This window comes from Phocoena phocoena, chromosome 8, assembly GCF_963924675.1.
Source record: "Phocoena phocoena chromosome 8, mPhoPho1.1, whole genome shotgun sequence".
Taxonomy (NCBI): domain Eukaryota; kingdom Metazoa; phylum Chordata; class Mammalia; order Artiodactyla; family Phocoenidae; genus Phocoena; species Phocoena phocoena.
The window spans coordinates 52,167,269-52,239,357 of NC_089226.1; positions in this window are offsets into that span (position 1 = coordinate 52,167,269).

Consider the following 72,089-nt stretch of genomic DNA (forward strand, 5'->3'; position numbering starts at 1 on the left):
GTGCCCTGTCACATTTGTGTAGGCCGAGGCTTGTCAGTATCTCTCCATATGTTGATCCACATACGTGCATATGTATAATAGTTTCTACTCATCTTCCTCATCCTGTCCTCTACAACTGCACGCACATAATTCCTTTCACAGGACAACTATTCAAACATGTGGAGCCTGTTGCTATCCTAGCGACCGACCGACTACATCAGCTCCACCAATCCCACTAATCACCTCTGCTACCTCTGTGTTTCACTTACTTTACGTTAAATATCATAGTTCCTTAGTTTAGTTCCTATGACATGGTTTCAGGGTTACTATTACTATGCTCCTTGCCTTCCCCAGAATGCTCTCTAGGTTATTAGTGATGCTCTTCAGTAATAGGGAAACTTCTTTAAATATGAATCCCCAAAACTGAAGACAACTATTAAATTGGTTTTCAACCGATATTTGGTAAATTACAACACCTACCTTGATCTGAACACTGTGTTGTAGAATCAAATTCTAAATAAACAGAAAAGTGGTGAGTCGTCCTGTAGAGCTAAGTTTCTTTGCAAGTCCCTCAAATATGCAAAACTGATAAATTAATATTTTTTACATATTGGTTTTACTTAATTTAAGGCAAACTTTCTTGTTTTTATTTTGAAGATTGAAATTTGTGTACCCACTCTTTTCTGCAAGGTAGGTACTTCCAAGTCAATTAAGGCAGAGAATCAAAGGAAATAAGGAAAATAAGACTTGTTGATATGCTATATTCATACTGTTAGTCTTTATAATGTTCTAGAAGCTTTTTAGTTCAGTAAATACAAGTAATGTATTATTAATATTATTGAAGTTTCTTTAGTGAATAGAAACATTGTTTCTCCATAATTTTCTTTGGAATGACATTCAAATACTTTAGTATACTTAAAAATTTTATGAAAGCATCAACTTAGGTAACCATTTATTATACCATATTCATTTTCTTCTCTGTATTTGCCAATCTGTTTCACTGTGTGTCATATTAGCAAATCCTGTATATGGCAAACATCATTTTAAGATTTGGAGGGATATGAATAAGGTTCCTTGTTCATAACAGTGGCCATTGGCAATCTACAAATATTGTCAAGACACCTGAACTGAATGCCTCTCTTAGTCTTGAAATTTTCATGAGAAGTTAATAGATCAAAAGTATTTCCAGGATCATAACTGTTGCCTTGTCAAAGTGTACCTGCAGAATCATTTCCTTTCTGAATGATTACTCTCCCTCCTTAATTCATCCTCCCACCTACTGACTCTCTGATTTTTGAAACTTTAGTTGTATCATGGATTTCTCTTTTGAATATCCTCTAATACCTAAAGGAAATAATAATAATAGTAATAATAACAATGGCATATATCATCAAGAGCTTACTATGAATAAGTTACTATGTTAGATACTTTTTCTGCATAATTGCTGAGCCTCATAACAGCTCTACAGAGTAGGTATTAGAATCCCCATTATACATATCAAGAAAGTGAGACTCAAAGATATTAAGTAACTTTCCCAGGGAAGTCCATAAAGTAAGTGATTGAGATAAATTTGAATCTGCATCATATACCCCATATTCCATGGCATTCAAGGGCCTTCATAGCTCATTCAGTAAATACACCCTGAGCATCCAGTATGTCTCAGGCACTGTTCCAGGTACTAGAAGTAGAATGATGATCAAGACTAATGGCATACACATTCAAGAAGCTAAGACATTTGCAGGGGTTAGAAGTGAGATCATACAGGCAATCAAGTAGATAAATGGACAAGATAATTTCAGGTAGTGATGGATACCAGGATTAACATAAAACGTGGTGGTAGGATATGGAGTGTGTGAGTATCATATCCAAATAGTCAAGGAAGACCACCATAATAAAGTGAGACCTGACCGACAAATAGGGTAAACCATGTGGACATCAGGGACTGAAGTGTTACAAGCAGAAGGAATAGCAAGGGCAAAAGCCATAAAGAAGAAATATTTGGGAGTGTTTAAAAAAAAGAAAGAGGAAGAATAGGTCCAATACGGATGGAGCATAGCAAGGAATGGGGACTACTAAAGGGTTGTCATACATGATAATATTGCTTGGAATAGGGTGGGAACTGTAGAGATGGGGAGCAGTAGATATATCAGGGATCAGTGTTGGAGCTTCTCAATTCAACTCAAAGTTTATTATCCTAATTTTAACATTTATCCTTCATGCACTCTAATTTCCACTTATGCCAAGTAACTTGTCAATCCCCACAATGTCCTTGTGCTGATTTTCACACTCATTTCTTCCTAAAGTCTGGTTCCCTGCTTTCAGATCTTTCTCTAGGATACTTCTACTTTTCAGTTAAGTCACAAATTATAGGTTATTTTTATATTCATTTTTATTTCCCAAGCCTCTCCATTCCCCCTAATCAGAATGAACTGCTTGTTTACTCTTTTGACGTTTTTAAGCCAATCTGGATGGTTTCATGTCTTAAGTTTTACACTTTGATCTCTCCCCTGCTAGACCCAACTTCTTGAGGGAAAAAATGATCTCATACATTTTTGCCACCTACCAGTTTGCTTACAGTGGGACACAGGAATTATACATTTTGTTAAACTAGGAACTCAAAAGAAGGGATGACATCACTCGTGATCTCTGACTGAGTCCTCCACTCCATTCCTTATACCACTCTATCGTAATCCTTTATCTCTTGGCTTTTGCAATCATAACTCTTCTAAATCTACTCTTCATAAAATTGCTTGTGATCTCATAGTAAGCATGTATTATTTTGGATTGAAGCTGTAACAAATTGTCACAAATTTAGTAGCTTGAAAACAAAAAATTATCATCTTACCCTTTTGGAGTTCAGAAATCCAAAACTAGTCTCACTGAGTTCAAGTCAAGGTGTTAGCTGGATTGGTTTCTTCTGGATACTCTCAGGAGATTCTGTTTCCTTGCCTTTTCCAGCTTCTAGAAGCTACGTATATTCCTTGATTCATGGCTCCATATTATATCACCTCTTCTTCTTTTGCTTCCCTTGTCACATTTACTTCTCTGATGTTGAAGCTCTTGCCTGTCTCTTATAAGCACCCTGTGATTAAATTGGACTCACACAGATAATCAGAATAATCTCCCCATCTCAAGATTCTTAGTTAATTCATACTTGCAAAGACATGTTTACCATGTAAGGTAGCATATTGACAGGTTCCAGAGATTAGGATGTAGACATCTTTGAAGAGTCATTAATTAGCCCACCACATGTGTCTCATGGTGTATCATCACTCTTTGATCTCATTGAAATATTTAATCAGAAAGCAATACTCCCTACTTTGTGAGAGCCACTCTCCTGCTGGCCTTTGTGACATAGCCCAGGTAGTCTTAATAGATTGTTTCTTTCCACTCCTTTGCAAGTGTCTGTCCATCCTTTAGCATGGTAAACGTCAATCTTCATCAAATTTTCTCTACCAATTGCTTACATAAAGAAAATTCCAATAAATACGTGATAATTAAGTAAATATAATAATACCTAACCCTTACTGAGTGCTTAATGAGGGTCTAAATGTTTCACATATATAATTGCATTGAATTAATGCAATAATCCTGTGAGCTAGGTTCTTTCATTAACTGCATTTGTGACAAAGGTGAACAAATGGAGGCTTGGTTTCCTATTATGCCTTGTATGAGGTATAGAGGAGGGTCTGAGAGCTTTAGCGACCCCTATGGGAACACAAAATATGTAGTTTTCAGGCCCTCCTCAAACTCAAAGTTGTAAAGCTACACGTTATCCCCTAAACAGAATATAAGTTCTTTTTTCTTTAATCCCTCACTGTACTTTCTTTCTTGTAGCTCTTATGGCCAAGACATGACCTTCCTTCCTGAGAGAGAAAAAAGAAACTGAGAGTAGTATGGTAGCCCAAAGCACAGTGTCTAAAGAGAGGAGGATAATGCAGACACACTTTAGGGAGGTATTAAAACCTGGAGAACCCTTTCCTAGTGATTGGAAACAGATTTGGTCTTGCCACCATGAGGTGATTGAAGTTTGTTAGGCAGGGGTGTTCTGGTTCTGGATCATCTGTCTGTCACTAAGAATATCATTAGATGTGTCACTGAAATGTTGTAAAAACTTTCAAGGTCCCAGTTAAACAAGTCTGAGTATTGCTCCAAAAATATAAGGAAACCAGGGAATTAGTGACTTCAAGAACTAGACTAGAATACAAGAGGTGATTTTAATTTAATCGGGGTTCAGGTACCCAAGTCTCATGCTAAAAACCAGGCACTGTATCTTTGGCGGTAAGATTAATATTAGGTCCTATCTTTTGCTGATACGAGCATGCAATCCTCAAGTGTTAATTAAAAGTTTAATTAAACAATGAACAAATGTTGACTAGACATTTCACCGAAGTAGATGTAAATGGCCCATAAGCATATGAATAAATCTCAACATCATTAGTAATCAGGGAAATTCAAATCAAACCACAATAATATAGCACTTAATACCCACTAAGACGGCTATAATCAAAAAGTCAAATAATTACAATTGTTAGCAAGGATGTGGAGAAAGTGGTACCCTCCTACATTGCTGGTGGAAATGTAAATGCTGCGGCTGCTTTGGAATCTTTGGCAGTGTTTTTAAAATGTTAAATATAAATTTACCATATCATCCTGCAATTCCACTCCTAGAAACCTACCCAAGAGAAATGAAAACATGTACACACAAACACTTGTATATGAATGTTCATAGAAGTATCATTCATAATAATCAAAAATTTAAAATATCCAAAATGCCCATCAGCTGGTAAATAGATAAACAAAATGTATTATATCATACAATAGAATATTATTCATCAAAAAAAGGAAATAGTGGCACATGCTAAAACATGGGTGAACCTCAAAAGATGCTAGACACACAAGACCACAAACTGCATGATTCCATTTGTATGGAAGATCCAAAGCCATCAAATTTATAAAGATTGAAAGTAGATTAGTGGTTGCCTGAGGCTGGAGATGGGAACAAGAGTGGCTGCAAAGTGCAAGAGAGATTTTTTTTGGAGTAATTGAAATGTTCTAAAATTAGATTATGCTGATGGTTGCAAAATTGAATTTACTGAACAATCATTTAATTGTATGGTTAAAATGGTAAATTTTATTGAATGCAAATTATGCAATTATTTCTCAATAAACTATATATGTGTATAAATATATATGTATATATTTTTTTCAATAGTCTAAATTTTACAGACAGTCAGTGTCAGGATAAAGACTCACACTCAGTGTGCTGGATGCAAATTCCAGATTCTATAAATAGGAGTGGAATCCCATTAGTATATGCATTGTTAATGCAAAATCATATCAAATGCAAGAAAGTAAACGGCAACAAACATACAAGTAAAACAGAAGGAGTGATAAAATTTCTTGGCTTACTTTATCACTCTTCTAGACCTTGGCTCTCACTGTACTGTTTGGGGGCAGGGGGGTGGTTTGAACTGCAGCCAGAATGCAAGAAAAAGCAAAATAAATTAAACTATTTTTAAGAATAACTTTGCTTATGCAGTATTTTCACTTTTTGTATGAATTTAGAACTTAACCCCCATATAAATGTGATTGTGTTGTACTAAAAATTCTTCAGGGCTTCCATGGTGGCGCAGTGGTTGAGAGTCCGCCTGCCGATGCAGGGGACACAGGTTCGTGCCCGGTCTGGGAAGATCCCATATGCCGCGGAGCGGCTGGGCCCGTGAGCCATGGCTGCTGAGCCTGCGCGTCCGGAGCCTGTGCTCCACAGTGGGAGAGGCCACAACAGTGAGAGGCCCACCTACCGCAAAAAAAAAAAAAAAAAAAAATTCTTCAAACCTTAGGACAAGCTTGTGACAACTATAAATATTCACCTTTAAGATAAAAACAAAAGTTTTCTATCTAACAAATGATAGAATACATATGTGGAGTTATATTAAATATAGTTACCTAAAACTATTTCTACCACTGTAGAGAAAAGAAATGTGCTTTTAAATGTTGTTTATACCTGTGGTAGATGAAATAATGGTCCCCCAAAGATGTCCACACCCTAATCCTCAGAACCTGTTTACATATTACCTTATAAAAAGGACTTTTCAGATGTGACTACGCTAAGGGTCTTGAAATGGGCAGATTAAAAGGACAAGGGTCTTTATAAAAGAAGGAGGGGGGCAGGAGATTCAGAGACAGGAAGGGAGATGTGATGATGTAAGCAGAGGTCAGAGAGAGAGAGAAAGGTTTGAAATTGAAGACGCTTCAATGCTGGCCTTGGAGGTGGAGGATGTGGCCACGAGCCAAGGAATGCAGGTGTCCTCCAGAAGCTGGAAAAGGCAAGGAAGCAAGATTCTCCCTAGAGCCTCCAGAAGGAGCACAACTCTTCTGCGCTCTTGATTTTAACCCATTTCAGACTTGCCTCCAGAACTCTGAAATAATAAATTTGCATTATTTTAAGCCACTAAATTTGTGGCAATTTGTTACAGCAACAATAGGAAGCTAATACAACACCTAATCTGGTTTTCCTCACAAGCCCCCACCAAATATTGATTAAGGAGAAAAAATGAAATAAAACAAAAAAGAAACTAAGAAATTCTAATTCAGATTAAAATTCATCTCACGTGGTAAATTAAAAAGAGATTTCAGGTCATGCTAAAAGATGCTGTCCAGGAAAAAAAAAGTGCTGAGTCTCTCAAGTTGATCACCTCTCACCTGCTCTTCTGCTTAATACAACGTCCACAGGTTTGTCTTAGGACGTCTTCAGCTCTAAGTGTTCAGTTAGCGTAGAATTAAATATTAAGCAAGGAGTTAGGAGGTTGACACCTTTTGTCTTTTGATAAGTTTCTAAATAATGTCAGTATCTCTGAATTTATTTTGCTCCTGGGTTCATGGTCACAGGATGGCTGGGCACATTTTCAAAATAGGAAGAATGAAGATGGGGGTGAGTTGGAGGCATAAACATCAGTCTCTTGTGTCAAGAAATGCAAAAGCTTTTCTAGAAAATACCATCATGGGCCATTACTTGTGTCCATTTATATTTGGAAAAAAGGAAAAAAAAGAAAATGGGGGGAGGGCATAAATCACAGGAGGGAAAAGATGCAAGGCTTATGTGAAATAATGGCAGAGGGGAACTTCAGGCTCCCTAGGTGAAAGCCTGCTGGCCTCTGGCAAGGTACGCGTAGTCCACTTGTTGCTTGCCTTGCTGACTGCCTTTAACATTGAAACCTGGGCTGGTGCACCTCATTGTTTGGTCTCTTCTCTGGCCAGACCATACCAGGGCCCACATCTGCAACTCTTCAATTGAAAACCACTCTTGGAATACTAGAGTGTCTTTGCCACCAGTCACAGAAATGGGAGCCCCTGAGAGTGTCCTGGGTGGCTCAGAGCTAAAGATTGACAATTTCAGGAGTAAGAAAACCCATTACTCACCTTGGCACTGTGTGAAAGAATAATTTATACTCCAGAATTTCTCTGTGGGCTCCAGCTGAAGCACCCTGCTGTTGTAAGGAATAATTATGTTACTTAATTTTTTTCTTTTCTTGATGATCAGTCAGGTGTGCACATGGAAAAGGACCACGGAGAGGTGTATGAAATTGAAAGACATTTGTTATACTCACAAGTCCTGGAAGAGGGAGATAGGGCATGCCAAGTTGGGGATCACATGGGAGGAGAGCCAAGAAAGTGGGCTTCACCAAGCAGGTGGGAAGCTGGGAGAGGATGAAGACCAGTGGGCAGGTGCTCTTATTAAGGGTCAGGGTGATAAACACAAACAAGAGGTGTGAAGGGATTTTATTGGTGTGTTTGTCATTAGGTCACACTCAGGAGAGGGCAAGAAGGGGTACTCACAGCCTGTTTGTGGGGAGCTTGAAGCATCAGAAAATAAGAAGTTTTAAAAACTTACAATTTACAGCCCCTGTAGAACTTTGTCTGAAATCCCACCTTTGCTCTACTTCTTTTCCTCCCTTTTGGTGCTTGCCTACCCCCTTACTGGTTTCTCCTAGGAGTGCTTCTTAAATACATCATTTCCCCAAGAATCCATGTGTTTGAATCTACTAGGAGCACAATGATTTCAAATATTGCTGTTGTAGAAAGATCTGCCATGTTGACCTGTATTCCTCTTTACCACTCTTTTGGTCATGTTGTCAAGTCTGTGAAAGACAGAACCCTGGATATCTACGCAGTTACCCAAATTATATTATCAGTGTGAGCAATCTGAAAATATTTGTTAGAAAAATGTCAAAAATATAATTTTGTAGATGTTAAAAACCCAGGTTTTCCCAAATATGAAGCATCTTTTTTCAAGTAACTGTATCTACAGACAAGCATATTTATGGACAAAGTAAAGTTACTAAATTATCCCTTTATTTACAGTGGAATTGAAAAATGAGTCAGCATGAAGTAAAGCCAGTTGTATAATATATTTTGGCAGTGGTTTTTTTTTTGTTTTTTTTCCCTTCAGAGGGGAAGAAAAGACAACAAAACTTGTCTTTGTCAAAGCCCGTCCCTAAAACATCTCATTTTTAGGCTTAGAGTAAAGGTTACACAAAAGTGCAAAGGTGTTTCTCCTTGTTCATTCCCTTATCCTCAAAGCCAACTTGGGAACTATCAGAAGTGTGAAAAGTTCATGCTTATCAAAGATCATTCATGACAATTACTGAAAAATGATTTTTTGAGAAATTAAAACAAAATGGTTTTTCTTCCCCTTTTCTCCCTCAACTGACAATCATAGGTGACAGTTACCCATGTCAAAAAATATTTTCTTACTGGAAAGAAAACTGGTAAGGAGGGCCTGTCATTTTCTCTTTGTTCACTATTTACAGTTAGGAGAAAAAATGATTTATGATTATTGTAATTATATCTCTCTTTAGGAAAGCTGTACTAATTACATACTTTTTTTAGCCATTTTTCTTTCTACAAGCTCTTCGTTAACCTAAGAAGTATATTAACAATTTTGTACCTCATTACTTTTCAAACCTCTGTGTGGGTCACAAATTGAATGGTCCAGGATGACTTAACGCATCAAGTCAGTTCAATGTGTTCATGATGCTTGTGGGCTGACATATTCACAACTGTGATATAGACTTTCCCTCAATAGATAGTATCTTCATAGATGTTTTGAAGGAGTTTACAGGAAATGAGTTTTGGGAAAAATGTTTTGTAATCTGTAGTTTCACCATAATGACAATGAACCTTAGGAGTCTGCCTGAGATGTGTTATCTGAGCTAATATTACCAGCTACCTATCCCTTTCATTTTATAACTTTATATCACATGTATAACTCCGGTTTTCTCTATTGTCGTTTGTGATTCATCCTTTTTTTTTTTTTTTTTTTTTTTTTTAATGGTTCCATTCTGCTGTTGCCTCCTCTCCTGCAAAACTGCTTTGGGCCATAGAGATAATAGAATATTGTTTTGAATTAACATTTCCTTGAAATGAAATTTCTGTGTGTTTACAGAATATTTTTTTAAGTACTACTTTTCCAAGATAGTTTTATTTAGGTAGCATCAGAGCAGTTGCATCTAAAAATTTTTGATTTTTAGTGTAGTAGATAATATTGGGTTAGGAAATAAACCTCATACACCTCCAAAGATAAGAAGCAGCCCTTATTGAAGAAATTGCATTAATGTTTTCTAAATGCTGCCATTTACTTAGTATTTAAATGATCTGATATTCTTGGAAAACATTAAAGTGTCTTCTTTGTCATCTTACTCAGTCGTCCCAACTCTGAAGTGGGTACTGTTATTTTTCACTTTAAGTACGAGGAAACTGAGACTCAGAGAAGTCAGTGATCTCCCCAGGAGCCAAATGGCTATAAAGTGGAAGAAGCATTTCAATTGACATCTTCTTGCCTCTGTAATACTCAAGTTCTCCCCTTTAATCCTCCTAAGATCCATATGAAGTTGGTATTATTCCCCATTTACAAATTAGAAAACTAGGTATGAGAGATTAAGTTAAATGCAAGTAAACAACAGAACCAATACATGTAATCTCCTTTTTCCAATAAGTGATAGTAACCATCATTAACGTATACCTGAAAGAAAATGCTCATATGTGTTCTGAATTTAAAAACTAGTAATAAACACATGTGAAAAGTTTTAAAGAGCTCTATCCCATGCAGAGGCTTAGGATTGTATCTAATTTAATGCATGGTTTAAAAAAAAAAGAGGGGAGGGAGAGGACAGCATGAATTATCTCCAATAAATGAATTGTTTAGTTTGCTCAAAGTAAATGAAGACAAACAAGCGAACAAGCGGATAGGTCCACAGCTAGGTCCCACTGTTGTCAAATCAAACAATAACAGCCAAAGTGAGGTTGTTTTGTCGTGTTGTCTAAAATAAATTACCATGTCACCTTGAGTGACTCATTTGAGAATAACAAAATCACATGCTCATGAATATATTCATCCAAATGAATTAAATGTTGAAAAGTATGAAGGCTATCACAATATTTCATGCTAAGAAACAATGAGAAAATCAGCATTTTTTCTTTTTTCTGGTTTTTACATTACCTTTCTGTGTTTTTATTTGTATTGGCTTATGACCTTGTGACCCCCACCAAATGAATGGATTGAAATACTATTGTAACTTTTCTTTAAGATTGGGAGGATGGCAGAAACAAGACCAGTGGAGTATTTTATGTCCATCATTACATAGCAAGAGCTTTATACACAGTAGTTATTCCTTACATTTTTCTTATACACAAAAGTTTTCTCAAAGAAATATAAGAAACTTAACAGAAATCAATTTATTTAGGGCAGTTTTCAACATTGCAAATAAATAACGACTTTGACTATTCATGTTGGAAAAGGATAAAAGGACATTTAGCATGTATAAAAAGAAATTCAAAAAATAAATAAGAAAATGGGTTAACAACTAGAAAAGAATTCTAAAGCTTGTGGAAAAAAATATTCCTATCCATATGTGTTAACAGTTATTTAAAACACCGAATTTAGGAAAGTAGTAATCCAATTCCATTTCACAAAAAATGAGCTCCCAAATTGGTAAAGCTTTATTATAGGCATTAGTAAAATGCTCTGCAGAGAGGGTTAAAAAAGGAAGAAGAAGCCTGAGAGAGACATGGTGCTCATTCTCAAGTCATTTACAATCTAGGGAGGAAACAATAATACTCTTCAAAATAATTCAAACACATACATCACTTAACCTTTCAAAATTACTTTCTCATATGTCATGTCATACTGCCCTCTCAACAACCCTGAATAATAGGCCAGAAACTTGCTATTTCCCCTGATTTACATACAAAAAGGGAGGGGCAAAGGTGGGAGAAATTAATTGACTTGCTTAAGTCACTTAGTAGAACCACACTGTAGAACAAAGACTGACGTTAATTGTTCTCGCTGCAAAGGTTATAGAATGGTGCAGAGGAACTCAGCACATGTGGATGGCTCACAGCCTCAGACCCTCCTTTCCATCTTATAATAAAAATCTCTCATCTTTATTCTCTCTCCTGGCATGCATGACCTTCAAGAAACATAAGTACAGCTGGGTCAGAGTGAAAATAATTTTCTTTGATGAAAAGAATGAAAACCCTGAGAGCTGAGTAAAAAGAGAAAATTTAATTATTGACCAGGTCAACACCATCAGGGGGATGACTTATTGGAATCTGCAGTGTGTCTTAAGTAGAAGGAGCTGCTCTGTTGGGAAGTTGGCTGGGGATACACATGATAAGTGGGACAGTGGGTTGAATAGCATCCCCCCACAATGCATATCCAACTGGAAACGCTTAATGGGGCCTTATTTAGAAATAGGATCTTTGCAGATGTAATTAGTTAAGTCATTTTGGATTCTAATGATCCCCAAATCAAATGTCTGTTGTCCTTGTAAGAAGGAAGGAGTACATATAGAGATACATGGGGATAAAGGCCATGTGAAGATGGAGAGAGAGATAGGAGCCAACCAGCTACCAGATGAAGAACGCTAAGAATTGCTAGGAGCCCCTAGAAACTAGGTAAAGGCACAAAAGGATTCTTGCCTAGAATTTTCAGAGGGGGCCTGGCCCTGAACATTTTCATTCCAGGTTTCTAGCCCTCTAGAACAGTGAGAAGATACATATCTGTTGTTTTCAGCCAGCCAGTTTGTGGCATCTTGTGGTAGCCCTGGGGAGCTAATGCACATGAAGCCCTAGAAGAAAGAAAAGCAGCGACACCCTCTCCCACAAATTCAGAAAGTGTACTTGCCTCGGGGAAAGTGTTGGTGGAAGGAGGGAGTATGGGAGGAGCACATGAGGAAGCTGCTGGTAGAGAGGGTCGTCAAGGAGAGAAATTGTCCTTATCAGGTGACTGTAATATTCTAAGCTGTGTATCTGTAATTTTACACGTGTTTTCTCTCTTCCTTCTCACCACAGTCCTGTGACATACGTTTGACATCCCTTTTTAAAGTGAGGCTTAGATAGCCTAGGTTCCTAGCTCAAGGTCACAAAATAATAAATGACAAAATCAGGAACCAAATCCATTCTTCCTGTTTCCTAGACAGGTGTTCCTTAAGCCTGTAATTAAATAGCCCTCCAAGAATATAGTAAATATTTCTTTCCTGGAGACTTTTAAAACTAGTCAGGACACAGCAATAAGGGACTCTCAGGAGAAATAGTCCTCTTGGGGCAGAGAGATGAAATTGGATATCCTAATAGTTCTTTTCTAAGTCTAATTATTCTCAATCTGTGTAAGGCGTTGACTAAATGCAAGTTCATTATCATTTTTTTCTACGTTAACTGAAAAACAAGATTGATTGACACTTTGGAAGTATTCAACATTTATATGCAGGAAATTTAGGAGACATTAAACACATTCAAAAAAGCTTTTCTTAAGATAGCTCGTACTGTTGTTTGTTTTGTTTTTTACAGTGAAACACTCTGCACAAAAAAACAGATGCTTTCTAAAATTTCTTACTGCTGTTCTTTCCAAGCTGATGACCTTGGTGTACTCAGGACCTTGTAGGCAGTATGTAGTCTTCCTCAGCTGGAAAAGAAAGTAAATACTGTGCTTCTTACCTAAATTCCTCTGTGTTCACACACAAATTCTGGCTTACTCTCTTTGCCTCTCAAATGTACTGATTCTGACCTCTATTCACAACAGATAATAAGAATATTATAAATTGTGATTATATTTAAAAGTGTCTTCATATATTTTGTTTCATCCAATGCACACTACAGTATGTAGTACTCACGTTTCCAAAAAGAAAGAACATCTGGCAATGAAAGTGACGTTGCATAAAAGCACAGGTGATGAGTGTCAGTGTTGAACTCATAGCTTGGTAATATTACTTTAATCTTTTAAAAAAATCATCCCTCAATTTTAACTAGAATAAGTTTGATGTTTACATTGGCCATTTCTATGCTAGAAAGAAAAAAGAAAAGAAAAATAAAATAAAACAACTTAGTAAAATTATGAAGGCTACCATTTGTGTTTCTTATCCCACTTTGGTATCCTAAGCATGCTGATCTCCTATAAAATAAAACACATCTCAAGAAGAATAGATTCTTTTAAGACTTATCTCCCTAAAAGAGAGGTATATCTCTCACCTGTTCATCCAGGATTATGATGTTTTGCAAAAATAAGTTTTGTTCACATAGATTAAATGTCTCCTTGACCAATATAATTAATTCCTAAATAATACCTAAAGTACATTTTCTTCTTGGGACTTTTTAGAGTTGATAAAATAATTAATTATGAAATTGACATCCTTCCCCACCTCTCATCTTGACATGTTAAAAATTTTTAAATTAATATGTAGGTATACTTCGAGTATGCTTTGAACACTAACTTCTGATTCATATCCACTAAGAACATGGAGACCTTACCTAAGAGTGAGTGGGACATGTACTGTGCTGACCCAACCAATCTTCTTAAGACAAGGGCAGATCAAGCCAATATCCCCGGAACCATCCTTGTTTTCTCTCATCTGCCCTCTAATACCCAATCATTCAGTCCTAGCTTCTCTACTGCATCGATATAAGTCAGATATGCTAATTCTGTCCATCTCCTCTGTCCCCACCCTCATCTGCCACTATCTCTCACTTGGACCACAGAAACTTGTCTCTAACCCTCTTGTTTGTCACCTGTCCTCCACGGTCAGGAAAGTCTCTCTAAAGCTCAAATATGATCGCATCACTCAGGTGGCTAAAGCCCTTCAATTGCTTCCAAGTGCTCTCAGGATAAAGCCCATGCTCTCTAACATGATGCGTGGGTCCTGTCACAATCTGGCCCCATCCTACCTCCCTACTTTCCATCCTCCCTTACCTTTCTCTCCCTCTCCCCCCACATATATCCCCTTCCACCTGTTGCTCTAGCAATGTTGAACTATTTTCAGCTTAAAGAAGGCTCTGGGCTCTCACATCTCTAGACTTTTCTACGTAACGATTCCTTTGCCTGAAATATTTGTTTAGCTGTAAAATTTCTACTCTTTATTCATGTTTTGGAAAAAGACCATTTCCTCTATGCAGCATTCTCTGAATCCTGACTCAACCCTGACTACATCATGACGCATTAGTTGACTGTCCTCTGCCATCCCACACTACCTTAGTTACTAACAGTGACCAGTTCTTTGCTCAATTACGGATTGGGATATAATAATCTAAATTCTAGAGATGTGTCTTGCTCTCACATTCATTGTACCTTCAAGATACTCAATTAATATTTCATGTACATATGTATGAATGAATGAATGAAAGGATATATAGCATATCTCAGACACAAACTGTTTGACATACAATATAAGACATAAAACGTAACATATGTATGTTTATAAGACATACAAACTTACGATATAAGACATCCACCTTAATGTGAATATAATTCTGCACTCTAGACAGAAAAGTGTTCTCCTACACTATGTTCTTTTAACTAGGTCTCCCTAACTATTCTTCATTGATTCCTCCTTCACAATTTCACCCAACCACCCTAATAACACTTTTTCAGTCTCTGTACAATTATGAAAAATGTCCTCTGAAGCTGGGGTATGGTATTTGAATAGATGAGGCTGTCATTACATAGATGCAGTTAGGTTCATTGAGAGGAGCCATTGGCTCATCCTGAATCAGGATGCTGCCAAAGTTTGACAGATGCGGTCAAAGGACTACCTGGCACTTTAAAAGGTCAGAGAAGTTAGGCATGACCGACTTCTTCACAGATGGCTGAGGCTGTCAACTCTACTTGAAATAATCTATCCTGAAGGTGATGGAGATGAGTTGGCCTGCGTTAGCCCCGAGGAGTTCTGTATTTCTAATGACTTGTGTGTCACTCCCTGCCTCTGCTTGCCCCAGACATCTCTCTGTGAAGACATCCACACGGTCACTTGGGGCCCCACCTAGACCTTTTCAGGAATCTTATGGGACAAGCCTAGCTTTGAAACTCAACTTCTCAGTGTAAGGAAAGGTCATGAGAAAAGAAGTCTTTCAGTGGTTCAAATCTTGTTTCTACACACCTTCTCTTTAAACTGAGGAGGGAAGAAATGAGCACAAAAGAAGCTATAACTTGATTTGACTGAATTTAAGCATTAATGAAAAAGCTCTTTGCACTATTTCATTACTTCATTCAACATGTATGTACTAATCACCTACTCCATCCTAGATTCTGGGCTAGATACTAGGGTTACAGAAAAGTATGACACATATCCTTTGAGGATCTCACAGTCTGGGTGGGGATGAGGTAGACAGGAAGTCATGGAAAACTAAATATTAAACAGCATGATAAGTGACTGCAATTATTGGACCTAATTTATTCATTTAATCAATAAGCATTTCCTCAGCATCAATAATGGGTTGGGCTCCACGCTGGATAGTGGTATATAGAAGTTGTAAGAAAGCATTGTGCCCTCAAAAAAAAAGGCAATAAGATAATGATATTATGAAGAGAAATATACTATGAAGGGAGGGATTGTATGGTACCCATTTCTGATCCTTCTTATCTCTGGGATAAACATTTCCCTATACACATTAAAATAATTTGATGACATCCCTCATTGGCAGGTCATGTTTTGCTCATATCAGTGACTCAAGGCAAAGGGAAAAAAGAAAAGGTAAAAATACAGACTGGATTTCAGGAGTATTGGATGCCCTCCATTCGTTTCCTGAACACCTCTGTGGCTTTGGAAAGCATCTATCATGGAGAGCACTTCATTGTCTTTGGGGCTGACATTCAGGGTCAGAATGTCATTCCCTGAAGGGAACTGATAAGAATAAAGCCAAACTCTTTGCCTTGTCAGAACTATGTTATGAATGCAACTTTACCTGCCCCAGTGGGTCTGAGACCCAGCTGCAAATCAGTATCACTAGAGAGCTACTGAGTACACCTCAGGAATACTGACCCAGTGCCTGTGGTGAGATCGGGAATCTGTATTGAATATATTTCCCAGGTAATCCTGATGTACGGCTTGTTTGGAGTCACCAACCTCAGTTTTAACACCAAACTTGGGCATGGCATTAAAGACCCTTCCCAATCTGGCCCTAGCCCATCTCCCTAGAGAGATCTCTTGTTATGGCCATGCTATCATCCCATCCCAGTGTCAGAAACAGCCTGTACTCCAGGCTCACCTTTGTTTCCCACTGCGTTAGTACATGCTGTGTTTACTCTGTTTTCCCTGTAAGACACATCAAACTATGTCCTCCTTTAAAGGCACAACCCACGTTTCTCTAGCCTGAAAAGTCATTCCTGACTTTCCGGGCCAGCCTAAGCTGCTTCCTTCTCTATGTTCCCAGAGAACACACTCTGTTTAAACCTGGATTGTAAACACATATTTCTCCCATCTGGATCATAACCACCATGGGTATTTCCATGCCCTTGTATTAAAATGCCTAATAATTATTCTGGCAATATAGTAGATAGTTAATAAATGATTATTAGGTCAATGATTAGGACTTAGGAGCAGGTGAGCCGTTACCAAAATCAGGGCATAATATCACAGTAGGAATTTGGTCACAGACTGATTTAGTACCAGTGTTGGAGAAACTGGGGAGCTGGATAGCTTATTAAGAGAAAAAAGAACCAGTTATAAACTGAGTCTCTTAACATGTGGGTTAAAAAGATTTAATAAAATGTTAGATCTGATGTTGAACTATCCCAACCCAACTAATGCTTTGCACATATAACCTATTCTGTGTAGGATTGTTCTAGATTCTGGGGTAGTCTAGGTGCAAATGTAGCAGTAAGATGGCCCCAGAATGTGAAAAAAAAAAAAAAAAAAAGAGAACAGGGAGATATCCAGGACATGAAATGGAAAATGTGTCATCTATACTTGTAAGTTTTCTAGTTCTTATTGAATATTTTTCCTCACCTCCTTTCTCAATCAGGTTTGGGTTGCCCCTTTCCTCTCCATAAAGTATCTCCTAACACTGGGATGAATATAAACTTGCTCATAGCTCTTTGCTATGAGAATCTTATATCCAGGTAATTGTGGACTCCATGGTGTCCCTGGAAACCACGGCAAAGAATAAACATTAGCTTTATACAGTTATTGTCTTTTTTTTTTTTCTTTTCTTCAGTGTTTCACACTACAATGTTAAGAGAAAATGTGATATTGTATGGAATGGATTAATTAATAGCTAGAGCCAATAACGATTTTAGTGACAGGTCACTCCTTTGGTGGAACTATCTCCAGAATCATAAAACCATTTTTTTTTTTTTTTTTTGCTCATGTTATATACTTAAGTAGCACATTCACTCTAGGTGTACACAATCATATAGACATATCAAAGAGAGAAGGGCTGGCTGGGATGCAGGGGGTCTAGGCATGCATTCTAAAGCCACCACCAGGGCCTTATACAAAATTAAGCTCTATGGTTAAATACTGCCAGTGTTCTATACTGATAACTTTGGCTCTTCTCTCTCTTATCATCGGTCTAAGGGTCCATTTGCTTCAGAATAAATGCATCATACATGTAGAATTCTTTCTCTTTTCATCTAGTATAAGTTATTATATCCATAAGCCTATGTGAGAAGATACATTTCATTTTGTAACTAGTTATGACCAATTTATGATCCAAGCTCTGCATCGAAAAGTTAAAAAGTAGGCTCAGAGAGAGATTCACAGTTGATCAGCAATGCCTTTTCTGTGTGCAAGAGGTGGGGAATGATGGCTCCTGTTCTAGATACTTGCTATCCCTGACACAAACCAATCCATAACACTATAAATATATATTTGCTCTATAGCATAAGCCCTTGTTGTTACCGGGCATCACCAAATTCAGTTTTGGAGACAAAATGGTAGACTGGGAAAATCCCAGTTTGCCTTTTACTAGTTGTTCTTGGACTCAAAAGTTTACCCCCTCTAAAAAAAAGAGAACAAAAAGGAAAAAAAAAATCATTCATTCAAGCAAGCAGTTGATGTGGGCATAAGTGAGAAATGCAATTTTATAAAATCTTAAAAATCAGATAGCATATGAAGAAAGGTTTCACATTTTCAAATGCATTATGAAGATAATGGGAATTTGAGGTAGTTCTAAAAGAAAAGAATGAAGCAAAAGAGATTTTTTTTATAATAAATATATAAAATGGAAGGTTTTTGCATTTTGAACCATATCATTTTCTACTAAAAGGGATTGAATGATCAGAGAGTATTGATGCGATCAGGTGACAGTTTTTGTGAGCATGGTTTTGTTTTTAATTATTACTATGTTGTTTTCTATACTTTTTAAAGACTATTATCAATAAACAATAGTGATCCTATTCTTGCAGAGCAATACGAAGCATAGTTAGAATTAATGTAGGTAATGAATTAATTACTTCCAAAATAAAAAAAAAAAACAGCAATAAGCATACCTTGCTTAGACACGCTGGATTTCAACATCTGATAGAAACTATTTACATATATTATTTATTTTTATTTTACTAGTAGCCCTGAAAATAGATATTAGAATTTCACCCGTTTTGCAGATGAGTAAAATAAGAAATAGATTCTTAAATGTTCTAAGATTGCTCAGCAAATGTATGAGACAAGACTTGACCCAGAACTTTGATTCCAAAGCCCAGGCATTGTCTATTTCACATTGGTTTTCAGAACGTTTTATCCACATACTTATCTCAGGGAGTAGATCTCCTTAGCATAATACCCTAGAAAATCCACTGTAAAGCACCTTTGGATGACAAGTCTTTAAGATATAATTAAGTTGTACTGTTTGTTTTCAACGGTTGAAATAGTAGAGTTGAAGCTAGGTAAAGCTTTTATTAAATGTCTTTTGTTAATGTATAATAAGTTAAAGCAAGTGGAAATACACAATTTGATTCAAGCACTGTTTTTCCCATAATTTTATTTAACAAATAATGTGCTATCTAAAACCATTTCCTCAAGACTCTTCTGTCTCCTACCATCAGAGTTGTATTCCCCAGACACAGGGCCAGCTAGCTCTTCCTTCATGTTTAACACCCTTCCTGTGTCTTGAACCAATCTTTTCCTTAGTAAGGATATAACAATAGCCCTAGCTGAGCAATCCTGGTAATATAGCAACAAGTCACCCTTTTAGAGCAGAAATATCATATGTAGTTGAACCTAATAAACTTGTATTTAAAGACCAACTTAGCAGTTAGAAACTGTGCATCTTTGGACAAGTTATTTTTTATCTCATCCAATCTATTTTCTTCTAATGTAACTCGTATGTAAGTTAAGAAGACATCACACATCAAGTACTAAATAATGTTAGTTTTCTTCTCTAGGTCCTTGCACCATGATTTTCAAACAAAATTGCGATGAAATGCTATTGTCCCATAGTTACTCCTAAACGGTCTGCTTTTGTATTCCTCAGTGACCCCACATTTGGGATCTAAAGAAGCCTCAGTAGAATTCCAGAGCAGAGCTCTCCAGAATTTCTGCATGGGGTCTGTGCCTCACTGTCTCCTGAATACCCCAGGTGTGTTTCGCCCCAGGATTCTGTGGGTCAGCTGCCTCTGTGTCCTCACACCGTATGTGGGGCCTGAGTCAGGAAAGAGCTGAGAAGCTAATTTCCTTTGAAGGAAAGCTTATGTCATGGGAGCATGATGAGCAAGGAAGAGAATGGCCTAAAGTGAGGTTAGATGACGAGCAAGCTCATACTGGTGGTCATGGAAAGGAGCTCAGAGTTCACTGTGAACGCAGGAGAGCCTGGGAAGCCATGGTAGTTGTTAAGTGAGAGACAAGATGTGTTGAAATTGTTCCTCTGCCCGTTGTTACGTGATTTGAGTCAGTTCATGTAAAAGCTTCAAGCCTCAGTTTCCACATCAGAAAGAGAGAGTCTGACACCTCACAGCAACTTAACCCACAGGGTGATTGCAAGGATCACATCAGAGAATATACATGGAAAGCCTTGGCAACTTGTAAAGTCATATGAGCAAAATGTCATAATGGCCGTGGTTATCTCCTGGCAAAATGTTATCAGCCTGAAAGTAAAGATGGAAAATGGACTCCTTGATTAATTATTTGTCTTCATTTCACTTTCTTTTATATCACATGATGTTGGGAGGAATAGATTCCTGCCACTTCAACACTCCTTAGCCAGGGCTGGCGGTCCAGCAGAGGGCAAACCTGCCCAGAGCGTACAAATGATTAGGGCTGGCACTGGACACAGGACCTGGGGGACTTCGTAACATTTGTAAAATGACCATTTCTCTGAAGCTACTAAAAGGATAGGAGTTCCTTTTTTTGCTGCCGCCACTTGGAGATAAGACAGACGAAAGCTTTCTTCATTAACACCTGTGGCTTTCTCTTCGATCATTTATTCATTCGTTCACGGGTTCTTTCATTCCACACACTTAACTGAGCATCTGATTGATGCTTCAAACCCTCTCATTTCTCATCTGTAAAAGGAAGACTAGTAATGACAGGTAATATTTATATATATGTTTAAGCATATTCTGGGAATTATACTAATAATTTACATGTATTATCTTGTTTAATTTTTCCAATGTCCTCTGATGTAGATAGTCATTATAATTACATACCTTTTACACGTGAGGGATTTGAAGGTCATGGACTAGCCCGGGTCACATAGCAATTCCACTCCTGGGTATATATCCAGGACAAATAGAAACACTAATTCGAAAAGATACATTCATCTCAATGTTCATAGCAGCACTATTTACAATAGCCAAGATATGGAAGCAAACTAAGTGTCCATCAACAGATGAATGGATAAAGGAGCTATGACACACACACACACACACACACACACACACACACACACACAATGGAATATTACTCGGCCATAAAAAAGAAGGAAAATTATGCCATTTGCAGCAAAATGGATAGACTTGGAGGGTATTATGCTAAGTAAAATAAATCAGACAGAGAAAGACAAATACTGTATGGTATCACTTATATGTGGAAACTAAAGAAATACAACAAACTAGTGAATATAACAAAAAAGAAACAGACTCACAGATACAGAGAACAAACCAGTGGTTATCAGTGGGGAGAGGGAAGGGGGGGCAATATCAGGGTAGGGGATTAATAGGCACAAACTATCCTGTATAAAATAAACTACAAGAAAAAAATTTTAACAATAAGCTACCAGGATATATTGTACAACACAGAGAATATAGCCAATATTTTATAATAGCTATGAATGGAGTATAACCTTTAAAAATTGTGAAACACTATATTGTACACCTGTAACATATAATACCGTACATCACCTATACTTCAATAAGAAAATTTTTAAAAACATTCATGGACACACACATAAATTAAATAAATAAATAAATGGCATCAGAACTGGACTTGAGCTCAGCTCTCTTTGACTTGAAAGCCAAATTTTGAACAACACGCTGACACCAACCTTAGTTCAAGTGAGGATGAAAGGTGAGAGCATGTGTCAGATGTTTCAGTACTGTGGTATCCAGCCTCTCCAGCTTCTTGGATGATGTCTTTTCCTTCCAGCTTTTCCTAATTCCTACAGTCAGGGACAGGCAGCTTAGCTTGATAGGTAATTTTTCCATGGAGTAAGAAACATTTAATAGACACACTATAAGTACATAAGACAACTCCCAATTCCATGATATCCCATTACTTTAGCTTGAATTCACAAGTGGCATGTAGTATAACAATGGCGAGCAGGCTCTGCAGCCAGACTGCCACTGTTGAATCCTGGCTCCATGTGTTACTAACTGGGTGATGTTTCTTATTTAAATTCTCCATGCTGGGGGGGCTTCCTTGGCGGCACAGTGGTTAAGAATCCACCTGCCATTGCAGGGGACACGGGTTCGAGCCCTGGTCTGGGAAGATCCCACATGCCGCAGAGCAACTAATCCGGTGCACCACAACTACTGAGCCTGTGCTCTAGAGCCCGCCAGCCACAACTACTGAAGCCCACGCACCTAGAGCCCGTGCTCCGCAATAAGAGAAGCCACTGCAATGAGAAGCCCGCCCACCGCAACAAGAGTAGCCCTTGCTCACCGCAACTAGAGAAAGCCCACACACAGAAATAAAGACCCAAAGCAGCCAAAAATAAAATAAATAAATACAATTTCAAAAATACTTTAATAAATAAATAAATTCTCCATGCTAGGTATACTACTAAGAGTATCTCTCTCATAGAGTTGTTATGGGAATTCAATTTCTTCATATAGTGATTGACACATAGCTAGTTCTCAATAAATATTAATTATCAACATAGCTTTTATTTATGTGATATGAGTGCTGTTCTAGCAGTTCCAGTCTCAGGCTGGAAAGCAGTACATGATTTCTTCTGGATGCTACCTTTACCCGTGGTTGATCTTCAACACCATCAATGTGAACTCTCACCTGTTGAATTACTATCCTTCTGTATCTCACACTTGCACGCTCTCCAGCCGTGTGATAAATGGTCATTCAATAAACACTGACTCTATAGACTAGAGTGCATGACAGGTGCTAGGAATATAAGAGAAGATAGATCTCTGCTTTCAAGAGATACAGGATTTAATGAATGCTGGGTGACCATTTAGCTGTTTGTCAAGCCTTCTGTGAAGGGAATTGTGACATTGAATGGCATTTGCGGTAGTTGACCTACAGACTCTATATTAAAGAGTCCCCTTTCTATCTTTCTCCAGCTCAAAACTATCTGACAGGTTGGGTCAGGCATAAAAAATGAAAGCTTTTATTATTGCCACAGAGAGGCAGCTTGGTCAGTTGGGAAGAGATCAAGTTTTTCTGTTAAGAGACCTGAGTTCAAATCTTAGCTCTGCTATTGAGGAGCTGTGACCTTGGATCAGGTCCTTAACTTCTTTGAGCCTTTATCTTCTGTGAGGGAGAGGCTTTATAGAAGGAGAAAACTATCTGATAGAGACTTTGTGAAGACAAGTCATGAAGCAAGTAAAGCACCAAGCACAGTTCCTAGCACACAGTGGGGCTCAGGCAACGCCAGCTGCGGGGGGTTGGGAGGGCAGCAGCAAGCAAAAACAATAATATCAGTGGCAGGATGGCCTTGGCTACAGCAACAGATGTGGCAGCAACTTTCTTCTTCTCTTTGTTTGTTCAGATGCTGCCTTTATAATGGTAATGCATTACTTTAAAATTCAGAGTCCATTCTAGTGATAAAGAAAAATGATAGTGGGTTTCCCTATAATTAATGGCATTTTTTAGCATTTCAGTATGATTATAAATAGAATATAAGATGCCTTCTATGGTGAGTACATGTCTCTCTAGTTTTCTAGATTTATGAATTTAGCCCATATCACATTAATTATTGTGGGTGTATTACATGGATGTGAAATATCTGGAATAATAGGACTTTACTGTTAGTAGACCTCTCAGGAGCTCATGACAAACATCCTTATGATAGCAACACATGCTTGAGTTTAATGAGAACAATCACTGACAATTAATGGTTCTTGTGCTTTCAGTAAATTTCACACTTTCAAATTTTATATTCTTTATTTTCATCTTTATGGTTTCGGTTTGTGACTTGTGTGAAATTTATGCCAGATCTCCTTACCGAGGAAGAAAATGTTTATGGAATGTGTACTATGTGCCAGGCTTAAGTGTTATATATTTTACATATGTGAGTATATATGAACATGTAAGTACGTTTGAACCACAAAGCAATTAGACATCCCTTTATGTACAAACAAGAAAACTGAGACATGGTGAGATTCATGACTTATCAATGTGAGTGTCCATGCTAGAATTAAAAGTTGAGTTTGGTCTTTCATTCAATAGAAGAGAAATTAGACTATTGCAAAAAGATTCCCTTTTTATCAACCAAATTTCTGCTTGTAGTAGACTCTTCAGCTTTACATATAGTAACCTTCTAGTGATCCCTGGGTCATATTGGTCTTAAGCTATGTGCATAAGGAATTGATAAAAAAAATCTGTGAATTTAATGTTTTGACATATTTTGGAACCTCATCTGTGTGTACTGCAAGGTCAAAAGCTATGGCTATATCTAGAAGAATATACTATTGTTCCTTGTTCTCTTGGTGCAGGAAAAGGAATTCTTATTGAGGACAGGTTATGAAAAGCTATATCTTGGCATTGGATAACCTGATGCTCTAAGTGGAAGATTCTTCCTGGACCCCAAATATCACTCTGCTGCTCTTTCCCCATTTTGTTCATTTCAGCTATTATATAATTTTCAGATACATTGCTGATGAAAAGGAAACATCATGAACATGTTTTAGACAAATAATATGGATTTTTTATTTTAAGGACAACAGAAAGAGAATGTGATATAGCAGCCAAATCAGAAAATGTGATTAGGCAAAGGAAAATAAATGGTAGAACTGTCATTATAGCTAGAAAGAAGAACTAGCCCCCTTCATGTTTTATTAATCTGGAGTTAGTCATAATTGCCTTTGTATTGATATAGAGGCAAAATTCATACCACAGTATCCAATTTTATTATCTCCAGGGCATGCATATTATTTGAAATTTTCCTGTTTAACTGTTTGAATCTTGATTATGACTTCCTCCCCTCATAAGAATGTAAGTTCCATGAGAGTAGATACCTTTTCTGCTTTGTTTTCTGTTATAGGCCCAAAGGCTAAAGTAATGCAGGCATATAGTTGGCACTCAACAAATATTTACTGAATGAATGAATGGCTACCTTTCAAACTTACATATTCATTCACTGTACCATCATTTAAGGAGTGTATACTGTGTGCCAGAGTAGGTATATCTACGTAATACATGCACACATGTATGCAAAAATGAGAGGCAAAATTGCATAACAGGTAAATTTGTAAACTCAAAATAGTGTCTGGACCACTTGTTACATGAACTCAGAAAGTCCCACGACTTTTCTGTGGCAGTTATCTGTTCACTACCCAGGTGACAGTTCTTACAGCATCTGGGCTGCTGTAAGAATCTCAGGTTCTGCCTCCAGTCCTCACTGGGAAAGGACCCTGGTACTAAAGACACTGGCCTGCGATGGGCCTGGAACCCTCACCTTGGTCCTGCCAACCCCTCCCCTGGAGGCTGGGTACCACTTGCCGCTTTCCAGATATAATCTCAGGATCTTCTGATCGTACGGCTTGGCCAAATCTCAGATGCCCCCAACTGCCATCATCTGACATCTTACATCTGATGCCTTAGATGTCAATATCTCAAGTCAAACTAAAGTTTATTCCTCGACTCTTCTCAGTCTACCAAATTGAATAGCTGGTCCCTTTGTAGCCAACTAATCCAGTGAACTTCCCTCAGTTTCCATACTGTACTTGCTACTGATTCAGTGCTATGAGAAGAGGAAAATATGGATGTAAAAGTGTGTAACTTTGTGCTTGTGTGTATCCAGATCAAATCTAACATGAGCCATTGGACACCCTTGAAAAATAGGTTCCTCTTGACATGTGAAGAGTGTAATTTTCAAGGTCAACTGCAAACAATCTCCACAAATCATGAACTATAAGGCGCATTCACACCTCAAGTGACTATTTTCTGCTTTTTTAACCTAAGCTAAATACAATAAGCTGTAGAGAGATCCTCACTAATGATAGAAATTATCTGATACTGAACTTTAGCTCAAGATTCCAGTTCTGCATATCCAGGAGCTACATTAGAAATTTGGTCTCGATTCCATATTATGAAGTCCAGAGTCTCCTTAAGATTTGGGGTGGTAAAGATGCTCAGTGTCATATAGTTTTCAAAATGTTTTCACTTTATTGACCACTTCCCAAAAAGAAGAGAATAAGACTATTAAAATGAATAGATTATATTCAGCTTGCTATTTATGGAATGAATAAATCCTTGATAAATCCCTACAGCCCAGCAACATACCTGGCATCTGCCAGTACTCGGTAAATGTTGGTTGAATGAAAGAATGTCAGTCACTGATCTTTTTCCTCATGGGTCATGGGAGCTGAGAAAGACCAAGGTCAGAGATAATGAGACTTCACAACCTCATGGCCACAGTGAGAATTATGGAAGTGCTTTATAAGTGAGTTATTTGAAGCTCAGTAGGGAAAGATTCTTCATCCTCTCGGATCTCTGCTGTCACTTTACAAAGAGAAATAAAGACTTATCTTGATGACAGGGGACATTTGGGGATAAAGATACCGAATATGTTCTGAGTCTGGACCTCTCAGAGGGCAGTGGGTGAAGCAGTTTGAATAACAGAAGAGTCAATCCTTAGAATCCTCCACAGAGGCTCAGAGAGATGCGTAAAGCACTTGGGATTTGATTTTACTTTTCAGGATTTTCTATTTTGTTCTTGTATTTGCTGTCACTGAGTGGAACAGAAAGCAAACCCGGTAAAGTGTTCAGGTTGTATAGTTTTGCCTTTTTTCTTTTTTTTTTAAGGGGAAAGGAAAAAGGTCATAGAAAGCCTTGTGAGGAAGATGCCTTTTTTTCTGATACAAATATCTGTACAACATTTTGAAATGGAATGTAGAACCTTCTCATCTTCCTTGGGAAATTTTTAATGTACAAAGAATCTGAAGACTTTCTTTTTTTTTTTTTTTAGAAGATGTTGGGGGTAGGAGTTTATTAATTAATTTATTTTTGCTGTGTTGGGTCTTCGTTTCTGCGCGAGGGCTTTCTCTAGTTGTGGCAAGTGGGGGCCACTCTTCATTGTGGTGCACAGGCCTCTCACTATCGCGGCCTCTCTTATTGCGGAGCACAGGCCCCAGACGCGCAGGCTCAGCAGTTGTGGCTCACGGGCCTAGTTGCTCTGCAGCATGTGGGATCTTCCCAGACCAGGGCTCGAACCCGTGTCCCCTGCATTAGCAGGCAGATTCTCAACCACTGCTCCACCAGGGAAGCCCCTGAAGACTTTCTTTGAGTATCTGAGGAAGGAAGGAAGTCAACCAATTTTGTAATCTATGAAAATTCTTCATCTTTTTATTCCCTATATCATTAAAATAAGTAACCCATAAAAAATTAATGACACAGCCTTTGCCCTTTAAAGGAAATGGAAAAAAAGGCAATATTTATCATGTGTCTACCACCTGTCCAAGTCTATGATAAACATAGTCCTACCTCAGTATTCATAACAACCTTATGAGGCAGATGTAATTATCCTCATTGTACAAATCGTGAAATTGACACTCAGAAGGTTGAAGATGCTTGTCTTTTGCCTCTGTCAATCCCTTATCACATACTATGAGCACTGACTCTCCTGGAAGTTTCCACTGCCCTTACCTGAGAGGGCTAACCCTTCCCTCCTCTGTGCCCTTTCTGTACTTTGCACATGCTTTTAACGTTATATTTCTACATTTGAATTAATTTCTTTTCAAGTTTTGTTCCCCTTTACTAGAGGATAAGTCTCTAGATAGTCAGGATTGGGGTTTTCATCTCTATATTCTTTGTACCGACCACAGAAATGTTTCGTCTTTGAAGTAAATGCCACATAACCAGTTAGGTATGGAGTCAGAATTTAAATTTAACATCTTTTTGATTCTGAAAGCTCATGCGTTTTTCATTATACTGTGATGTCAAAACTTGAAGACAGACAGAAAGATTAACGCAATTGTGTTAAGTCACACACTTAAGTAATACTATTATATGCCATTTACATACTTAATATAAATATAGCAGGGTTAAGGAATAGTTAGACGATTCATAGGTAATGCAAATTCAGAAAACGTGAAGCCCAGGGAGAATGTAGAGCTCCTATGATAAGTCTAAGAATTTTCATTTTGCTTTACCAGTTAATTATTTTTATGATACAACTATAACATAATAGGCCCTGTAGGAGGTAGAAAGGTAAGATGAAAAGAGCAGGAATCCTGCCCTTCCTACATTGTCAGGTAGAATTCACATACTGCAGTGTATTCTGTGGTGAGTTATTTATCTCTCTGAGCTGTACTTTTTGATCGTCTAAATCGGTGCTAATTGTACCACTCAGGATCATTATAAAAATTAAAACAGCGTATGCTATTGGCCTAGTGCCTAACATAGATGAAGATAAATTTATCAATGCTCCTCCTCAGCTTAAATGTAGATATGAGTATGGATATGGATAAAGACTTAAATCCGAGGTTCCCAATGGGGCAGAGAGGGACATTTGTTTCTCCAGGGAACATCCGTCAATTTCTAGAGCTATTTTTGGTTGTCACAACTGGGAGTGTGCTACTGGCATCTACTGAATAAAAGCCAAGGATGTTGTTAAACATCCACTAATGCACAGGGAAGTCAGTCCCCCAACAGAGAATTATAGGATTATCTGGCCCAAGATGTCATGGGATATAAATGTGGATACAGATATAGATGCAGATATAAAAAGTGCTAAGAGTCACAAGTTACCAGGTCTATATTTGTGAGAGTGTAGATGTGGAAGAGAGATGACCACTGGCTCCAACTCTGAGGAGAATTTATGGAAGAGTCAGGACTTATCTGGGCTTTGGGATGTAGCCAGGTAGAGAGAGAAAGAGCACATGGGATTTTAGGAGGAGCTTGATTAATGGTGAAAAGAGCCTTTTGGGGATTAGGGTCAACAAAAGGATTTTCCAGTCATCCAGTGAAATCTGGAAGAGTAAGTGCAGGACTTAGCAGGACTTTGTAATAGGAATGATGGCATAGGAGGTAAAATGTGTGGAGTAATACAGCATGAGGACCATGGTAGAGAAAAAGGACAAGGATCATAGCCAAGGAGTACATAAAGAGCACACACTGTATTCCTTCATTTATTGAAAAAGAGAAAAAGACACTTAAAAATATCAGATGTCCCATGGATACCAGGGACAATGAAAATAAAAACATAAATAAAGCACAGCTCCTAAATTCATAAAAGAAAACCTGAAAATTTTGGCAATTAAATGTGTAGATTGAATAAAAAACAAGTTGGAGATTAAGGATGAAAAAGAATTCATCTTTGATATTAGAGAAAATTATGCTTTGATTAATCCGTAATTGCTACATTCAAACCTGGATTTGAGATGCTGGATTGCTACATCCAAACTAGGTCACTAATTTGCTATGTGAACCTGGGCAATGTCCTTAACCTCTCAAATTCTCACTTGGTTGTTTGTGAAATGTAGATACCAATACCTCCTACAAGTAGAACCATGCTATTACTTTATACTCAATAAGTATAAATACATACATATACATAAAAGGAATCATTATTTTTGCTCATATTCTAAATTGATAGCCACATTTATACATTATTTCAATGACATGTTTTAATTACTTAGTTGTTTTGAATCCATAGCTAAAATATTGATTTTTTCCAGCCTTTTACCGATATCAAAAGTTAAACTGAAACTAGATTAATATGATTTTAATATCCATATTTAGTCATTATCTATTCATATAGTTTACCAAGTAGCAATTGGCTTTGTAGTACCTCAGAAACCAGAGGCTGAGAAGATAAAAATCTAATCCTTGGCCTGCAGGAGATTATAGTTTAAAATATTAAAAGGGAGATCCCTTCGACAAATGTATAACTTAGCATACCTAGGATGTAAGTAATAACTTATCTGTGATATATCTAATACTTTTTAATATTTTATCTCATTTGCTATTACAACCATCCTGTGAGGAAGGCCTTATATTATTATGATTATTTTTATTATTACTCTTCCCATTTTATGGTTGAAGAAACAGGGGATCAAAAACTATCCTGGTTTCTGAGTAAACAAAATTGAGTAAGACAAAATCATTGTTTTTAGCAGTTTCTAATCTATCAGGGAGGCAAAGTTCCCAAAAGCCAGGAAAAAAATTCTGTTATAAACAGCTTTACAATGGAAGTAATAATCAGGTTTGTAACAATCAATGTTAATTGTGATCGGCGCAATCATGACCGTGGAGAAGCTGAATTCTGGAATTGCTGGTACGTCAGCTGTGTGACCTAATAGCTTTTTTTGCATATAAACTTGAATATTCTGTAGTGTTTTATATACAAAATTAACAAGTGATAAATATGAAAAAAGACCCCAGGGATCATATAATTCAACAGTCTCCATTTTGTGGAGACTCTCAGAGGGAGGTCACATGATTTATGTGGGAGCTGATCTTGTGACCAGGCATGTGGTGACACAAGATAACCCCAGTTGACCATATTCTTGAGGGGAGTAGCATTCTTTTCTCTCTGACAACATCCTGAGCAGTTACTTCCACATCTTCTCAGCGTTGGGAAGAGACCTACTCAAACAGTGAGGGCATATTTTACTTCATGAGGTTTATACCATGAGGTGGCAGAAACAATATCACTCGTGGCAAAAAATATGGCAGCCCAATAACAAATGATTCTGGTTCTTCAGATATCCTTCCGCAATGTGTTGGAAATAGGACTGGCCCCACTGGAATTTATAAAGCCCCTATTTTCTTAGATAACTTAAGGTGGGAGTGGTCCTCTAAGCCTACGGGAGCTTGAATAATTAATTTGAATAATAAGAATAAATGTTAAGTTATTTATATTCTAAGCAGATGAGAATATAGTGTCAGTGGACTAAATCATAATAACTACAATTTCCTGAGCCTCTACTACGTTGCTAGGAGACTTCTAAGAAATGTTTTATAGATTTCTCATTTAACCCTCAGAATAGACACAAAATGCAGGTATTTTTATCTTCATTATACAGATAGAGAGGTTGAGGGGGTGAAATGACTAGCCTTAGGACACACAGCTATTAAGTGGCACATTCTGTGTTTTAATGCTGTCTTCTACTCCACAGTCCTGTGCCTTCATGCATCATTGAACAGTTTCCTCCTACTTTCCTTTCCTGGATTTCTTGGTAGAGGAGGCTTCTGGCCATGGTGGAGGTACAGAAATGTTGTGACTGGAGTGACCTCATTTAACTCTATTAGTCATTAGGTAAAGTGAGTGAGAAGGAGACAGTGGTAGTACACAAAAGTGACTATTGCACGAGTGACCCTAGATGTGACCATAGTTTGACATTATTATTTTTGAAAGAGTGTGTGATTTGTATTAAAGGAGACTGACATTCATTGAGGACCCAGTATATTTTAAGGCATGTTCTTGGGTGGCTGTTTTACCTTGATTTATAGATGAGAAAACTGAGGCTGTGGGATTCCAAGAGGGTTGGCTAAGGTCACTCATGGAGCAGGGATTTAAACAGAAGTACTAGCTTCAGAGTCTTCACTGTTTTCTTTATACTGCATTACCTTCTGGAGAATTAAAAAAAAAAAATCAACATAGCAATGGAAAATTCAGGACAGTTATATTTTGCTTGAATGGAAGGGAGAATTTTGGCCAGTTGGAATCATTCAGTAATGGAAGGACCACCTTTGACACTATGAGCTCTGTGTCCTTGGAAACATGCAAGTTGAAACTGAGAGATTATGTATGATGGTGGTGCTATAGAAACAACTCTCACCCTTGGTGGTCTGTTGGGGTAAGAAATTTCATATTCCCTTTCAGTGTCATAGGGCTATTCTAGGAACCTATGAAAACTCTGGATGGGTGGTAATACCAAGGAGTGTTTCCAAGGAAAATGGCATTGCCATTTCTGTTGTTAAGAGGATTGATACACTGGGAATGAAGGGTCATTGATGTTGAGTTGTTATTCTTCGGAACTGTATCTGTGATACTAGTTTTGCACATTCTACACTATTAAGCAGGACAAACAGATAAGGGTACTATACTTCAAAGGACAGATTGGTCAGAGATTCCTTCTATCTGCTGGTCCTGTCACTGGAGTAGCAAAACTATAACTAGGACCGGTCTAAAGTCACACATAGAGAAAGATGTATATATGGTATGTCAAAGTGTATTATGTGGAGCAATATCAGGTTTGGAAGGAGACTGAAATCAGGAGTCAATTAAAAACAGGAGATGTCAGATAGCCCAGAATCCAAGCGATGATCAGAAGTCAGAATGGACATGAATTGATGTGTCCAACTCAATTTAACAAATATGTATTGATTGCATCTGATGTGTTGAGCACCATGCTAGGTGCTGGGGAAAGATGAAGATTACAAAGATGAATTTCATATGGATTTATCCTCAAAGAACTAGTAGTCCAGCAGGAAGATACACATGTAAAAATAATTAAAATAGATTGCAATGAACCCCATCCTATATGTAGTCTGTTACTGCTTGCTTTTTCATTCAACATTTTGTTGCTAAAATTCATCCATGGTGTTGCGTGTAGAGTTTACTCATTTTCACTACTAAATAATTACATATCATATGATTATGTTACACATTCAAATATAAAAATTCGTGCACACAAATGGTATATTGCTAAAGAATAAAAGCACATATACTAATTACAGTAACAAAATGAAGATGACTATAAACACAATTTCAGGCTAGTGATACCTCTGGGATAAAATGAAAAAATAGTCCAGGAATGAAGCACATAGGTAGATGTAGTTCTTAAGTATGGTTGTGGGTTCACAGCTATTTATCATAATGCTTCAGAATATATACTTTATATATATGTATATACACACACCACATATATATACATTCATATAAGTGTATGTATACACACACATATATCCATAGATACAATGCATTATTTATATTTGTGATATATAAAAAATGTTTTAAATAAAAAATATTAAAATCTGTAGTATAGTATAGAGACATACAGACATGGAATGCAATGACCCAAGAAAAGAAAGAGAACTCACTTATCTTGGCTGGGCAGATGACAGATGAGATTTTTAAAAAGGAAGACTTATAGAGTATACTATATCTTAGGTAGTTTACTGAGGAATGTATAAACGTTTACCTGATTCAGAGAGAGAGGGCATGCCAGGCAGAAGAAAAGGTTTGCCTGCTGTGGAAACCTCTTTGTACATTTCTGTATCATATTTATTATACTATTCCCTGTGTCCCTAACCCCACAATATATGTATGTAACAATATATAGATGTTAAATAAATGAACACTTTCAGGATAGAGTGTAGTGTATGAATGTGGTTGCATGTATGGAACATGTAGGGAAGAAAAAGTTAGACAAGCAGAAAGGAACTGGCTCAAGTTTTGATTGCCATGCAAAGGATTTTAGGAAAGTAATATGGTGTTTAAGTAGGGGAGTAATAAATTTTGATTTGAATTGTAGATCAAATGAGACTACAATGAGAAAAATTGCTTGAAGGTGGGGGTGAGCCCCTATATAAGAAACAGGGGGGCCCGTTAGGAGGTGGTGATCTAGTCCCATCTAGAAGTGACAGAGTAGAGCTGGGAGAACAACCACAGGAATGGTGGGGAGGGAATTTTCAGATGGTTCATAAGGTGCCAGGCAAGGAGGCAGTTTCATTGCCATGAGTCTAGAAAAAAATCGGCAGTATCTGTGGCATATTTCTTTTGGTCTTAAAGTGATGTATATCTTGCCCCAATTTTTCACAAAGACTTTATTGTCCTTTCTTTCAACTTCTTTGATTTTAGCTTTAGGTGGATGTACAATAGTTGTTTGGACAACATATTTTGGAAGGATTTGTAAACTTATAAATCATTTTCTGGTGATGATTTTTTTAGGGCTAAAATTCAGGGGTTGGTTTGTTTTTTGCATATGGCATAAGGCAGCAGTCCCCAAGAATGACTCTGAAGGCATGCATTGAACTCATCTACAGTTATTCATTTGTACCATAAATATTTGGCACTTGGTCTGGTGGGTGCTGTGGCAGACCGCCTGTTTCCTCCCATCCTGATAAAGGCACTCATCCCCCCAAGTGCTGGAAATGGTGGCAGCTGATGGCTCTCAACTGACTCCCTCTCTGGACATTGCCTTCAGCTGAAGAAGGTTGCTTTGCTCAGCTCACATCCATTCCCAGGGAAGAGCTTACACTATTGACTGGCCAATGAGTCAGTTAAAATCCATTCATTTGCCTCAAGGTGGGACAACTCTGAAGGACTATTCCGATTCCAGAATTCCCCATGTAATGGAAGGAAGCCTTTAGTACAACTGCATCACAATTCAACTCCTTTTTCAGCTCTATCCTACTTTCTTTGCTTGCCCACAGGTACTGATCACCTATAAGCTTCCTGCACATGAATTCTCATCTCAGAGTCTGTTTCTCATGGAGCTCAAATGAAGTTTCCTGTCAAGTGCCTGGCACAGGGGATATCATAATTTTGCAGTTACTAAATAGGTACACAAATAAAAGTTAAAGCAAGAGTGACATTTAGGGGTGTGTGAGGGTAGTTGACTATGCTGTGCATGCTGTGTGCACTGCTTGAATGGTAGATTGGTATCCTCGAGAAGCAGTTTGGTAACATCCAAGAAGTTGCATGAAGGCGTAACAATATCTTGAAACCACTGGTGTAAGGACACTGTTAACTCTTAAAGAACAACAGAGATATGTTATGGGGATTGGCAACATTTTCTGTCTGTAGACATGGGTGAAGACTTAGTTATGACTCTGTGGAGGATTTACTGTGCCTCAAAGCTTTAGAGAACATTGATTTACTCTTCAAAAAATTTAGGGGCTTCTGCTGACATCCGGGCTGAGGGGGAGTTTAACTTTGTATGAAGACATTTTGCCTTTTCTGCCTATATACAAGGCAGTGAAGGGAATACATTAAAGGATGTCCGAGTTCAGGGTTACAAGGTATAAAGGTCACTTGTTTTCATATAATAGGCCACAAGACAAAATTAAATAAAGAATCCTGTTAGTTGGCCAATCTGTATGGACTTTGGCAGCCTAAATCAGGAGGACAACACTCTTTCACAGAGAAGTCTGGATTGTAACTTAAATGACAACACAAATCAGTTGCTGATTAAAAATTTTAAAATAAATGCAATATTTGCAACTGCCCTGCCCCAGCAACATAAGCACACCCACTGATATTTGGAAATAACAAAAAAGAAGAGTTTTCCTAGTTTCCCTTCTGTTCATGATTATTTTAAAGTGTCAAAGGAGTAAACGAAGCTCACCTCTTAAAAATGAGAACCGTTATATAGTTGAACAACAAGGGACGCTATTTTTTTGGAATAAATGAAAAAGAAAAACAATACAAAATATATGAAATCATGTACTTCATTAAATACAGACTTGGGTTTCTACTACCCTCCTCCATTTACTAGATGAACGTACTTGGTTAAATTGCTCAACTTAATCTCAGTTTTCTCATGTGTAAAATGTGAATAGTAAAATATTTCTACTGGGTTGTGTGATAATCATGTAAGTTAATGTATGTGAAGTTTGTAGAAGGGGAAGGGCACATAGTAGGTTCTCAAGTGTAATTATCTTAAGTAGGTTCTTAAGGTACTTTTAAGTCTATGCGTAGAATAAATTCAAGATCAGATATACACATAAGAATTTCTGGCAAATTTCTTAAATCGTAAGCTCTAGGGAAAGATCTGTGGCTTCTACTTTTTAACTGGTGCTTAAACTTTTGCCACCATTAGAGCTGTAACATTTGATCTAACTCCTTGGCCCTTATGAACGTAGAGCTGTATTGGGAAAGGAGAAATATGGTGTGAGAGATGAGCACTATGTGGACAGTAATGAACTCGGAGTGGTTATTCTAGTTCTGCCATCAGTTGGCTTGGAGATCTTGAGGATATTATTATATCTCTGTAAGCTGTGGTTTCCTGATCTGTAAAACTGGAATACCAATTTGATTTTTGTTCTCAATACTCTAACTTCAACATACGTGGATCCTCTAAGTGGATATTTTAATTGATTTATTCTGGGAACTTGGAAACAGACACACATCGTCAGTTTCTTCATGGAACTTAAAGTCTAGGGATACTAGGAAGAGACACAGAAAGAAAGCTCCAAACACTTAAAGGAAAGTGCAATAAGTACTTCGGTGTACAGGGAGAAACACCTAACCTGTTTGAGGGCTATCAGGGAAGACTTCCTTTTAAAGGTAGAGGAAAGAAGAGAAGCAGAGATATCTAAGAGTACACATAGACCTAGAAATGAGAGCAAATATAACATATGCTAGAAGCTGAAACAAGTTTAGTTTTACTAGAACAGATTGTACAAACAAGAAAATAGGAATTGTATGTAGAGAATAAGGACTGATGAAATAATACATGTTCTCATTCATCTGTGTACTCATGGTATTAAGACTCCTTCATAAATATGAAAATAGATTAATCAACTGGAAGATATCTTTGAATAGGTTAGCTGAGAGCCATGACCACCACTCTGCACTATCCTCCCCTTGCATAGAAATGTAGTGACGTGGTCTGACCATGCTGTAAGTGCAAACAGCAATCATTCAAGTGTCTTAAACATTCTGGCAAGAAGCACCGCAGTCTTCACATCTGAGAAATAGCCATACCCTTTATGGTCTCCTGGTCAGCTCCAGGTTCCATCCATTTTAGCTTATATGCCCCAGGAAAGGACAGGAGACAGACCTGAGATAGGAGAAGAACCTGGGCTAATAGCTGCCTGCCAGTACAGACTAGAACTAGGAGTCCTCTGGTCCTGTCTGTGGAAGTCTGGGTGGGGGCCAGAGCTCCTTGCTGGATTTCAGAGGCTTGGTATCAGCTGTTTGCCTTAACTAGGAAGGCCTCTCACTGCTGCCTCACCTCATACTCAGCCATTGGGCACTGGGAACCCCAAAGTTGAGCCTTGTTTGGCTTAGCCTGCCTGCTCTGTGGGCCCCAGGGAAGAGTCAAGAAATGATTATTAGACCTAGAGATTATCATACTAAGTGAAGTAAGTCAGACAAAGGCAAATACCATATGATATCATTTATATGTGGAATCTGAAAAAGTGATATAAATGAACTTATTTATAAAACAGAAACAGACTCACAGGCATAGAAAACAACCTTATGGTTACCAAAAAGGAAAAATGGGTAGAGATAAATTGGGAGTTTAGGATTAGCAGATACAAACTACTATACATAAAATAGATAACAAAAAGGTCCTACTGGATAAAACAGGGAACTATATTCAATATCTTGTAATAACCTATAATGGAAAAGAATCTGAAAAAGAATAGGTATAGATATATACATACAACTGCATCACTTTGCTGTACACCTGAAACATTATAAATCAAGTATACTTCATTAAAAAAATAAGTAAAAACATTTTTAAAAATGATTATTAGATCTTCAAATACATGAGCTAAATTAAAGGTGTTATTACACCTTTCTTTCTCTTTGTGAATTAAAACTCTGAGGGCAAGTTTTTATAAAGGATTATTGTGGAGACTAGAAATCACCTGAGAGATTAAGTTGAGGTTGGAAGGTACAACACCTTGAGGGAAAAAGACATCTATTAGTAGAGAAATCTGTGAAGTGGTACTTATTTCTTGATTCACTGAACATATGCTTATTGATCAACTTATCACATGCCAACTACTGCTCTAGCTCCTGGGAATATGGTAGTGAACAAGACATTCAAGTCTCTTTGAGTATGGAGTTGTCATGAACTATACATCTTGCATATGGAACATCTCACATGCTGCTCATGGAAAGCAATTCTGTACAAAGAGTTATCTCAGGATGGGCTGATCTCTGCAAAGTGGAATGCATCTCTGCAAAATGGAAATCCAACCTGTTTTAAAATCAGTGCCAAGCCTTCTGTTTATTTATGGCTATGTGAAGGATAATTAGATATCCTGGTTGCACTCAGATCGTGTGACAGCATTGTCATTAGTTTGCCATAATAACAGGGAAAATAAAAACCCTTCAATATATGCTCATGTTAACATGGCATTAGTATTATTCTTAGAAACGTTACCTAATCATTCAAATTATAGAAAAGTGTGGCATATCATTTTTAGTAGTAGAGTCATTTTTCATTCCTTGGGCCACTATGAAATGGATATTTGTAGGTTAAAATGAAAAGATCTCATAATATGAAGAAAGTACTGGTGCATTCACTCCCTCTTGCAAGAGCACTGGAATCACAACTAACTGCTGAACAATCATGGACAAGAAGGCACTGGAACTCACAAAAAAGTTACCCCACATCCAAAGACAAAGGAGAAGCTGCAGTGAGACAGTAGGAGAGGGGCAATCACAATAAAGTCAAATCCCATAACCACTGGGTGGGTGACTTACAAACTGGTAAACAGTTATACCACAGAAGTCCACCCACTGGAGGGAAGGTTCTGAGCCCCACCTCAGGCTTCTCAACCTGAGAGTCCAGCAACAGGAGGAGGAATTCCCAGAGAATCAAACTTTGAAGGCTAGCGGGATTTGATTGCAGTACTTTGACAGGGCTGGGGGGAAACAGAGACTCCACTCTTAGAGAGCACACATGAAGTAGTGTGCACATCAGGACCCAAGGGGAAAGAGCCGTGACCCCACAGGAGACTGAACCAGACTTACCTGCTAGTGTTGAAGGGTCTCCTGCAGAGGAAGGAGGCAGCTGTGGCTAACCGTGGGGACAAGCACACTGGCAACAGAAGTTCTGGGAAGTACTCCTTGGGGTGAACCCTCCCAGAGTCCACCATTAGCCCAACCAAAAAGGCTCCATTGCTGGATCACCTCAGGGCAAACAACCAACAGGGAGGGAACTCATCCCCACGCATCAGCAGACAAGCAGTTTAAACTTTTACTGAGCTCTGCCCACCAGAGCAACATCCAGCTCTACCCATCACCAGTCCCTCCCATCAGGAAGCTTGCACAAGCCTCTTAGATAGCCTAGTTCAGGAGAAGTCAGACAGCAGAAGCAAGAAGAACTACAATCCTGCATCCTGTGGAACAAAAACTACATTCACAGAAAGATAGACAAGATGAAAAGGCAGAGGACTACGTACCAGATGAAGGAACAAGATAAAACCCCAAAAAATCAACTAAATGAAGTGGAGATAGGCAACCTTCCAGAAAAAGAATTCAGAATGGTGATAGTGAAGATGATCCAGGACCTCAGAAAAAGAATGGGGGCAAAGATTGAGAAGATGCAAGAACTGTTAAAAAAAGACCTAGAAGAAGCAAAGCACAAAAAACCAAAGATGAACAATGCAATAACTGAGATGAAAAATACACTAGAAGGAACCAATAGCAGAATAACTGAGGAAAAATAATAGATAAGTGACCTGGAAGACAGAATGGTGGAAATCACTGCCCTGGAACAGAATAAAGAAAAAAGGATGAAAAGAAATGAAGACAGCCTAAGAGACCTCTGGGGTCAACATTAAACACACCAACATTCCAATTATAGGGGTCCCAGAAGGAGAAGAGCGAGAGAAAGGACCAGAAATATGTGAAGAGATTATAGTCAAAAACTTCCCTAACATGGGAAAGGAAATAGCCACCCAAGTCCAGGAAGCACAGAGAGTCCCAGGCAGGAGAACCCAAGGAGAAACATGCCGAGACACATAGTAATCAAACTGACAAAAATTGAAGACAAAGAAAAATGATTAAAAGCAACAAGGGAAAAATGACAAATGACACACAAGGGAACTCCCATAAGGGTAACAGTTGATTTCTCAGGAGAAACTCTACAGGCCAGAAGGGAGTGGCACAATATATTTAAAGTGATGAAAGGGAAGAACCTACAACCAAGATTACTCTACCCAGCAAGGATCTCATTCAGATTCGACAGAGAAATCAAAAGCTTTACAGACAAGCAAAAGCAAAGAGAATTCAGCACAACCAAACCGGCTCTACAACAAATGCTAAAGGAACCTCTCTCTAAGTGGGAAACACAAGAAAAGAAAGGACCCACAGAAACAAACCCAAGGGGAATTCCCTGGAGGCGCAGTGGCTAAGAATCTCCCTGCCAATGCAAGGGACACAGGTTCGTGCCCTGGTTCAGGGAGATCCCACATGCCGCGGAGCAACTAAGCCCGTGTATTACGACTACTGAGCCTATGCGCTAGAGCCCACGAGCCACAGCTACTGAGCCTGCATGCCATAACTACAGAAGCCCACAGGCCAATAGCCTGTGCTCTGCAATGAAGAGAAGCCCCTGCTCACTGCAACTAGAGAAAGCCCGTACACAGCAATGAAGACCCAACACAGCCAAAAATAAATAAATAAAATAAATAAATTTATTTAAAAAAAACAAAACAATTAAGAAAATGGTAATAAGAACATACATATCAATAATTACCTTAAATGTGAATGGATTAAATGCTCCAACCAAAAGACACAGTCTTGCTGAATGGATACACAAACAAGACCTGTATATATGCTATCTACAAGAGACCCATTTCAGACCTAGGGACACATACAGACTGAAAGTGAGGGAATGGAAAAAGATATTCCATGCAAATGGAAATCAAAAGAAAGCTGGAATAGCAATACTCATATCAGATAAAATAGACTTTAAAATAAAGAATGTTACAGGAGACAAGGAAGTACACTACATAATCAAGGGATCAATCCAAGAAGAAGATATAACAATTATAAATATATATGCACTCAACATAGGAGCACCTCAATACATAAGGCAAATGCTAACAGCTATGAAAGAGGAAATCAACAGTAACACAATAATAGTGGGGGACTTTAACACCTCACTTACACCAATGGACAGATCATCCAGACAGAAAATTAATAAGGAAACACAAGCTTTAAATGACACAATAGACCAGACAGATTTCATTGATATTTATAGGACATTCCATCCAAAAACCACAGATTACATTTTCTTCTCAAGTGCACACGGACCATTCTGCAGGATAGATCACATCGTGGGTCACACATCAAGCCTCAGCAAATTTAAGAATATTGAAATCATATCGAGCATCTTTTCTGACTACAATGCTATGAGATTAGAAATCAATTACAGGGAAAAAAACATAAAAAGCACAAACACATGGAGGCTAAACTATACATTACAAAACAGCCAAGAGATCACTGAAGAAATCAAAGAGGAAATCAAAAAACACCTAGAGACAAATGACAATGAAAACACGATGATCCAAAACTTATGGGATGCAGCAAAAGCAATTCTAAGAGGGAAGTTTATAGCAATACAATCCTACCTCAAGAAACAAGAAAAATCTCAAACTGTCTAACCTTACACCTAAAAGAACTACAGAAAGAATAATAAACAAAACCCATAGTTAGCAGAAGGAAAGAAATCATAAAGATTGGAGCAGAAATGAATGAAATAGAAACAAAGAAAACAATAGCAAAGATCAATAACACTAAAAGCTGGTTCTTTGAGACGATAAACAAAATTGATAAACCTTTAGCCAGCCTCATCAAGAAAAAGAGGGAGAGGACTCAAATCAATCAAATTAGATATGAAAAAGGAGAAGTTACAACGGACACTGCAGAAATACAAAACATCATAAGAGACTACTACAAAGCAGCTCTATGCCAATAAAATGGACAACCTGGAAGAAATAGACAAATTCTTAGAAAAGCACAACCTTCCGAGACTGAACCAGGAAGAAATAGAAAATATGAACAGACCAATCACAAGTAATGAAACTGTGATTAAAAGTCTTCCAACAAACAAAAGTCCAGGACCAGATGGCTTCACAGGTGAACTCTACCAAACATTTAGAGAGGAGCTAACACCCATCCTCAAACTCTTCCAAAAAATTTTAGAGGAAGGAACACTCCCAAACTCATTTTACAATGCCACCATTACCCTGATACCAAAACCAGGCAAAGATACACTACAAAAAAAGAAAATTACAGACCAATATCACTGATGAATATAGATGCAAAAATCCTCAACAAAAAACTAGCAAACAGAATCCAACAGCACATTAAAAGGATCATACATCATGATCAAGTGGGATTTATCCCAGGGATGCAAGGATTCTTCAATATACAAAAGTCAATCAGCGTGATACACCATATTAACAAACTGAAGAATAAAAACCATATGATCATCTCAATAGATGCAGAAAAAGCTTTTGACAAAATTCAACACCCATTTATGTTAAAAATTCTCCAGAAAATGGGCATAGAGGGAACCTACCTCAACATAATAAAGGCCATATATGACAGACCCACAACAAACATAGTTCTGAATGGTGAAAAACTGAAAGAATTTCCTCTAAGATCAGGAACAAGACAAGAATGTCCACTCTCACCACTATTATTCAACATAGTTTTGTAAATCCTAGCCACAGCCATCAGAGAAGAAAAAGAAAGAAAAGGAATCCAAATTGGAAAAGAAGAAGTAAAACTGTCACTGTTTGCAGATGACATGATACTATACATAGGTAATCCTAAAGATGCCACCAGAAAACTTCTAGAGCTAATCAATGAATTTGGTAAAGTTGCAGGAAACAAAATTAATGCACAGAAATCTCTTGCATCCCTATACACTAACAATGAGTGATCAGAAAGAGAAATTAAGAAAACAATCACATTCACCACTGCAACAAAAATAATACAATACCTAGAAATAAACCTACCTAAGGAGGTAAAAGGCCTGTACTCAGAAAACTATAAGACACTGATGAAAGAAATCAAAGATGACACCAAAATATGGAGAGATATACTATTTTCTTGGATTGGAAGAATCAGTATTGTGAAAATGACTATTCTACCCAGAGCAATTTACAGATTCAATGCAATCCCTATCACATTACCAATGGCATTTTTTTACAGAACCAGAACAAAAAATCTTAAAATTTGTATGGAAATACAAAAGATCCCAAATAGCCAAAGCAATCTTGAGGGAAGAAAACAGAGCTGGAGGAATCAGACTCCCTGACTTCAGACTATACTATGAAGCTACAGCAATCAAGACAATATGGTACTGGCACCAAAACAGAAATATAGATCAATGGAACAGTATAGAAAGCCCAGAGATAAACCCACACACCTATGGTCAACTAATCTATGACAAAGGAGACAAGGATATACAATGGAGAAAAGACGGTCTCTTCGATAAGTGGTGCTGGGAAAACTGGACAGCTACATGTAAAAGAATGAAATTAGAACACTCCCTAACACCATACTTAAAAATAAACTCAAAATGGATTAAAGACCTAAAGGTAAGGGCAGACACTATAAAAGTCTCAGAGGAAAATATAGGAATGACACTCTTCGATATAAATCACAGCAAGATCTTTTTTGACCCACTTCCTAGGGCAATGGAAATAAAAACAAAAATAAACAAATGGGACCTAATGAAACTTAAAAGCTTTTACACAGGAAAGGATACTATAAACAAGATGAAAAGACAGCCCTCAGAATGAGAGAAAATATTTGCAAATGAATCAACAGACAATGGATTACTCTCCAAAGTATCTAAACAGCTCATGCAGCTTAGTATTAAAGAAAACAAAGAACCCAATCCAAAAATGGGCAGAAGACCTAAATAGACATTTCTCCAAAGAAGACATACAGATGGCCAAGAAGCACATGAAAATCTGCTCAACATCACTAATTATTAGAGAAATGCAAATCAAAACTACAATGACATGTCACTTCACACTGGTTAGAATGGGCTTCATCAGAAAATCTACAAAGAGCAAATGCTGGAGAGGGTGTGGAGAAAAGGGAACCCTCTTGCACTGTTGGTGGGAATGTAAATTGATACAGCCACTATGGAGAACAGTATGGAGGTTCCTTAAAAAACTAAAAATAGAATTACCATATGACTCAGCAATCCCACTACTGGGCATATACCCAGAGAAAACCATAATTCAAAAAGACACGTGCATCCCAATGTGCATTGCAGCACTATTTACAATAGCCAGGTCATGGGAACAACCTAAATGTCCATTGACAGACAAATGGATAAAGAAGTTGTGGTACATATATACCATGGAATATTACTCAGCCATAAAAAGGAATGAAATTGGGTCATTTGTAGAGATTCGGATGGACCTAGAGACTGTCATACAGAGTGAAGTGAGTCAGAAACAGAAAAGCAAATATCATATATTAACGCGTATATGTGGAATCTAGAAAAATGGTACAGATGAATTGTTTTGCAAGGCAGAAATAGAGACACAGATGTGGAGAACAAGTGTATGGACACCAAGGGGGGAAAGTGTGTGGGGCGGGGGTGGTTGTGGGATGAATTGGGAGATTGGGATTGACATATATACACTAATATGTATAAAATAACTAATCGGAACCTGCTGTATAAAAAAAATAACAAAATGAAAACTTGAGGGATCCTTGTGCTCACAGAAATGATGGAAATGCTTTGTATCTTGACTGTATCAATGTCAATATCCTGGTTGTGATTTTGTCCTATGATTTTGTAAGATACTGGCATTGGGAAGAAACTGAGTAAAGCATTTTTCTAACAAAAAAAGAAAAATATGAGGAAAGTACCAAATTTGGGTTGTAGTGCTATAATATATGTTCATTTTAATTGCAATTTCAGCCAGTATTATTAAAGATAGCACCCAGGAAGAAATTTGATTTAATTCTTTGAAAATAATTGAGCAAGGTCCAATTTAAAAGTTCAAGAGACCAGATATGCAGGGAAGAATCCTGAGCTGAGAACCAGGGTTTGATTCTCATTCCAGTACTGAGACTAACTCAGGCTGTGATGTTAAGAAAGTGACTCAGACAGGCAACGATGGCCTCCAGGAGAAGAAATCATATATTCTAGGATCGTATATTAGAAAAACTTGCAAGTGAACTGTACAGGTCCTGTAGAGTAGAACAGACAGCAGCCAGGATTATCACTATAGGGAGAGAAATCTATGATCACTATTACAAGTACTATTACTGCTACTACTGTTACTACCACTACTATTAATAGCCAAACCTTATTAATTTATTACTTTATTATTATTAAAGATTATTTATACTTATATGTGTGTATATATATATGTATATATATTAGCCTTTATTGAGCACTTATTATATAGCATATAGTGTTTTAAGTGCTATTCATATATTTAATTATTTAGCCCCAAAACAATACTATAAGTTAAATACTATTATTATTTCCATTTCACTGGTGAGGAAACTGAAACATAAAAAGCTCAAGCAATTTTGCCTGAAATAAAATAATTAGTAATCGATGAGGCCGGTATGTAATTCCAGACAGTCTGACAGCAGAATACACACTAAGGAAAAAGATATATATATATATATATATATATATATATATATATATATATATATATATATATCAGTCAGATATAAGCAAAGATTGAAGTAGCAGAGGGAGTTCTCTGTCCCTAAATATTTTCAGGTGAAGCTAGAATGAATGCTTCTAGCTGCATGCCAGGGAATGCAGATACTAGATGACTATTTGAGAAAGATCACTTCTAGGGCTCTTTCTGATCCTGAGATGTTTCCATTCAATATGAGTTGCTCTAAGAGCAAACCAAGTTTGCCAAATTAGATGTTCAAAAATAATATTGAACTGAGTCAGAGTCAAGCCCTTTCATTTTTACTAAATGTGTATTTGGATGTTCTTAGACACAACTGTCTTCTTCATACCTATAGGGTCTAATGAAGAACCTCTACATAGCATAGGTGCTAAAAACATGTTTATTTATCATTATCTTCCTGCCACTACCACCACCAGTAAAACCACCGTTATCAGACAACACAGTAAATTGGAAAGAGCACTAGAACTGGAGTCCAAAGTCCTTATTTGTAGTTTGAATACATCAGGTACTAGGGATATGACCATGGTCAAGTAATACAAAGTCCTTTGGCTTAATTTTAATTATTTGTAAATGGGGTAACAATGATGTCTGCCTGAACATACTGAAGATAGGATTTTAGGGTCTAGAATCTCATTCTTTGAAATTCTTACCCACTACAAAGAAAATTCAGTTGAGTTTTAAAGATTATCCCTTAACACCAAATATAACTAGCAACTACAAGTATCCTGACATTAGCCTTTTGAAGCCTTAAGATTGTTTCATCACCCTTTGTTAATCACAGTCCAACCACTTTTTGTCTACTTCTTTAGAAACAGAAGAGAACAGATATTGGAAAATCTAACTAAACTCAACTTCCAACATAAATTTTAGGTTTTGACTTATAAAATGAAAAGAACTTTCTATTCTCTTCCTCCACCATCTTTCTTTTAGTGGAAGTATAACATGATATATTTGCAGTTAAGAGAGATTTCCTCCTCCACTGCCAAGGGGAACCCAGAGCTGAAAGTGAATGACAACACAACTAAAACTTTGAACCCCAATAAGATAAATTATGGTGCACCACTTGCTGACAAGCTGAAGTGAGGAGATAAAGGTGACAGTAAACAGACACCAGGAAGCACATATTGCTTCTGGGGAAAGGTTGTACTAGTCCATATATCCACAATGCTTTGTTTGATGTGTGTTTTGTTTTGTTTTGTTTTCCCCTAAATCAACTTTTGAAGCATGGATTCAAAACTGGCCTTCCAAAAATGGGTATAGTAGCGTTAAGAACACATGTGGTGATTCTGTTTCCTCTTCTTTTGTTTGCTGAAAACAAACAAAAAAATAAAGTAGAAGAGATATGTCTGCTAAAAGGAGATCTGTCTTAGTCAGTTCTGGCTGCCATAACAAAATACCATAGACTGGGTGGCTTAAACAACAAAAAATTATTTTCTCACATTCTGGAGAAATATCAAGGTGCCAACACAGTTGCTTTGTGGTGAAAGCTGTCTTCCTGACTTGTAGGTTACTGCCTTGCCTTTTTGCTGTTTCCTCACATGGTGAGGAAAGAGCAAGAGAGGGAAAGGTCTCTGGTATCTCTTTTATAAGGGCACTAATCTCATTGTAAGGACATCACCTTCATGACTTCATCTAAACTTAATTATTTCCCAAAGGCTCCATCTCTAAATACCATCCCATTAGAGGGTAGAGCTTCAACATATGAATTTGGAGGAGACATAATTCAGTCCAGAGCAGCAGCATCGCTGAATCTGAAGCTGATACAACTGATGGTTTCATTCTCTTTATATATGACAAGGAGATAAGATACACAAAAGTTTCTATCTTCCATATATTTTATTTTATGTTGTACATCAAATTTTGGCTGATGTTTTATCTGTCTTCATGACTCACTAGGTTATAAGATTCCTGTTAGAAAACAAAAACAAAAAGCTTTTAACTAATGATATCAGTCAAATCTGAGAGGTTCAGTGGTTGAAGTCCCAGTGTCCTGGATTCAGAGCCAATATCTGATTTCCGGAGAAGGAACTGATTTTTCTCCCCAAAGGATATTTTATTTGGGTTTGTTTCTCCAATAGTTTATGGATAATCTAGGAATAAACAACAGCTAATATCTTTGAAAAAGAGCATGATATTTTAAAACTAATATGGATTTTAGAGGCATACAGAATTTGTTTTGAATTGTACCTTTGTTACTTTCTCAGTGTATGGCTTTAAACGCATTTCTTGACCTCTCTGTTCTCATCTATAATATGGGCTAATGATACCATCTTAGAGTATCATTGTGTAGATTTAATAAGTGTACAAATACAGAGGACCAAATGGAATCTTTTAAATGCAGTAGTAGATCAAAAATCTAATTTCTGTTCTTCATTATCGTCCTTCAAGATGTTGGCCAAGGGGTACAAATTTTCAGTTATACGATGAAGAAGTTGTAAGGATCTAATGTACAGCATGGCAATTATAGTTAATAGTACTGTATTTTATGCTTGAAATTTGCTGAGTAGATCTTAAGCATTCTTACCACACACACACACACACATTAATTATGTGAGGTGATGGATGTGTTAACTTGATTGTGGCAGTCATCTCACAATATATAAATATATCAAAGCATGACATTGTACACTTTAAATATACACAATTATATTTGTCAATTATTATTAAAGCTGGAAAAATAAAATAAAATATGATTTTTAAAAAATGCCTGCTAGAATAAGATTTCCTTGTTAATGACAGCTAGCATTGTCACTGGCCACCACAAGGTTTCTCAATGAAATTGTTCTTGACAGTTGTAAATCCAGCTAATTTCATGACTGATGATCTTGCCACTAAGATTGTAGAAACAATAAAGTATGTTTTTGGCTGAAAGTAATAGATATTCAAAGTAACAAAGGCTTTAAACAAGCAGGGATTTTTCTTTTTTAATATAACAAGTAATCTGGGTATAGAGAGTCTAGGGCTGGGACAGGGGTTCCATTAAACACCCACATTCCTTTTTTCTTTCTATTCCATTATTTATAACATATTAGCTAATTGTCTCACATTCACAAGCTAGTTTCCCCAGCAACAGATATCATTTCTGTGTTGAAGGCAAGAAGGCAAGAAGGGACACTTCCAGCTAAGTCTGTCCCTGTTAACAGATAAACAGAAGATTCCCAGAAACTCCCCAATCCAACATTACTTATGTGTCATTAACCAAATTGTCTCACATGGCCCACCGTCGCTACAGGAGATGTTGGGAATCTTTTACCATCCTCTAGGACAGTGAGGTTAGCCAATGAGTAGTGTCCGTTATATTTGGTAAATACTACTTATTCAGTTGAGTTTAATCAAAATTAACCGAGGATCTACTCAGTGTCAGACACTGTGCTAGATGTTGAGGAAGCTGAAAATAAAACCAAAACAAAAGACAAAATATAGTCCCTCTTCTTAAGGAACTCAGTCACAAGAGAGAGACAGAGAAATAACCAAATATTTAAACTCTCATTAAATAAACATTTGTAGGGTCACAATTCCAATTTCTAGATGAGCCACTTTCAAATGTCATTCTGATATAAAAAAGGGTATCCAACACTCTCCATCTTTATCATATTGCTAGGCCTTTCCATGTGGAGCAGGACAGTGAAAAATCTATATTTATCATTATGACCTTGAAATGTTCTCTAAAGAATCAAGGATTCAGTTCTGTTTCAGAATTGAGGTGTATTGGGTGTTCTGTTTAATTATATTCCATGTCTTTGAAGATTCTTAAATTAGGTTTAAGGATTATAGTAAGTCAATTACCTAGAGCAAAAAAATTAAAATAAATAAAAAGCTCACATTGTTTTAATAAATATATTGAGTTCCTAATGTCTCAGAAACTTAACAGCAATAGTTGTATTAGCAGGTCACAGTTGGATGCACTGTGATAATTTGGATCCTGTATGTTCTCTTTACCATAATGCAGGATTTCACCAATTTTGTCTGTAAAAGGACAGATAATTTGGCTTTCCAAGCCATATGGACTCCGTGACAATTACTCAACTCGGCCACTGTCGTGCAAAATATGTCATAGACAATATGTAAATAAAGAAACATTACTGTGTTCTAACAAAACTTTATTTATAAGAACAGCTGGCAAGCTAAATTTATCCCATGGACCATAGTTTGCTGATTTCTGCCATAATGGTACCAAAATTCTTGACCTTCTTTTGATAGTGTAATAGTAGATGTAGTTGTCAACTATAGCAACGTATTCAAAGGGGGTTCAACCAGTTGAAAACTTTTGCCATTGTTTAAGTTAAATCTTTTCATTCCCTCTCTGTGGAAGAGTGGAGGAGATATTAACAATAATAATTCATATATGCAAAGGAGATTTCTCTATAAATGGGCTCAAACATACATAGCTCTGTCCTCTTCAGTTATTTTAATAGAAAGTATATAGCTTATATGTTTTATGTTCAGAGTAAGATGTTTCCATTAGTTCTGGTGGCTTCAGCTGTGTCGTATGTGTTGATCTCATGTGACACATAGGAGATGATATATTCTAGCTTTCAGCACTGATATAGAAATAACAGCTTTGAAAATTATAGAAACTCACTATAATACAAAGACAAGAGGATGATATAGACAGGAGCTTGAACAGTAGGAATCCTCAAGCCTTCGTGTGAAAATCAGAATGAGAGGAAAGGAGTTGATGGAATTGATGTAGAAGCAAGGTCCAGCGCAGGCACATTTATTCAGGACATACATTCAAAGTTATATAACTGTCCTGGCAGGTCTCACCTGAAGGGCTGAGGAGCTACCACCTAAGAAGGGATGGTGGCAGAGGTTCTTCTAAGCTTAAAGAAAGGAGCTCTGGAGCCAGCCTCTGAAGTGTGGCAATGAAAGAGATGGGTTATGTGACCTCAAAATTGTCTTTCAAAGCTAACGTTCTGTAAAGTCTGCTGCTGTGGTGGCTATCCTGGGTCATCATCTCAGGAGGAAGCCTGATGCTTCACAGCCTCTATGCTTTGAGTAAACATGGTCAGCTCCATGTGAGCTGCTTTTTGGTCCATGAACTCCATCTGTGGCCACAGTCGTTATGCTCCAAGGGGAGTACAAATCAACCCTGGGGCCTGACCCTGAATTGCCAGCCTGAAGGACTTGCCTGTTTCTTATGGGCTGGGAATGTTATCCTGCTTCCTGACCTCTTTCCTCCTCTAATCCTTAGAACTAAAGATATAGCCATGTCCCTTCCCTCTGCCCACATTGAACTCCCAGTGTATTAAAAAAAAAAAAAAAAGTGCCTGAAATGGGATAAAATATTACAAAACAGTCTACCTAGAAAGTGCCAGTTAATGATCCTAAAAGCCCTATGAGGAGCTTTTAAAATACCCAAGTTAAAGATGAGAAAGCTAAGGCTCAAGAGAAGGTAAATTAAAAAGTCCCACAGTGGTAAAGTCTGCACCCAAATTCATGGCCTTTGATGCTAGCAAAATAGTGTTTTTCTGTTTTTTGTTTGTTTGTACTTGGGTTTTTTTTTTCACACTATTCCATTGGGATGGTTTTCTCAATTCCACAAAATAAAATTTAAAGCTATATTTTGAGTAACTGAATAAATAATTGAAAATTTGATAAATATCTAAGGGATATAACTGAATATGTTTCAATAATTTAAAATCTTTTTGGATAACCCTTCATTTTTGATAAAAGGGGATTTCCTTTTTGCATATCAGATCATTCACTCATCACAACTGCATTAGGTATTCTTATTGTTATCATTGGACAAAAAAGGAAACTGACATTTCAAGAACCTGAGTTACCAAAGGTCACAGAGCTGGTAAGAGAGGAAGCATTCTTGCCTTTGTCAGTGGACCTATATCATTGCTCCCTTCCAGTGTCTGCCTTGGGAAATAATTCCATACACTTTGCAAAACCTTTCTATCTTCTGTATAAAATTCATTTCTGAATCCTCAGTGGACTGAGTTTAATGCACATACGTGCAACAAAACTGGGAAGAAAGTAGTTATTTGCAAATGTTGAAGCCATGGCTAGCCTTCACTCTCTAAGAGTGCCCAAGCCTCTCTCTCTTGACTGAAATTTAGCAGTGGTAGGAAGCACTACATTGTGTTGTAGGAAGCCTGCAAGCATGGACTAATTCACACAGCTGTGTGCGTATATGTTTATACACGTATACACATATAAATCCAGGGCAAGGCCTACAGAGATAAAGGGATCTCTCCTATTCCAACCTCATGTCATTGAGGAGGAAGCCTCCTTCTGAGCTTGTTATTTACTTGTATTGTATCCTGAAGTCAGGAGCTCTGCCAGATCGTAGCATCTGATCCATTGCTAACATTAATCTGGAAGAGACAGATTGTTCTGTAGTGATAACAGCGAGATATGGAGTCTTGTGCAAATAAACCACCTATTTGAAGCTAAACCTTTCGCCATCATCTAACCTTTGCTGTTCTTCTTTCCTAATAAATGGCTTCCCTAAGGTAAGTCAAATTCCAGAAAATTCTAGGAAGTGCTTACTTTACATAAATAAAACCTAGGCCACATAATGGGTGCTGGCATCACATGCCATGGGGATTATGTGTATCTAAAATGCACTGGGAGGTATTGAAGCATACTAAGAGAAAAGGCAGACCCTAAGATCCAGTGTTATTTAAATTTGAATCTCAGTCCAACCATTTATTTCTTCTATGACTGTGAGAAAATCATCCTTTCTTTGTAATCTTAGGAAATTCTATTAAATGGGAGTAATATACTCAGTCCTAAAGGATTGTTGTAAGCCTTCATAAAGTAAAATCATGTAAAGCACCACCTAGTGCAGTACTTAGAACATAAATATTTTCCAACAAGTGGGAAGGAGTGTTATGCCAACAACAAATGGGCTCTCTCATACGATGCCAGTGGAAGGAGAGTATTTCATTTTGGAAAATGTTTTTCCAATTTATTTCAAGAGCCTGAAAGGCATTATCTTTGTCCTGGTAATTTGGCTTCTGGGAGTATTACCTTACAGAAATCTCACAATATCACTTCTTGTCGAAAATCCCTCAATAGTTCCACATTGCCCTCAGGGTGAAAGGCCAATATCTCAAACAAAATCTTAAACTTGTTGTCATCTTGTGCTTGTTAATTCTTTAGCCTCATCAGTCTCATTTCTCACCTTGAATTCTAGGTGCCAGACTTAATAAATGTCTTTCAAATCCCCAAAGGAGCCATGCACACACCATTCTCGATCTCTAAACTAGGCTTTTCTTTCTCTGTTTACTTATGTTCTTCCTTTTTTTAAAAAAATTGAAGTATAGTTGATTTATAATGCTGTGTTAGTTTCAAGTGTACAGCAAAATGATTCAGTTATACATATATGTGAATATATATATATATATATACACACACACACATAGATGTTCTTTTTCAGGTTCTTTTCCATTATAGGTTATTAGTAGATATTGAGTATAGGTCCTTGTTGGTTATCTATTTTACATATAGCAGTGTGTAGGTTAATCCCAAACTCCCAATTTATCCCCCCTCCCCCTACCCCCATCACCCACTATCCTGCATGTTCTTCATGTCTTTCAATGCCACTTACTCCAGGAAGCCTTATCATTAACTTCACTTCTGAGTTAGTTTCCCGTCTTTGCGTTCCTGAAGAATCCTCTCCATTTCTATTCTGACACTTTCATGCTAGAGTCTCTTCACTGGTTGATATTTGCCACAGAATGTGTAAGCTCCATATAACATGGCTTTTTGCTTCTCATTGTGTTTCCCATGCCTAACATAGCCCTGTTTATGATAGATGTTCCATATTTGTTTGTTGAAGGAATGCAGGGCATAAATCCAGAACAAAGGGAAAAAAGCTCTGGACACTAAGACACTCATCACTGTATGAAATAAAAGTAAAAAATGAAAAGAAAATACCAATACATTTTCCAAATAGAAAATAAGTTAAACAGTGATTTATCACATTATGGAATATAAAGCCATTGCATTTTATATAAAAAAGTTCACAATAGCAAATGAAAATGTTATTATTTATTATTAAGTAAAAGAAAAACAAGATACAAACTCATGCATTCAATTATCTCAATTATAAAAATAATTATTCTCAAATATTAATGGATCTTATTTCTGAGAAGCAAAATTATGAAAGATTTAAATTTTTTTCTTTATATTTTTTTAACATTTTCCAGATGTTCTAAATGAATGTGCAATTGAAAGTTTTTGTTGTTGTTGTTTAATAATACATATTAACATTTTCTTTAAAAGAATAAAAGCTATTCAACACCCAGCAACGGGAAAGTTTCCTAAGGCTGATGGGCCAGGGACTTAAATCGTGAGCTGGCAGCAAAGGCTGGTCAGCAGCCACCTGGATTAGGGTTTTTATTTATAAAGCTGAAATTTCCCCAAGCAAGACGGGCACATCCAGTGCTGATTTATACACCTTGTCAAGAGAAGCCAAAGCACGATAATTCTCTGGTGCTAAGCTTTCTTTTGGGATGATGTTTAGTCACTTCACTCCCCAAATACTTGATGAGTTATATAGTTCTTATTGACACCCTAGGACACATTTAAAATGAATGTCTTTCATGCAGGGAAACTCTGCAAATCCAGTGATAGATATACTTTCTCTCTAGGTTCACAGTAGCCTTCACTCTGGCTTTGAATCAAAATGCTTTCTTAGTGAATCAAGGAGTTGGAAGATCTCCGAGATCTGAGTCCTGAGAAGGACCAAGATCTTGCAGGCTGTTTGCCTCATGTGATCATGGGCAGGACATGTATTCTCTCTCGGCCTCAGATTGTTTAACTGTGAGATGAGAATAAGTCATTGATTACATTATGTAGCAGCTTATTATTTAACCCAGATGTGATACTGGCCATTATTAACACTTTTTAAAGTGTGAATTATTAAACAAATAATCTACCTTCTGAGAGATTCTTTCTCTTCTTTGTGTCCGGTGCTTATTAAATTAACGCATGAAGACTTGGGGAAAAAGACACCAATCTTCTACTGCTTTGTTTCTGGAGTGCCTAACACAGTGTGTGATGCATGGACAGTTTTTTTTTAAAAAAGCTTATTAAATTGGCTCTACTTTGCTGTCAACCAATCAACAGGGCACAATCACCAAATGGTGAAGTCTCATAATAAACTAGTCATTGTACTGATTCCAAGGTAAGAATAGGTTCTGTCCTCACAGCCTATAGATCATTGATGAAATCTATAATTAACAAGTGAATACAAATGAAATTGTGTTACATTTAGCATTACAGGGGCATTTACTTTAGACTTGGCTGGAGGGAGTCAGGCAATGCTTTCCTTTCCTATGGAGATGATTTTTTTTTTTTTTTTGCGGTACGCGGGCCTCTCACTGTTGTGGCCTCTCCCGTTGCAGAGCACAGGCTCCGGACGTGTAGGCTCAGCGGCCATGGCTCACGGGCCCAGCCGCTCCGCGGCATGTGGGATCTTCCCAAACCGGGGCACGAACCCGTGTCCCCTGCATCGGCAGGCGGACTCTCAACCACTGAACCACCAGGGAAGCCCCTATGGAGATGATTTTTAAATTGAGTCCTTAAAGATGAAAAGGAATTCACCAGAGGAGAAGTTATGTGTGAACATTACTTTGGGGCAGAAGGAATGGTATGTTTGAGAGCCCTGTTATGAAGCTTCATCACTAGTCTTCCAGAAGGAGTCCTTTAGACGGAGAGCTTCTCAACCTCAGAGACTGTATCCTCTTTGTCTTTGTGTTTCTAATATGTGCCTGGGGGGAAGGGGTCAGTTGACAAAGCAAAGCAGAAGTTTTATGACTATGTATTGAATGTGTCGGTGATCTCAGAAATACACTAGAAAACCCTCCCAGTCTTCAAATACCTAATTAGGAAGATGGGTATCTGGATCCAGATATCTCACCAGATAGCAACATTGACCATTCTTCTTTGCTAAAATCCTGATTGAAACCACAAATATGTGATTAAGTAGCCAAGGGGCATGCAATTCACCCCTCCCTCTATGTGTTCTGTGCTTAAATTAAGTTACCAGAAAACAACCTCTCTCTGAGAAATTGTTTAGTGTTATGCTTTTGGCTTTTGTCAAAAATCATTATAATTATCAGCCTGATGACAAAATTTACGCATCTTTACGAAACCACTGCTGACCACAGGGCTCATTTTGCTGCTTAATAGTCTTTGAACAAATTATTTTGGAGCTAAAGTATGGACTCACATTTGCTTAACAGAGTGTTTCTCAACTTTTTATTTCCACTGTCACTTTACCCCCCCAGGAACCTTTTTAGGCACTATTTTTTCTAATAACCCCTACCCCTACCATGACATTTATATACCACAGATATACCGTACATCTGTTTATGTATTTGAAGCCTGTGCCACAAACCACTGTGTTATATAAATTTTTTTTGATCCTCTCAAAATGGTTGTTTGCCATTAGGAGACATATCGTGCCCATCAGAAATGGATGCTAATAGTATACCGTTACTGAATTAGTCACCGAGACCTTCTCCGGGGTCCTAGCCCAGGTCAAAGCCACCCATCTGGCTGGAAGGTTCTTTTTCCAGTCAGGCTTGCACAGCCAGTAATGAAACCCATGCTGAGACTGAAACAGCAAAAGCCTTATCCAATGGGCAGAGAATGGAGAAACGGGAACTTAGTTCACAAATCAACTTCTCACGGGTGGGTGGGTGATCAAGGCAAGATTTTAAAGGCAAAGTTAATGAGGGGGAGGCATAAGTATTGGTTTTCTGAGAAAAGTGGTGTTCTTCCTGAGACTGGGGTGCCACCTCTCTTCTGCCCTCCTAAGGTCCTTTAGCATCTGAGTCGGAAGTGGATTGAGCCATCGTGGCACAAACAAGCAGAGATCTTACTACTATAATGAGGGGCTTATGGGCGGCAGGGCACACTTTGTCCCACCCTTGGAGCTGAACCAGTTTGCACCTGTTTTCCTATGGTTAGACTCTCTTGTTCTTGTGAGGTGAACATAGCTAGAGGGTGTGGTTAGTTGAGGTTTTCTGCAAGTTCACCTGCAGGGAGGGACAGGGGTATGGTTCTGAGGCAACAGCCTTGGTAACAACACCAAATCACACTCTTCCTGTTGTACCCCATTTCTGACTCAGATGTGGGCTTTCCCTGGTGAGACAATAGGATGGTGTTTACCATTTACATTAATGGCATATAGATTCAGAGAGACCTGAAATCAAGCCCTGATTCTGAACTCTTTTTACTTTGGGCAAATTATTCCACCTCTCTCAGTTTCTTCAGTTTCCTCATTTGACACATGGAGATAATGATATCTGACAGAAAGGACTGTTGTGAGCTTTAGAGAATGCATGTAAATTGCCCCGTGTAGTAAATTCACAGAAAACTTGTAGCAGTTTGTTTTTGTCATCAGGATACCATTCTAAGTGCAGAAATAAATGAACGACAACCTGGAGAGATTTGGGAATGAGTTTGGAGTGACCCGGTAAGCTGAGGAGGCCAACTCATGTTGGAGAGAAGTGAAAGGAAAAAGGTCAGGGAATCTCAGCTTACAGTGGGCCTTAAAAATCAGAGCTGGGGGCTTCCCTGGTGGCGCAGTGGTTGAGAGTCCGCCTGCCGATGCAGGGGGCGCGGGTTCGTGCCCCGGTCTGGGAAGATCCCACATGCCGCGGAGCGGCTGGGCCCGTGAGCCATGGCCGCTGAGCCTGCGCGACCGGAGCCTGTGCTCCGCAGCGGGAGAGGCTACAACAGTGAGAGGTCCACGTACCGCAAAAAAAAAAAAAAAAAAAAAAAATCAGAGGTGGAACTTGGTATAGAAGGATGTCTACTGTTCTACCATACTAGCTCTAAAATTTACTAGCAGTGTGACCTGGGAAATTTTCTTACATTAGAAAATATTGGTTGTCACATCTATACCAGGATTACAGGTTAGTGGTGCATTCTACTGTTCTAGTAATAATTCTAGAAAATGAATTATTTTAGAACAATCCTCAACTTTGGAGCCAGAAGATGGGCGTAGGTCTGTATCTGAGTCTGTATCCATGAGAAAGTGACCTAACCTTTCCAAATCATACTTTTCTCATCCATTAAATGGGGATGATAATATCTGCTGTGAAAGATTATTGTCAGGATATAGTGAGATAATAGAAGGACCCTAGTAAAATTATTGACATGAAAAAGTCTCTCTAAATATCATTCCACTAATAGATATTATCCCATCCACTGATAAATGCAAGTTTGATATAATATTTCAAAATATGAGGTCTTATGAGGAGAGCCAAGATAAAGGATCCTTTGTGCTGAAAAGAAAAACAGATTGTTGTTACACATAGCAGTCAGGAGACTGTGGTCCTAAGAAGGAAAAGAGGCAGCTGGTGACTTGTGCCCTAAAGGTAGCTGTTTGGAGGGAGAGGGAAGGTCTTTTATGAGAAGGATTTCGATGGAAGTAATATCTGATATTATTAGTATCATTTTACCTTGACAGGACTGGGGCTGAGCTGTAGTTTGAACCCAGATATATCTGACCCCAAAATTTCTACCAGGAAGTGTCAAGAGCTTCTCCCCTGTTCTCTAAGAGAATATATTACATGAGAAATATATCTCATGTAAGTTTAGATCTTACACAATACCTCCCAAGAAAGCTTTACTGACATCCTTATATATGGTGGTTGTTCAAATAATCTTTGTTGAATGACTGACTGGCTGGGGGATGAACGAGGGCCTGGATGAATGGGAGGATGGATGAACAGCTGGCTGGTTAGCTGGCTGGCTGAATATGGCAAGAAATGGCTGACTACTTCATGTAACATGTGTGGTTAGGCACAAAATCTATTTGAAAGGAAATAAATTTCATGGGTCTTGTTATTGAGAAATAGCAAAAGACTTGGACAACTAGAACGACTCTAGAAAGACCCAGTCATTGTAGGAATCGGGCACAGATGGTAGCATCATTGATTCCGACATGGTTAATCCTAGGAGGGTCCTCAGAAATGCAGTGGTCCAGCCCTCTGGACTTAGAGCTGAAGATAAGAAAGTGACAGTGCCTTGGTGAGAAGTGCCCAGCTAATATGTAACAGAACTATACTTTAAACCTAGTTCTCATAACAACTGTCGGTCTAGTGCACTTTCTTATAAAGTAATTACAAACAGTAGGATGATTATTATTATTGTTTTTTCTCTTGCAGCTTCCTAAAGAAACAAGGTATTATTAGCTAAGGAAGGGAAGAGGTTTGGGTTTTCTAAAGAGGAAACTCCTTCTGGATGGGTGTGTCACATTCCCAGGCAAGATTCAGACCTATAAGCTGAAGGAGCTTAAAGAAATGTTCTCACTGTTTGTATTTATAAAGTGACACTTCTACCAAACCCGAGTAGGAAGTATATTTATTACATATAAATCTTTCCTGTTAAAGGGAAGAAGTAGACTAGGATTTATAAGCATTCTTTAGGGATCAGAGCTAGTCACACTTTTTGAAAGTACATGATTGATTATAAAACATACATGAAAATCCTGAAACATCCAAAATTTATGTGCATTGCATAGGAAAAAATATATGTATATAAGCAGAGGAACAAGTTTACAAATCACGCAGTAAATCCTAAATAAAGGGATTTGATTTTGCCAATCTCATTTTGCACTTGAGATGTAAATGATTTCTGTTGTAGATCAGAAGTCTAACGTCCCACCATCATAATAAAGTTTACAAATCCCAACCCTTCAATTTGACTTACAGCTCTAGTTAGAAATTCTATCTTTTATAGTTTCGGTCCTTTCTCAAAATAAAATTAGGTCATGAAGTTTCAACTTACCAGTGAAACTATGCACAGTAAGGTATATTTGTTTCTCTTTCTCCACTTAAACATAACAGAACTATTCGTAGACACAGTTTCTCAGTTAACTGTCATTATCATGGCTGTTGTTTCATAAGCATCTATTATGAGCTAGGAAATATCTGATATTTTTATACATATGTCTTTTGACCCTTCTAACAATGCCATGGATTAGGCTGCAGATCAGGAAACTGGATTTCTGAAAATGTGCATGTCTTCCCCAAGTTCACATAACTAATCTCCTGTGAAAGGAAGAGGTTTTCGGGGCTGGGTCAGAATGTCTCCTGGTATTGTGTTCTCTCAAGGGCTTGGATTAGAGTTCATAAACCCAAATGCTTACTGGGGCCAGGTGTGTTGCATAATTGAGTGATGCCTGCCAGGTGCATATTCTGGAAAGCTCTAGAAAGCTGTGATGATGCTCTACATCAGCCAGTTGTTACCTGTGATAACAGAAGTTCAGAAGCTCTAGAAGAGATGTTTCAAGAGAGGACTAGGTTCAGACCTAGTCTTTTACATGAAAACTCCTGATTTGTAAGTAATTACTCTTACTTTGGGGGTTTTAATTTTTCTTAAACATAGTGCTGACCACAGGATACATCTAAAGACCAGATATGACACAAAATCTGCCAGTTTAAGACTTCTGCTACAGGTATTACAAAATTTAGAATGTCCTCTTCATGTCCAGATATTTTATTTTATTAATTTTTTGGAGGGTTTGCATGGGATCATTTTTTTCATCTGGTGGGGAGGGATTTTTCTGTGGTCTGTTATATGAAATTAATGTAATCGGTGTAACTCAGAAATTTATAACATATCCCAGTGTTGTTCGTGTTATTTCCAATGGGATCAATTAATTTTTTTTCAGCCTTCTCATCCCTGTCCAATCTTATTGATGTTTTCATCTATCATTGTGAGTTTTCTCTGTGGACATTATTTCTATCATGTACAGTTCTTCTGGGTCAAATTTGGTAAGTCTAGACCTTACCTGTACATTTTTAGCAAATGCCAGATTCCCTTTATATGAATTATTTTTTCTAGTAATATTCTTAATTAATTAATTTATTATTTGAATAAATCCTGTTCATTTGCATGTATGTCTTAGCAAACCCTTGAGGACATGATAATTGACTCCCATTGAATAATTCAGGGTTGCTTCATCTTCTAAGAATTTTATAAAGGATTTCTGATAATTTTGCCTATCTTGTCCTGGACATCCAACTAAGGGTGTATGGGATTTATTGGAGGAAAGAGGGCTCAAAGTTGGTGGAAACGACCTTATTTACATAGGTTTGAACACTCAAGTATTCTATTTCATTGTGCTTCCTGAGTAATTTAATAAAAGTGTGACATTCCAAAGACTTGTAAAGACATTGTAAAGTAATGCTCATTTAAGGAGCCTGGCAAATATAAGGAGTCTGAAATCTACAAAGAATATGACAGAAATTGGTAATTGACTCTGTCCCATAATCCAATGCCTCTTCTCCTACTAGGCTGTATTTTGTGTTAATTCCAGTCCATCTTGTTCATCAGTGTTATTGAAACATTGCCTGTAATAACTACATCAGCTTTCTGAGATAATGCCTAGCTGATTTAGAACTAATTCACTGAAAAGTCCTCTTGAGCCTGTATGTTTAACCTTTTTTCTTTTAATCTTGGAAAGTTATGTGTCCTTACATGCTTGTATTAACTGAAAAGAAAAGTTGTGTTTCTTGGAATGTATTTAATGCTTATGTTTTTAAAGAGAAAATGGGACTTTCTTAAGAGTTTGTGTCGTGTGACAGCCTCGGGAAATAATCAGAATCTAATACCACAGGCTTCATCCTTGTTCTGTGGGGAAAACAAAATTTGATGTTGTATCTGAAAATCAAGCCAATTTAAACTGAGTGTGTCCAGGGTCTCTCTCCTTTATTTTCCCTCCAGTCATGCTGGTACTGTGCTCCCAGCTTTCATGGGGCTGATACATTATTTCACAGTTCTCAGTTTGATGTTTTGCTAGGGTTTGCCAGTTCCTTCAAAAGAGCATGACCAATCTCCCTTATTTCATAGAAAAATGGCCTAAAGGACAGAGACTGTGCCTCCTGCATCCCATCCAGAGCATCCAGTCATCATTATCATATTACCAATAGTAATAATAATAATAATAATGTTTTGTGTGTGTGTGGTATGTTGGCCTCTCACTGTTGTGGCCTCTCCCGTTGCGGAGCACAGGCTCCAGACATGCAGGCTCAGCGGCCATGGCTCACGAGCCCAGCTGCTCAGCGGCATATGGGATCTTCCCGGACCGGGACACGAACCCATGTCCCCTGCATCGGCGGGCGGACTCTCAACCACTGCGCCACCAGGGAAGCCCACCAATAATAATTATTGATAAGAGTCTCTAGTATTCTGGTAAAAGTGGAAACTATGTATTTATATTTTCTCAAGCCCTACAAACTACTCTGCAGGGAAGGTAGAATTTCTCTTCTTTTTTTTTTTGATATCTTATCTTAAACTTAGGTGTAGCTTGGAGATAGATAGATTGGTAGATAGAGATATTTTTTTTTTTTTTTTTTTTGTTTGCACTTGTCCAGAAGAAACTTCATTTTTGGGTGGGAGAAGTAGTCAACATTTGCCAAACTTTTTTTCCTATGTACCGGGTCCTTTGATGTGCTCTGGAGACACCTGGATATTTAGTATGTAAATTATACTAACAGTTAACATTCACTGAGCAATCTACTACCTGTCAGCCACTGTTCTGAGTGCTTTATATCCATTATTAAGCCATCAAACCCTCACAGTAACCCTATGAAGTAGTTACTCTAATTACCCTCCTTTTCAAATGGGGAAACTGAGGCATAGAGAATTTAAGTAGTATCTTGCTGAAGGAGCTGGAGCTAGGAATTGAACCTAGAGCATCTGACCACATAGCCCAGGTTGTTAAACAGTACACTCCATCACGTCTCCATATTATGGTTTATACCCTCAAAGAGCTCATGTACTATCGAAAGAGACAAATCTACAAAAAAATAATTATTATGACAGAGCATTAAGGAATAGTAAAGGAGAAACTCCTAACAGAACCTGGTAGGTGTTTGGTGTGGTGAACAGGGGAGAGGAGTGGCCAAGGAAGGCTTCTAAGAGAAGGCCTTAAAATAGGAAAAAAAAAACAGAGGGATGAGCCCTCGAGGCCAAGGTATCCACGGTGTGAAAAATGTTTTGAAATTTTCTTTTAACTCTAGAGTTTTAAATTATCTAATATTTATCTGTTCTATTGTTGATCATACCTTGTATTTGAATTGTGCTTCACACCTGTTCTCTCTCTTGTTCAGGTAGGCAAGGCAAAAAAATAAAAAAAAACTTTACTTCTTGATGATGAAATTACTTCTTGATGATGAAATTGTGTTAGAAATGGTCCTGCTGTTGCTACATAGACAAGCTAGTGGTAGAGCCAAGGTTCTGAGATCTCAGTTCTATGATCTTTCAGTTAGATTTTGTCTCCTTCCAGGAAATCAAGTTCAAAGTCACCAAGTCCTTAAGTCTTTCTAAATAACAGTGATGATTACTAATTACTTAATGCTTATAAAAGAGAAGGTATAGTGTTAAGCATGTAATATGCATGATCTTTTAAAAATTTTAGAAATCTCTATGCTTATAAAGATTTACAAAGGAAAACTAAAATTTGGAGAGGTTATATAATTTTCCTAATAACATTACTTTACAGGACTGGTAAGGAACAAAGTCAAGACATACTCTAAAGAATTCAGTTAGCAAACAGTTGTATTTAGTGGCCAAATCCAAATCGGCATTTACATGCTTGTGCTAATACATAGTCATTAGTAATATTTGTACTTGACTATCTCACTTGGCAGTTTTGTAATATTTTTCCTTTTTTGAAATCTGTATTTTGCCTCAGTCCCTGACTCCATAACAAAGAAACCCTCAATACTCCATCTTCTCCAATGTACCATCACTGGTTTTCACAGCTGACTTTGAGATCAAAGATTCATTATAGGATGATATTTCTGACAAGTATTGTATTTTCTGATTTCTGTTTTATTCTGGGAGCAATAGATGGGCAACTTATTAGGTGGTAGTAAAAAAAGAGACTGGAGTTATTCTACCAAAACCAAGATTCTCGAATATGTAACCTACCTTTCTTGGAGCCAGAACACACAACTTAACTCTTGTTAAGTACATATCACGTTCCATGAATCCGTGTTGTCTTCAGAACATCAAATGAAGCCAAGTATTACCACCTCTATTTCACAGAAGAGGAAACTGAGGCTCAGAGCAGCTAAGAGAATGTTGTAAAATGGCATGATACGAGGCAGAGGCAGGATTCAAAGAGAAGTTTTCTCATTTACACCTTACTACCCTGTCCTATTATGCCCTTTATCACATTCCCATCATTGTCATTTTCTTTGCCATCCCATTGGGATATTCTTGATACCTTTGTTCTCTTCATTGGTGGCATTTAATTTTTCAGGAGCTAGTTATCTTATTTTAAAATATTTTTTTAAATGATTGGGGACTTTTCTTTTCCTTGCTACAATCATTTCTTCAGCAATTAAGTAAGAGTCAGGAGGCCTGAATACTAGTTTTAGACATATCATCTATTTTATAGTACATGGCTTCTCTGAGTTTCAGTCCCCTCATCTATAAAAAAGAAGGTTTAGGCTCCATCTGCATATCTGAAACTTGTCTGCACAGTAGAATCACCTGGTCACTATTGTTAGTTTGTGAGATGATACATAGCATAATGATTATATCTTAAAAGTTCCTTGTCAGTTAGAGATTTGTACTAAAATATTCATGGATAAAATTATATTATCCCTTGGATTTTCTTTAACATAATCTAGCAAAAAAAAATTGAGTAGTAATGATAGATTAAACAAGACTGGTAAAATGTCAACAGCTGGTAAGTTAAGCGATACATTATACGATTATCTCAACTTTTGTATATGGCTGAAAAGTTCATGTAAAAAGTTAAAAAAAATACTTAGGCATGTATTGAATTTACCTACACCTAAGCCTTACCTCAGGGATTCTAATTCAATTCTTGTAGTGTGGGGTTTATGACTTTTCAAAAGTTACCCAGATGATTCTAACAGGTATTCAAGTTTGAAAATTTGCCTAGAACTCTAGATAATTTCTAAAGTTCCTTCTAGGTCTAACACCATCTAATTATATGTATTCCAACACTTTCAAAAAGAGATACTTTATCCTAGTTTGGCTTTATTCTGTGGCATCGTAAACATGTTACACACTTGAAGGTGTTGATCTTTGAATCCAGCGCTGTCTCTGCCACAAACTCTTCATAAAGGGCGCACAGCACCTTCCTAACCTCCAGTTCCTTTCCCATGAGATAGAAGAGATGGACGCAGTCAAACTACAGTCACTAGCGCTTTAGCCTATTGAGGGGAAGATCAGAGAAGATAGCTGGTACATCAGGCTGCACTCAGTTATAGGTGGGATGTATCTGTCCATGCTCTCTCTATCCTTTGCCCAGGGTTGAAAAAGAAAGACATCTTGGCATTAGGTTTTCCATCACCCCTCCCACTCCATGAAATGACCTGCATAGTCTTAACTAGGATGAGACTCTTGGACTACCACATATGTAAATGCATCTTTTCATTCACTCACTCATCTCATGATTTATACAACTTTCTTTGAGCAGTTACTATAAATTAGGATTTTGTCCATTTGTGTAGAAGGAACAAAATAGTGATAGAAACTAATATGTCTTAAGTACGCTGCATTAAGCATTACAAATATACCATGATTTTTAACATCAACAAAAATGTAATAAAATACTATAGCTATATCCAGTCTTCAGATGGAAACCAAAGATCAGAGAGCTTGGGTAATTTTTCCAAAGTAACAGAAGCAGCTGAGGGGAAAGCTGAGATGGAACCGAAATCTACCTTATTCTTTAGAGGTGTTATATCAACATCTCTACAGTTACAGAGGAATAGTCTTTATACATTCTTCCTTTCTTCCTTCTCTCCATCCTTTCATTTCTTCTTCCCTTGTGCCCTTCCTCCCTCTCTCCCTATTTCTTATTCTCTAAAACCTTCATCCATTCTCTAAGCCCTATTTACTCTGAAACCTTTCACTTATGAACCCCATCTATTGATGTTTCTTTAAACTCTCTCTCCACAGGCTCTCTTTTTGATGCTAGTCCTTAATGGCTACCATCCCAGAATCCTACCTGTTTCTGCTTCCAGATGGTTTCAATAAGAAATACAAGGGTGTTGGAAGATCAGACTGGGCAAATTCAAGGGAGAAAGAGGCAGCTTGAAATGGAAATGAACATGAGTTTTGAGTGCTCAGTAGAAGGATGAGTCCTGCACTTCTGAATGAGAGACATATTTCTTTCCTTGCCCCTACAAAGCAATGTTAGAAAAGTCATTCAATTAGTAGTGAAACTCACCCCCAGTCTGTAATCTCGAGCTTCATTTCTTGCATGGCCCTAGGTCCTATGAGAAAACAGTGTTCAACTGGTGTGCTACAAATAACTCACAGGTGGTCTAAGACATTGGCCTTTTGAGTAATTGGAAAACCTGGAGTAAGTGGAACTCCAGACCACAATTTTATCTATTTACCCTGGCATAGTTCATAAATGTTATTCTGTGCTCTAAGACGTAAACATGGTTAGAAACATCTTCCAAAGTTTTTTTGCTTTTATGTTTTGGTTTTTGTTTTATTTCTCATACTCTCCGTCCTCTCTGAAATTTTTAAAGTGATTCTCCACTCACTATCTGGAAATTTTTGTTTGTTTTTGATTTTCTTCATTTTTTAACACTTTTAGTATAACATGTATCACAGATATAGAAAACAATAAACCCAATATACAGCTTAATAAGCTATTACAAGGTGAGCATGCTTGTAACCATGACTCTGGTCAAGAAATAGACCTTTTCTAGCCACTCCCAGATCTCTCAAAGGGTAGCAGATAGGTAAATTGTTTATATGGTTCTGCTACTGCTTTGTGGGCGGAGACAACATTGTAACCCAGGATCAGATTTGTTCTGTTACACATCTGCTTCTGATCTGTTGCTTCTGCAAATTCACCAAAACTATCATCTAATGAGTAACTCTGGAAGTGTGCATTTTTGTGAGAATTTTAGCATTTAAGCTCAGTGAAATTTGAGATTATGGCTGGCGGGTTCCCAGTCGTATCCCCGAAGTTTAGCACAGGGTCTGGTGTATTATACACTGTCATTAAATTGTCTGGTCGTATGCTGGAAACAATCTTCTACCCTTAAATATTTATTCATGTCCAAGGTATTTACTGGTGAGATCTACTCTGTGCCTGACCCTGTCCTATCTGTCACGGGTACAAACATACATAAGACATTACCTCTGCCCCAAGGAGTCCACTCTCCTTGGAGCAATAAATGTGTAAACAAACAATCACAATGGAGTACTGTTAAGTACTGTATCTATGATATATAACAAGTGAGATAGTCACATAAAGAAAGTATTGATGGATTCTCCTGGGTAAGTTAAATGAGTGGCATTTAAGATATGTCCTGGGGCTTCCCTGGTGGCACAGTGGTTGAGAGTCCGCCTGCCGATGCAGGGGACGTGGGTTCGTGCCCTGGTCCGGGAAGATCCCACATGCCGCGGAGCGGCTGGGCCTGTGAGCCATGGCCGCTGAGCCTGCGCGTCCGGAGCCTGTGCTCCGCGATGGGAGAGGCCACAACAGTGAGAGGCCTGCGTACCGCAAAAAATAAAAAAATAAAAATAATTTAAAAATTAAAAAAAGATATGTCCTGGAAGATAGATAATAGCATATAAAATTGAGCAAGATTACCTATATATCCCAGGCAAATTGGAGTATGGCCAAGTCATGAAGATGTGAAATTACCTCACATGTCCTGGGAACTACACAGAGTTGGATGCTGCTGGAGTGTTGAATATTAAGGGTAGAAGTGTGAGATAGGCAGGAAAAAGTATGTTGAGACAAAACCTAGGGTCTTCTTTTGCCTTCCTGAGGAATTTGCTTTACATCATTTCCACACCTGGACCTCCTCAAGGCTTGCAAGTAAAGCAGAGACGTGGTCAGTTTTGTCTTTGAGAAAAATTACCTGTGTTTCAGTGGCAAAAGGACTAAATGGGCTCCAGTGAGAGGCAAGCAGAGGAGTTATATAGTAGTTAAAATGTATTTGGAGGATTAAATAATTACTGTAGGTGTGAGAAGAAGGGCTTGGATTCTGGAGAGGTTTAGAACAGAGAAGTAGCAGCTTTTGAGATGGATTGGGTAAGTAGAGAAAGAGGGAGGATTTTTGGATGGCACTGTCATCTAACACAATTTAGCCCCTGGATCTTCCCACCATATCTTTTCTTTCTTCTGTGTTGTTTCAATACAGATTAAAAAATAATATGGCCATAGGGAAATCCTTTTCATTGAAAAAGGGAATTTCACATAAAGTAAATAAAATATATTCAAGTACTTATTTTGCCATAACTGAGATGATCTGTGTCAAAGCTTCTATCTTCCAATTAACTTCTTGTCCTCAGTTATGAAAGCAGTATCAGCAGTGGGTTTGTTTGTTTGTTTGTATGTTTTCTGAATTAACTTCACTACCTACAGGCCATAACTATGGGGTTATAAATACGTAGTCACTCCATCACTTACCAGGGAGCCGTGCACAGCGTGGGGACCAGTGCGGGGAGGCAGCACCTTTGCTTTCACTCAGAGGCCCCTCTGCAAAGGGGAGTAGCATTCAGAACCTGGACTGTACAATCACTAAAAAAGGCTTGGGTTCAAGTTCTGACTGTACTGCTTAGAACTGTCCCTGAACTACTCTGAACCTCCACTGCCTCATTAATACAACAGATGGTAAAATCCATCACCCAGAGTGTTTGTGGCAGTATTGTGAGGGCTGTATGAAATATATATAGGATGCCATGCCTAGTACTATGGTGGATAATATTCTCACATCTAACTCTCTCAAGAATAGTTTGAGGTTTTAATATTCCCATTTTACAGATGTGGACACTGATAAACCAAAGTATATTTGCGTACTTAAGATCACACAGGAGGAAACAGAGGAACAAGGATTCGAACTAAAAATAGAACTACCATGTGCCCCAGCAATCCCATTACTGGGCATATACCCTGAGAAAACCATAATTCAAAAAGAGACATGTACCACAATTTTCATTGCAGCACTATTTACAATAGGCAGGACGTGGAACCAACCTAAATGTCCATTGGCAGATGAATGGATAAAGAAGATGTGGCACATATATACAATGGAATATTACTCAGCCATAAAAAGAAATGAAACTGAGTTATCTGTAGTGAGGTGGTGGACCTAGAGTCTGTCATACAAAGTGAAGTAAGTCAGAAAGAGAAAAACAAATATCGTATGCTAATGCATATATATGGAATCAAAAAAAAAAAAAAAAGGTACTGATGAACTAGTTGCAGGGCAGGAATAAAGATGTAGATATAGAGAATGGACTTGAGGACCTGGAGTGGGAGGGGGAAGCTGGGGCGTAGCGAGAATAGCATTGACACATATACACTACCCAATGTAAAATAGTTAGCTAGTGGGAAGCAGCAGCATAGCACAGGGAGATCTGCTCAGTGCTTTGCGATGACCTAGAGGGGTGGGATAGGGAGGATGGGAGGGAGTCTTAAGAAGGAGGGGATATGGGGACACATGTATGCATATGGCCGATTCACTTTTGTGTACAACAGAAACTAACACAGTATTGTGAAGCAATTATACTCCAATAAAGATCTATTTAAAAAAATATATGGCTGGCAATCCCCATCTTGAAAAGAGTAGTAGCTCCTAGCATCTTCGATCTTGAATCTTGCTCTTGGCAAAGTGAATATGGTGATGCTGTTCTCATTTGGGAAATATAAATACGCACATTGCTAAATGGAATCATGGGCATGATTTATATAATGTAACATTGCAGTTACAAAAAAAGAAAGAAAGAGGTAAAAGAAAGGAAAGGAAAGGAAGAAGGGAAAGAAAGAAAGAAAGAAAGAAAAAGAAAAAGAAAGAGAAAGAAAGAAAAGAAAGAAGGAAAGAAAGAAAAGGAAAGAAAGGAAGGAAGGAAAGAAGGAATGAGGGGAAAGGGGATAGAGAGGGATAGAGGAAGAGAAAAGAGAAAAAAAGAAGGAATAAAGAAAAGAAAGCCTTGCAGAGAGACAAGAGGCAGTTGAATTGCTGTTGCTTTTATGAATTTCTTTAATTCACTCATAGATCAATGTCAGCTGCAGGGTTTGCTGGAGGCAGGGTTTGCAGTCTTTGATGATGATGGTTCTTACTGAGAAATGTTTATTACCCTATAAGGAATGTCCAGTTCCTTGAGGGACTATCACCCCTGGCTGCTGTTACAGGGAGGCAGATAGTTTGTGGGTCAGTTGCCAGAGATGGCTCTTCAGAAGAAAGCAAGAAAGGTGATGGTGTTGATGTTGATGCTGATTTTTCTTGGTGATGTTGATCTGCTTGTTTGTTAAAAAAATCATATCCATCATTCCACTGGATGTGAGTAGTTTGTTTATTAATTCCTTCAACACATATTCAGAGGTCTTCATATGGCAAATATTTATAGAGGCACTGCTCTAAGTTCTGGGGATTATAGAGGAATTGTTCTAGATTCTTGTTAAACAAGAATGCAGACAAGGTCACGCATTCTTGGATATTACAAGGCAGAGGAGGACAACAGCACATAAATGATAAAAAGTATCATTTACAGAGAAACAATATAATGGAATAAAGAAAAGGATGATCATATTTGAGAACTGCTACTTGAGATGGAGTAGTCAAGGGAAGCCTCTCGAAGAAGGTTAATTTTAAACAAGACCTGAACTAAAGAAAGAGCCAGCCACATAAAGATCTGTGGGAAGAGAATTCTAGGTAAGGTCAACAAGATCAGAGTAAATTGGAGTATTTGGGAAGTATGAAGCTGATGCTGTTGAAATATAGAGTGAAGAGTGGTGTGAGAGGAGGTTAAAGAGATAGGGGGACCTTCATAAAGGCTGATGTAGGGACTTTATTTAAATTTGATTTATTTTTAAGTGTAATGGAAACATTTTGTTTATATGTGAAACATATACTGTTATAAACCAGTGTTACCTCAATGAAGTATTAATTTAAAAAAGAGTTTATACGGGTATCTTGGAACTAGACTCTTGCCAAAACCCTTATCAGAAAGCAGACTCACAAAACTAAATTGAAAGATGGACTAATAAATACTTAGATATGAAGCCAGACAAGGAGTTAGCTTCAGGATGGCAAAATGGTGTAGAAAATAAATGAGGCAAAAACAGAGGAAATCAAGAGTTTATAATATATAGTGTCATGGTTAATAGCACAGGGTGTAGAGTCAAATGCACTTGGGTTCAAAACTGACCTCTGTGTTATCTTATTTCCAACATGAGAAGAAAATTAAGGGTTTCATCATGATGTCAGGATATTTGGATGAAGAAATATATGGGCAGGAACTTTCATGTGTTATGTCTTTTAATGGTTTCCCCCCTTAATTTTTAATTGAATAATTAATGGCTGATATATACATTAGGATTATATGTGTAAATATGTATGAGTGTGTATATACATATATAAGTATATATATATGTACATACACATATATGTATAAACACATGCACGCATGTAAATTGTGTGACTTAGACAATTAAGTACGAGTTCTCTGGTCCCACTGCTCTCTGTACTCTCCATGACTCTGTTCTATTTCCCATATTTTTAACCATTTAATCAATATTTCTGGTAATTACTATTCTAAGTCCAAATAATATAATTAGACAAGTTTTTCTTGATTCAATACCTCTATTGATTTCTTATGTGGAAAGATTATCTAAATTTCCATAACTCCATTACCCCAGCCTAATTTTTACAGCTAATTGTTCAACGTCTCAGTTGTATTCACTTAAGTCAAGTAGTTTGACCTTTCTTCTTTCATTTACTTCAGATAGTCTCTCAAGAACCCCCTCGCCTCTCCCAGTGTTGTGTGCCTCCTGTCTCCTTCTCACCTTCTTGTTCCCATCTTCTGGGATGACTTCTTTTCTTCCCCACCAAGGCTGATGACACTTGTATTTTGGTAACCATATTCACACTTTCTATATTGTGTCTTTAGACTGACATGAAAAGTAAAATCCAAATGTCCCTCACTGCTAAGTGTTGGTGTTTTGATTGTATTTTCTTTTTGGGTCAACTATCACTCCACCTGTGCCACTTGAAAAAGTTCCTTCCATGCAGGTGAAAGGTCTATCTTTTACTGTCTTCCACCAACAGCTAAAAATCATGACATGCCACATGGGTTCTGTCTGTAGAAGCCAGTCATGTCCTCTGTGGAAGGAATTCAATACTGGAATGAAGAGCATGGGCTACAGGGTGGATTACACAGGTTCTTGTCCTGAGTCTGATGCCATCTGGGTCCTTGGGCAGCTTGGCTGTCTATGTTTCACCCTCTTCATCTGGTAAATGTGCGTGAAAGTGGTACCAAGTATGTAGTATGGTGAGAATTCAGGGAGATGCATGCACAGGACTTAGCACAGTGCCTGATGCATAGGAAACATTGCATAAATGTGTGGTTTTTTGTTATAATATTTTATAGGAGTTTCTAATTGTCTTAATTTTTAGTGAGAGAAGGAGCATTGACCAGATGTACCACTTCACTAATATCATCTAGCTCTTTAGTCATTCTGTCTGTTGCTTGAACTCCTTTCTTTCATCTTGAAACATCTTTTTTGGATTTCCAACTCTGATTTGGACTCCTACTGTTTAGGCGTGTTTTGCAACTGTTTTTGTGAGCTCTTCCAGGAAAACTAGTCTCTCCTCCACAGATGCCTGGTCCTCATACTTTGTTCTCCTCCCTGGTCTGTTTCATTCACCAACAGACTTTCACCTATGCTCCATCATCCTGCAGTTTGTTAGTATCTCCTGACTATTGATGATCTCTTCCAATATCATCACTGTTGCTGGTTTATTTTCTTTCATTTGACTGGGTTCTCTGGACCACTTGTACTCATTGCATCATTCACATATCGACAATTTCATTTAATCTTCACAAAAAATCTATTATGCAAGTGTGATGATTTCCATTTTAGAGATGGAAAAACTGAGGAACATAGGG